Source organism: Leptodactylus fuscus, chromosome 10 (genome assembly GCF_031893055.1).
Source record: "Leptodactylus fuscus isolate aLepFus1 chromosome 10, aLepFus1.hap2, whole genome shotgun sequence".
Classification (NCBI taxonomy): Eukaryota; Metazoa; Chordata; class Amphibia; order Anura; family Leptodactylidae; genus Leptodactylus; species Leptodactylus fuscus.
This window is the reverse complement of record NC_134274.1, coordinates 80,637,212-80,706,160: the sequence shown is the minus strand read 5'-3', so window position 1 is coordinate 80,706,160 and position 68,949 is coordinate 80,637,212. Positions and strand designations below refer to the sequence as shown.

General features: G+C 48.1%; 1 protein-coding gene across 2 annotated transcripts; it reads right to left on the bottom strand.

Annotated features, from left to right (window-relative positions):
- Window positions 1-12,800: 12,800 nt before the first annotated feature.
- Window positions 12,801-51,225, bottom strand: LOC142183334 (uncharacterized). Of its 2 annotated transcripts, XM_075258389.1 has the most exons (3): window positions 50,927-51,225; window positions 46,304-46,399; window positions 12,801-14,847 (listed from the first exon to the last, which is right to left on the bottom strand). In XM_075258389.1, the coding sequence occupies exons 1-3, from the start codon at window positions 51,186-51,188 to the stop codon at window positions 13,331-13,333; spliced, it is 1,875 nt and encodes a 624-aa protein (XP_075114490.1). In that variant the 5' UTR covers window positions 51,189-51,225; the 3' UTR covers window positions 12,801-13,330. The 2 variants fall into 2 exon arrangements, with proteins under 2 accessions (XP_075114490.1, XP_075114491.1); XM_075258390.1 differs by lacking the exons at window positions 46,304-46,399; window positions 50,927-51,225 and adding an exon at window positions 28,288-28,586.
- Between the last annotated feature and the right edge of the window lie 17,724 nt (window positions 51,226-68,949).

Below are 68,949 nucleotides of genomic sequence, written 5' to 3'. Positions count from 1 at the left end.
AAGGTCACCATCTCTCGCTGGGTGAAGGAAGCAATCAAGTTGGCGTTTGTGAGTCAGAACTTACCTCCGCCGACCGCCCTAAGGGCCCATTCGACGCGGGCAGTATCGACCTCTTGGGCAGAGGTCAAGGCTCTCACCTTGGACCAGATTTGTGCAGCAGCATCCTGGTCTTCAGAATTGACCTTTGTGAAGCACTACCGACTTGATCGGTATGGCTCAGAAGCTACTGCCTTCGGGCGTACTGTATTACATTCTGCTTGTGTTTAATCTCCCACCCTTATGGGGATTACTTGCTATTTCCCCACATTGTGCCGCTGGTAGGGACGACAGGGAACAAAGGATTATGTAGATAATCTTGTTTCCCTTAGTCCTAACAGCGGCACAAGGATTCCCCCCCTATTGTTGTTTATTTTGGAATGTATGTATTATTACTTGTTATTTACGCACAGGGGGGAGGTATCTGTGCCCTCTTAAAGGGAACAAGCCATGTGAAATTAATACATGGCTAATTAAAATTCCGCCTGTCCTACCAGCACACAGGGGCACGAAATACCCCACATTGTGCCGCTGTTAGGACTAAGGGAAACAAGATTATCTACATAATCCTTTGTTGAGTGATATTGAGGAAAAATAAGTTCCCTGTCGTCCCTACCAGCGGCACAATGTGGGGTATTTCGTGCCCCTGTGTGCTGGTAGGACAGGCGGAATTTTAATTAGCCATGTATTAATTTCACATGGCTTGTTCCCTTTAAGAGGGCACAGATACCTCCCCCCTGTGCGTTTTTTTCTGTCCTGTGTAAAGGATCGGACAGGTGGGGAGGACTCTGTGTCCTCCTAAAGAGAAAGAGTAAGAAGAAGTTTCAGGTACTTACCTGCTCAGACCTGTTCAGGTGTCTTCAATCATGCACTCTGCCCCTTTGGACTTCTGTCGGTCCTGCAAAGAGAATAGGTAAGATTAAAGTTACCTATTTTGCCCACCTCCCTCACGCAATCCTACCTCCTGTTCCCCGGCATCCAGTCCTGCTGGGCTTCGGAGCCGCGCGCAGCCAGCCGGCGTGTTCGCGCGGCTCCATGAGGGGAACTTCCGGTTTTCGCGGAACCTTTCCTCTGCGTAGGAGGGTTCCGGCCGGTCGTTTAGAAGTGTAACACCGGCAACTTCCGGTTTTTCGGCATTCGCCGCTCCGGGACCACGCGAACAGCAGCGTTGGACACTGGAGGTCCTCAGGAGATTAAGGTACGTGCCAATGTAGTTGGCTCAAGGGGGGAGCGTGACTTGAAGGGCTAGGAGTGTTATGAAGGGCAAAGGAACGGAGCTTTTGACTAAGGCCACGCCCCTTCCGGATATGGGGCTGTAAAAAGGGGGCAGGTTGCATCCCTCATTGCCTGCTAGTCTAATCCCTAGCTGGTTTCTGCGCTGTGGCTTGTGGTTACCGCTTCAAACTGCATTTATTCTACTGCAAACTCTGCTGAAGGTTGGTAAGTGGTCTGCAGAAGCTGGGTGAGTCTCCTCATATGGTTCCTTGAATGTACTCCTCTGATGTTTCATATTCCATGCTTAGGTATCGCTGAAAGCTAGCTTCTATTTGTCATGTCTTCCTCTTCTACCCCTCCCGGGGATCAAGTAAGACGGAAGAAGTCTTCTAAAAGGAGACACCTGGCTTGCATTGATTGTGACGTTCCACTACCTGATGGTAGGTGCGTTTTTTTCGTCTGCTAATTCTCCCAATGGTGGGAGTATCCTGAATGTCATTGTTTTGCCTTTAGGCTATGACTGGTCACGCTGCCAGCAATGCAGGGGACCTCTGCGGGAGGAACCCGTTACCAGTGATATGGTAGCATGGGTCAAGGAGTACATGGTGAGTACGGTTGCCGCAAAGAGGGGAAGGGTCCCCTCCGGCTTCTAAGTATCCTTGTGTTTTTTGCAGGATGATTCTTTAAAGGATATCCGTACTTCACTGGCTCAGCTCACCAAGAAGCAGCGCGTGGAAAGGCGTTCTGCTTCACTGCCCTCCCTGGAGCGCCTCCAGGTGGAGGAGGTGTCCATATCATCGGACGATCAGTCCTCCTGTACCAGCAGACCAATTTTCCATCGGGAAAAGACTAATAAACTGCTGAAGGCCATCCGGTCGTGGGACCAGGTTGGCGAGGGGGAAGCCTCTGCGTCCACCTCTGGGAAGCGGAGGGTTTTCCAAGTGGACGCCTCCATGGCCAGCCTAATGGAACAAGAATGGAAGCAGCCGGAGAAGGCTTACGTCACCACCAGAGCTTTCAAAGCAGTGTATCCGATTGATCCCTCCCAGCTGGATCGCTGGGGTCCACCACCCAAGGTGGATTTAGCCATCTCTAAGCTTTCCCGTCGCACTGTCGTGCCCATCGATGACGGGTCAAATCTTCAGGATTTGCTTGATAGAAGAGTGGATTCAACGCTCAAGAAGGCGTATTCGTCTGCTTCAGCCCAGGTGACGGTGGGCATCGCCTCAACGGAAGTAGCTGATAAGCTTCAAGCCCGGCTGGACCGCCTGGAACGGGATATCGACTCCGGGGTTAACAGGGACGACATCCTGGCATCCATGGGGGAGATCCGTCTCGCTACGGATTTCCTGAGAGAATCGGCAAGACAGCAGGTGAAGCTGGCTTCCAAGGCCATGGCCCTCAATACCGCCGCCAGGAGGCCCTTGTGGCTCAAACCTTGGCGGGCTGATGTCGCCTCCAAGTTTTCTTTGTGTTCCCTCCCCTTTCAACCTGGGAAGGTTTTCGGCCAAGGGCTGGACGATCTGATGGAGGGATTGGCTGATGGTAGAGGGAGATCACTACCACAAGCAACCAGAGGAGGAAGGCCTCCCCCTTCTAGGGGTCGAGGCTCCACGTCTCAATACAGGCCTCAACAAGGAAGCCAGAGACGCCCCAGATACCGTCCGAAAGGGGCGGGTCGCGGGATCCCCAAGGAGGACCCTAAGAAGAAGGGGTTTTGAGGAGACGCCGCTCTCTGTGACCAGCTCTCCCGTAGGAGGGCGCCTTTCGAATTTCCTTGTGGCATGGCATCTTCGCATTCTGGACCCATGGGTCTTTCAAGTTGTTCAGCGAGGATACGCAATAGAGTTCTCCCATCCTCCGGTGGATCGTTTCATCACTACGCGGGTCTTACCAGCCCTACAACAAGACTGCCTGGAGGCTTCCGTCGCAGAATATCTCTTAAAGGGGGCCCTGGAAAGGGTCCCTCCTCCCGAAGTGGGTCAAGGAGTTTATTCACCCGTGTTCTTGGTTCCAAAGTCCACAGGAGGGTGGCGGATGATTATAGATCTTCGGTTCCTCAACCTCTTCATAAAGAAAAAACCTTTCAGGATGGAGTTCATAGACTCAGTAACCAGTTTCCTATTGCGCAACGAGGTCATGGTCACCCTGGACCTGAAGGATGCCTACTTACATATCCCCATCTTCCCGCCACACAGGAAATATCTACGTATAGCCGTTCTTATGGCTGGTCACAGAGAGCACCTACAGTTCACTGCTCTGCCATTCGGCATATCGTCAGCTCCGTATGTATTCACCAAGATGGTCGCACCAGTTGCCGCCGCTCTTAGACTTCAAGGCCTCTTCGTGGTTCCCTACCTCGACGACTGGCTTATAAAAGCTCAGTCTACTTCAATTCTCCATCACCACCTCCAGATAGCCATCGCCTTCCTCCAGGAGTTAGGTTGGCTGATCAATTGGGAGAAGTCAGAAATAGTGCCATCCACCCGGAAGGAATTCCTAGGGTTTGTTCTGGATTCCCAGAGCATGCAGATTTTCCTATCTCGTCCAAGGCGAGCAAAAATAGAAGCTTCGGTTCGGGGCCTCCTCAGGTCCCGATGGATCACCATTCGCACCGCCATGCGGGTCCTAGGCCTGATGTCTTCTTCAGCCAAGGCGGTCCCTTGGGCTTTATGGCACTTGCGTCCCCTTCAGATGGAAGTGTTGAGAGCCTGGAACGGATCTCCACGGGGACTGCACAGGAAGATCTGCCTTTCTCCCGGTACCCGTCTTTCCCTCAGATGGTGGAGACACCTGAAAGACGGAAGGTCCTCGGTTCAACCTCGTTGGACCCTGTTGACAACAGATGCGTCCCATTCGGGATGGGGAGCCCACCTGGACGGCAGGACTGTCCAGGGCCTGTCGAGGAATCCAGAGGTAGGAACCTCCAACCTGAAGGAGCTAAAAGCAGTGTATCTGGCGCTGAAGTACTCGCCCCCTTTCTCGAAGGGAAGGCAGTCAAGGTCCGGTCAGACAATATGACGACGGTAATATACTTGAACAAACAGGGCGGCACCAGGGTTCCAGCCCTACTGAGAGAGGCGAACTTGATCTTCACGTGGGCAGAGAAGAATCTGACCCACCTATCCGCTGTTCACATCAAGGGCTCCCTGAACATAGTAGCGGATCAGTTGAGTCGGGGTATCCCTGTATCAGGAGAATGGTCTCTCAATCAAGACATATTCCATCAGATTGTCCAAACATGGGGCCTTCCGGATGTCGACCTCATGGCAACCCGACTCAACGCCAAGGTGGAAACCTTCTGCTCTCTGTACCAGGAGGACAATGCCTTGGCAGTGGATGCCCTGTCCATCCCATGGAGGTTCAGGCTGATATACATTTTCCCTCCAGTTTCCATCATACCCAAGGTATTGATGAAAATCAGACAGGACCAAGTCTCGGGAATTGCCATAATCCCGTTCTGGCCGAAAAGGACTTGGTTTGCCCAGCTCATGTGGATGAGTCAAGGCAGGTATTGGAGGCTTCCCCCCCTCCCAGATCTGGTGACACAAGGAGAGCTGAGACACCACGATCTGAGGAGATTCAATCTGACAGCCTGGAGGTTGACCAGTCCCTATTAAGGAATAGAGGACTGTCTCAAGGCGTCCTAAGGACTTTAGCCAGCGCCAGAGCCACCTCGACCAATAAGAATTACCGTAGGATCGGTAATATTTTCCAGGCCTGGTGCACGGAACACGAAGTGGACTCCTCCGATCCCCCTGTGAGGGCGATCCTGGATTTCCTTCAGGACGGCCTAGACAGAGGGCTTGCAGCTTCTACCCTGAAGGTACATGTAGCCGCTTTGTCCGCCTATCTGGGGAGGCGGTTGTCTCAGGATCCTTTAGTGAGCACCTTTATCAAAGGGGCAACTAGGCTGAGACCAGCAGTTTCTGCTCCTGTCCACCAATGGGACCTCAGCAAGGTCCTAACGGCACTTTGTGTTGCTCCATTCGAACCTCTGGAGGAGGTGGATCTAAAGTGGCTGACCTATAAGGTATCTTTTCTCCTCGCTATCACCTCGGCAAAAAGAGTAGGGGAGCTTCAAGCACTCTCATCGGAAGCTCCTTACATTGCCTTCTTTGAAGACCGTGTTCAGTTGAGATTTCTGCCAGGATTCAGGCCGAAAGTTTCTTCTAGGGCGAATGTGAGTCAGCTCATTTGCTTGCCAACCTTTTTTCCCGTGCCCACTTCCCCTGAGGAGGAGAAGTGGCATACCCTAGATTTAGTCCGGAACCTGCAGATTTACCTTCAGCGCACACGCGCTTTCAGGAGATCTGAGAACTTGTTAATAAATTATGTAGGGGGCCATAAAGGCCGCAAGGCTTCTAAGACCACCATCTCTCGCTGGGTGAAGGAAGCAATCAAGTTGGCGTTTGTGAGTCAGAACTTACCTCCGCCGACCGTCCTAAGGGCCCATTCGACGCGGGCAGTATCGACCTCTTGGGCAGAGGTCAAGGCTCTCACCTTGGACCAGATTTGTGCAGCAGCATCCTGGTCTTCAGAATTGACCTTTGTGAAGCACTACCGACTTGATCGGTATGGCTCAGAAGCTACTGCCTTCGGGCGTACTGTATTACATTCTGCTTGTGTTTAATCTCCCACCCTTATGGGGATTACTTGCTATTTCCCCACATTGTGCCGCTGGTAGGGACGACAGGGAACAAGGGATTATGTAGATAATCTTGTTTCCCTTAGTCCTAACAGCGGCACAAGGATTCCCCCCCTATTGTTGTTTATTTTGGAATGTATGTATTATTACTTGTTATTTACGCACAGGGGGGAGGTATCTGTGCCCTCTTAAAGGGAACAAGCCATGTGAAATTAATACATGGCTAATTAAAATTCCGCCTGTCCTACCAGCACACAGGGGCACGAAATACCCCACATTGTGCCGCTGTTAGGACTAAGGGAAACAAGATTATCTACATAATCCCTTGTTGTGTCATCTGGTGGAGATAGATTTTAGATGTCCTCAGAATCTTGATCAACTAGAAAATTATACTGAGGCAGAGAAGTGCAGGATTGCAAGTTTTACTGTAAGTTGTTCTGAACGTTTAACCACAATGAAGGTTGTTTGTTGAGTATATTGCAATGATCATTTGATCAGTTGCTGTGGATTCTACATTTCCAGGTGTCCAGAATCTCGAAGTACGATTTCAGATCACACTTGTGGGTGAGAATTTGTCACAGGACGTTGCCCTCACCTCGTTGAGAATAGTTGCAGACTTAGAGGCTGCTACATTTTTTCCTCCTTGTGACATCCAACAGAACTTAGATGTACGGTAGCAAACTTTAGTTTGCTAGTACTGACCATAGCGGAATGAATCAGAGACAGGGGTCGCAACCCTCGACTGAATGCTATGGGAACTGTTCTCACTAAATCCGGAAGGGAAGCCAAATCAGAGAGGATTGGCCCCAAGATTACGATAAGGGATTTAGTCAGAGCAGAAAAAGGAAAGCTGCCATTAAGGATTCGGCAAGGATTCTTAAGAAGGCTGGTATGCCAGCCACAGGTTGCTCTGATGTCTGGAGGTGGAAAAAGTTTGAAGGTGATAGCATGGTGCAAATTTCTCCCTAGAACGGACGCTTGGATACTGAAAGATGAAGTTTCCTAGAGTACCTAGGAGAGGTATAGTACGAGTGTCTAGTACACCAGGTGAACATGAAGGAAGATGTGTACTCTGCATATAAGGGGACAAACCCTGCAGAATGAACAACTTGCAATGATTAGTCTACTAAGTGTATTTTCTCATACGGTTATATGAAAATCCATCAGGTTTCCAGAAAGTTTTGGGAAGGTTATAAGTGACGTTCCTTGATTTATCATTTTTGTGTACTGGGGAAGAAGTGCTTCATTTATGGGCAGAATTAAGAAAGTTCTAACTGATGTGACTACATGAATAGAACCAGTACTAGAATGGATGGAAAGGAAGGAATTGTTGTTTATGAGGTTATAGATAGTAAGTACAGAGTTTGAACAACCAGTTAGTGTTAATCACTGGGTTAACTGATGCTGTCCAAGGGATAGAGGACGCAGGGGATAAGTATTATGCTTGATTGTTCGATTAGTTAGCATATTTATTTGATATTACAGTCCTGGCATCCAAGACAGGAGGTTTAAGTATTTTGCCTAAGTTTAGAATGTCAAAAAGATAGAACTCAGAATGTTGAAACATAAAGTGATGTGATAATATGCACATAATAGGATTGTTCCCCATTGTAGGAAAACCGTTATTGAAACTTAGAAACTCAGTAAGGTGTCTGAATTTGGAAATGTGTGTGTGCATGTCGATAGGGGAAAAGAAAAACGTAGCACAGATTATTTTTGTAATGATGTTTTGGGTTTGTTAAAAGGAAAAAGAGAAGAAAATTATTTTGTTCTATACGAAGTGAATTAGAAGTCACTCCCATATCTGCTGTGTAATGTTCTGTGTGTATGATTTTGTTGTGTGATCCGGAGATTGATCCGATCCTTCAGTTGATGTTCCTGCTTACTTTGTTGATATATGTATACTGTGAATATTTGCCTAACTTTATTGTATTGATATTATGAGATTGTATGAATGTGTTCCTGTTTCTTTAAGAGAGATTGCTGAGGTCTGTAGTCCTACACAGGACACAGCTATGAGATACAGGGGGGAATACCCCGCCGCAGCTATGAGTGTGATAGGAAGCTATGTGAGCTGCAGCATGATAAGATCACAACTGGCTCTTCTTGTGATGTCTAGCTTTGACCTTGTAGAGAATCTATATGCCTCTCTCACAGAACATGAAGTGATTTAAGGAAAAAAAAAAAAAAAAAGATAGGAAATCACAAGAGTTATTGTTAATGAACATTGAAGTGTAATAAAGTTCATAACTGCATCTGGTTATCAACAGCTTCAAGGGGGGAGTGAGGAAGACTAAGACAACTTAAGAAAAATTTAATCTAAATGAATCTATTGAATCTATTGATAATTTTTTTTTATTGAGTTCTATTATAGATGGTCTTGGATTTGGGAAAGATGGTGGATCCTGTATCAGATATGCCACAGTCACCGAATATGAGGTAAACCAAGCGTAAGGAGACTGAAGACCTATTATGAGACTCCAAGGGTCTTAGCTGAACTTGAAGCCATCGCTTGAACATGGTACAATGTCTGAGGGTAGGTGTTTGATATAGTGGGACTATGGTCCGATCTGGAGAGCGAGAACTTTCAGTATGTTTAATGTTAAGCCTAAAAGGATTTCTAGGCTGATCAGGTAGTGATGGAGACTCTGCTGCTGCCCCCACACAGGTGGGTATAGTTGGAAGTCATGGCACACACCAAGGCTGATAGGAAAGAAAGTAGAGTAACATGTGGGCAGACATTGCCATTAGCCCAGTTGCACAAGCCTAGGGGACATGTTTTACTGATAAGGGGTTGCGATGCTAAGACCCAAACCTTTTAGCTCTCTTTTTAGGTTTTACGACACTGATGCACCGAGAACTGTCCAGGAGGAGAGGAGACTTGGAAAAAGGATGTACAAGTTCTGGTGTTCGGTGATAAGAGAGTATCTTTGCTGACAGCATCGTCCCCATTGATGGTATAAGCAGCTTCTTACTAAGTGTACTGTTTAGTAGTAGCCATGTGTGACCTGGTGAGCGGAGGATGGGCAGCTGCAGGATTTAGCATCACTATAGTCAGATATATATGTATACCGCATGGCATGTGTTAGGCCAAAGAGTCAGGCCTGAAGCCCTTGTACCTGTTACAGGGATTGCAGATTGAGTATATACGATTATTAAAGGTGAGACGGTATAAGTATGTGCTTGTGTGTAGTTGTTTCCCTTCAGGATGGCTTGGGGCATATCTGGTGAAGAAAACCACCACAAACGGGACTGATGTAGTGTGAGTAAGATCCCCGAGACCATCAAAGTGATAATGGAACTTACCATACGGGTAATAAAGAAAATGTATACCATGGGGATATAACAAGTGTTTCTTACCCCCCATGCTGTTCCCAGAGTATTGGAAAGTATTTAGTGGTTGTCACATGCATTTGTATTCTCTGCAGTGTATATTCCTGACAGGAGAAATTGGTCTTAGCCCTAGATTTGGATTGTATTGTTCATAATTGTCCCAGATGTCGTCTGATGTCCTGACTACGTGATGAATCATTAATAGCATGTGATTAATGTATATTTTTAGTTTCCCTTTTCCAGATTCTAAGTCAGTGGAAGGAACTTATAAACTAAAACCCAAAGATTGATTTTAATTTTCCACAAGAGCTTCAAATCAGACATTCTGACATGGCAGAATATGTAGGGATATGCATAAAAATCTCCCATAGATTCCTAACCATGGTCTCAGCTCTATTCAAGATCCTGACTCATTGGAGGAGACTCATTCTCTATAGCCTGGAGATTGGGTTACTGTGAGACGACACATCAGGAGATCCTTGGTGGATCCGCGGTTCGATGGTCCATTCCAGGTCCAGCTGACCATATCCACCTCAGTGAAACTGATGGAAAGCCGACTTGGATTCAAGCCTCACATTACAGCCGATTCCTCAATCATGAGTCTCAAAGATTATCTGATTTCTTATTCAATGTTATGTTTTTGTTTATGTTTTAAGTCAGAACATATGATGCTTATGATGGCAGACAGATAAAGTAAACTATTAATACTAGTATCTGGTATATAAAGCTGTTAGTTCTAGACACTAGTCAGCATGTTATGATATTAGATTACTTGACTACAGCTCAAGAAGACTTATGTCAGATTGTGGCCCAGCGTGTTGTCGTTACATTAATGCCCAAGGTATGCTTAGGGTTGCCCATAATTTACTAGAAGCAAGGAGGTTGAAGGAAGAGTTCAGAGACAGTCATTCAGAAAAAGATGCCCCTGGCCAGGACGGCTATTCTGGTTATATCCAGTTAATTGGTTCAGGGGACCAGGAGGATATTTATACTGTAGATTGTGCTTAGACTTGACTTGATGATTATTTAAAATAGAGCACTAAAGTCTAATTGTTTTTCAGATAAAGTTAAGATTGGACCAACTTTTGCACAAAGCTCCAATGTCCATTCCATGATGATATTGATGATCCGAAAATGTACATTTTCTGGGTGACCTGTCCAACTGCATATATTGTGGGACAAAGTTCGAAACAGCCACAGCCTGCTAAGAAGAAGCCTTTCTGCCATATTGATATATATGTTGTTCATCTTGTAGCATACTCATTATTACAGTTAGGGCAGAAGTAAAGGAGAATGCTCCCTCTAGTTTGTATCTTTTTGTCCTTTTCTTGCACAAGGTCCGGTGGATCAGATTTGATTCAAGTTAGAAGGATAGAGGTGGTGGGACCATCCGGATGGATGCTTGCATCCCTCAATCTGTGGAATTAGTATTCACCCACTTTGAGTATGTAGGGTGGTTCTATTTTGCTATCCATAAAAGGAAGAGGAAGGTAGTTAGGGAAATATTGGCCTTGTATGAAAATGATAAAAAGAGGGGAGTTGTTAGAGTAGTTCTTTACCCATGTACTCATGGTATATTACTTTGTGTCTGTAATGGTTAGATAGCCATATTGTCTTCTAGTATCCATGTCTAACCCGCACTCAACCTTTTGTACTGTTGAGATTGCCAGAAGTATGGAGGGACAACAAGTTAGTCATTCGTATGGCGGCCAACAAGATGTTCTGCTCTTCCCAGAAGTTTCCCAGAAGTGAGGGAGATAGCTGCCAGAGGTTATCATTTTCAGGCCAATTAGCAGACTATGATGGATGCCATATGGAGGGAAAAAGTCCCAACCATTTCTTTTTCACATGAGAAAAGAATGTATTTTTGGCCAGGTTATGCATGACGCCTGACCAGTCACATGTACTATGATTGGACAATTTAGGATTGTTGACAATAACTGGATTGGTGGAATTTCGATCTAATCTGATTGGTTAATTTCTAATATACTCTTTTATTGGTTAATTTTCAATGACAATTATTACTATAAAATAAACCAAATCTGGGTGGGTCTTTGCAGATCTGACCGGATACTTATGAACTCATTCCTCCGAAATTTTGGGGAAAAAAAGTGCGTCTTATAGTCCGAAAAATACGGTAGATATGGAAAGACACAAGGATACAACTATGATCTTTAAAAGGTAGAACAATTTTCTCGAAATTTATTACATCAAATAGAAAATTAAAAAACTTTAGGTACAAAGTAATTGGTACATCCCAGAAATCCTGACAGAATGATAGTTCATCTAAAACCGACTTCTTTGAAATGGCTGATTTGTCTTTACTTTACTCTTTGGACACATTTAGCCATGAAACTCAGTCCGTGTGTTGGTCGGATTTACCAGCCTGCACCAAGTGCCAGTAGAGGGACTCCTAGTGTAATAGTTATGTATGATGATAGCAGTCCCTTCCAGCGACATACTGTCCCACAATATACTCACTACAGAACAGTATGCTGCTTAGAGGCAGCTACTCCTCTTATCATACATATATAACTACTAGCCTCTCCCCGCGACTTCGTCTGTGTGTTGTTGGCACTGCTCTGGCGTTTCGACAGCTGTCAAGCTGGCCTGCCTCTGAACTCGTTCCTCGTACTGTGCCCGTGATTGTTCCGGCATCTGACTAGCTCTCTGGGAAGCCATATAATGAGTGTGTTGTTGGTGTGGATGATCTGCCTGCTCCGGCGTTTTGGCAGCTCTCAAGCTGGCCTGGCACTGAAGTTGTTCCTCGCACCGTGCCTGTGATTGTTCTGGCATCTCAGCAGCTCACTGGGACACCATATAATGAGCGTGTTGTTGGCATGGATGATCCCCCTCATCTACGCTTAAGGAGAACTCTGTTGACTTTTGGCTCCTTCATAGCTGTTGTTGTTTGGGATAAATCAGATTTTGTTTTTCCCGGCATGTTTAAAATTGGCAAACTGCCAATTTAGATTACAGGTGTTTTCCCATCCAGTGTGTCAGCACTGCCTGGAGCAGATCAGATAATATGCAAATGCATGTACACAATCCACTGAGGGTTAGCTGAGTGTTTACACAATGAGATAACAGCCCTGAAGCTGAGATAAGCTGCTGCAGGAGCAGTGTAATATACCGTATTTTTCGGACTATAAGACGGGAGGAAATATGAGAGGGAAATATGGGAAATATGGGAGGAAAGTGAGGGTGCGTCTTATAGTCCGAATGCAGCATCTGTGCATCTGTGTCCTGTCCCTGTCTTGTCTGTGCGAAGAAAGAGGAGGTACCGTAATAGCAGAGAAAGGCTACAGCTAGAGGGTACAGGTGGCGCAGGCAAGTTAGAAGAAAGCCTGCGGCGCCTGTTCTTGTATATCATGCCCCTACACTGAAGCTCCTTCCTGACATCTGCCGTTTCAATACGGTAGATGTCGGGTCTTAAAGATTGCGGCCGCTCCTGCTCTGCTGTACAGGAGACTCGATAGCTTTGGCAATCGCTCTGCAAGAGTGGCCACAAGTATTAAGAGCTAATGCCCACAATTAGGCATTATTACTACCGATGTTAAACCCTCCCCTTCCCCAAGAAAGTTAAGAAACCGCCCCTGGTACCTGTACAGTTGCAGGCCAGTTCCCGTAGGGCGAGATTGCAGGAGCCGAGCTGTTCCTGTGCTATGCGGGAGCCTCCCCTCGCTTGTCATAAGACAAAATAAATACCTGTTCAGTGGTTTTTGCGTGATTGAGGAACAAACATCCAAACACACAAACTTTCACATTTATAATATTAGTAGGATAGGATTCTGCTAGGAGTCCTGTCCCGGCAAGAGAAAGGCCAGTAAATCCGGCCAACACATGGATCGAGTTTCATGTCTGATACTTAGTCGTGTGAATGCGCCTCTAGAACAAGAAAATCTGACTTGAATCTTTAATTTTAAAATTCAAGCAAAGTCTGTGTTTGTTTCTTATATATGAGATATCTGCCTGACGATCCCGAGGAATTAGCTCTTGTTACTGTGAACTGTGACCTTTATACTCTATTCATTTACATTACACCTGAAAAGTAAGAAATTTATATTTAAAAAAGCATTTTTTTTATAATTTCTCAAATTAAAAATTCATTTTTTTAACTTTGTGTGAATTTTCATGTTTAACAAGATGTGGTTTGTGAGCAAAACACCTCCCACATTCTGAACATGAATATGGCTTCTCTCCTGTGTGAATTCTTTGATGTCTAACAAGATTTGATGTAGTAATAAAACATTTACCACATTCTGAGCATGAAAATGGTTTTTCCCCTGTGTGAATCCTCTTATGTATAACAAGATATGATTTGAGAGTAAAATATTTTCCACATTCTGAGCATAAAAATGTTTTTTCCCCTGTGTGCATTCTTTGATGTGTAACAAGTTGTGATTTCCGAGTATAACATCTCCCACATTCTGAACATGAATATGGCTTCTCTCCTGTGTGAATCCTCTTATGTTTATGAAGATGTGATGTATTTCTAAAACATCTCCCACATTCCGAACATGAGTATGGTTTCTCTCCGGTGTGTATTCGTTGATGTCTAGCAAGACTTGATGTATTAGTAAAACATTTGTCGCATTCTGAGCATGAAAATGGTTTTTCCTGTGTGTGAATTCTTTGATGCGTAAAAAGATCTGATTTCTGAGTAAAACATCTCCCACATTCCGAACATGAATATGGCTTCTCCCCTGTGTGAAATCTTTGATGTCTAGCAAGCTTTGATGTATTAATAAAACATTTGCCACATTCTGAGCATGAAAATGGTTTTTCCCCTGTGTGCATTCTTTGATGTGTAACAAGTTGTGATTTCCGAGTAAAACATCTCTCACATGCCGAACATGAATATGGCTTCTCCCCTGTGTGTATCCTTTGATGTACAAGAAGTTGTGATTTCCGAGTATAACATCTCCCACATTCTGAACATATATATGGCTTCTCCCCTGTGTGAATTCTTTGATGTGTAACAAGTTGTGATTTCCGAGTAAAACATCTCCCACATTCTGAACATGAATATGCTTTCTCCCCTGTGTGAATTCTCTCATGTTTAAGAAGATTTGATGTATTAACAAAACATCTCCCACATTCCGAACATGAATATGGCTTCTCCCCTGTGTGAATTTTTTGATGTACAACGAGATTTGATTTATTGATAAAACATTTGCCACATTCTGAGCATGAATATGGCTTCTCCCCTGTATGAATCCTTTGATGTACAACAAGTTGTGATTTCCGAGTATAACATCTCCCACATTCCATACATGAATATGGCTTCTCCCCTGTGTGAATCCTCTCATGATTAACAAGACCTGATTTCTGAGTAAAACATTTCCCACATTCAGAACATGAATAAGGCTTCTCCCTTTTGTGAGTTCTCTGATATTCGGTTCCTCCTCTGTGACTGTTATTCTGATTAACAGTCTGTGATGAATCAGAAGATCTCACATATCCAGTAGGATCAGATGATAGATCTTTGCTGTGAAGAGCTGAGATATGTTGGATACTGGTATTCTCCTCGTATGTGTCTTGTGTGATGTCACAATCCTCTGCTTTAATACTTGAAGATATCAGATGTCTCTCTGAGCTCCAGGTGCTGTCATCTGCCAAGAATAAAAAACAGATTTCATTAGAATTATATACAGTACAGACCAAAAGTTTGGACACACCTCATTGAAAGAGTTTTCTGTATTTTGAAAATTGTAGATTCACACTGAAGGCATCAAAACTATGAATTAACACATGTGGAATTATATACTTAACATAAAAGTGTGACACAACTGAAAATCTGTCTTATATTCTAGGATCTTCAAAGTAGCCACCTTAAGAAATAGGAAGCGGCCTTCAGCGTCTGAGTGTTGCTGTTGGCATTCGAATGGAGTAGAAAGTCTAATTGCAATTGCAACTCCCTTGCTGACCGAGGTTGTGTGGGAACAGGGGTGAACCGACCTTTTCTGCCGCCCGAGGCGGACGACAGAAAGCTGCCCCCCCCCCTGGGAGGAGGGTGCGGAGCGGAGGGGGCTGGGTGGAGCGAAGGGGGCGGGGTGGAGTGAAGGGGGTGTGGCGGAGCGGCATTAGCAGGCACAGAGAGGACCTGCTCTCTGCCTCAGCGTGAGGGGAGGCCGCTGGAGCAGCGCTGCTCCAGCAGCCTCCCCAATCCACGGCTCGGTGACGGTGACGCTAAGCCAGTCCAGGTCAGCTTGTCCTGGACTGGCTTAGGTAAGCAAAAATGCCGCCCTCCCCGGGGCCCTGGCATAGCGCCACCTGAAGCGGTCGCTTCAGGTTGCCTCATGGGAGGTGCGGCGCTGTGTGGGAACTAAAGAACCATTGATTGAATGGGCGCTTGGGAAAGGAAGGGATCTTGCCGGCTTTCAGGTGTGTCTCTTGTAGGAAGAGAATGTCCGATTTCAACGTATCCATTATACGTATCAACCCATGTCGCTTGTGGGGGGAATTGAGGCCATTTATGTTGAGGGAAGCAAAAGTCACATTAGTCCTTTTGGTTTTGAGCAAGAGGTATCCGGACGTCGAGGTAAATGTAGGTTTGCGTTCAGATTGAGGCCCTCCCTGGTGTCTCAGGAGGATGAGAAGACGGGGAGAGAAGGAACAGTGTATGTAAAGAAGAACAAGAACACGAAAAAGAAAATTACGAAAGGGAGAGGAAGATATCAGAAAAAAAGATGCGGGGGGAGGGTAGGAGGGGAGGTTGTAGATGGGGGGGTGAGATTACTAATAAGTGGTAATCAGGAGATTCTGTTTGATGAGACTAAAAAGAGTGGGAGCTACAGGGGGGGGGCACACTTGTGTTATGTCTTTATCATTGTAATGAGTATAGAAGTTGGAGTGAGAAAATAGTGGAGCCTGATCTCGCTCACTGCATTAAATACTGTAGATGGTGCAATAATGGCGGGGGTTATCATTGTAGTGAGAGTAGGAGAAGAGGGGACTCATGTGAGAGGGCAGAAAAAGGGAGAGTAGGGGAAAGGGTAGGAACACAGTATTAATGATACCTCAAAGTAACAATATACACTCACCGGCCACTTTATTAGGTACACCTGTCCAACTACTCGTTAACACTTAATTTCTAATCAGCCAATCACATGGCGGCAACTCAGTGCATTTAGGCATGTAGACATGGTCAAGACAATCTCCTGCAGTTCAAACCGAGCATCAGTATGGGGAAGAAAGGTGATTTGAGTGCCTTTGAACGTGGCATGGTTGTTGGTGCCAGAAGGGCTGGTCTGAGTATTTCAGAAACTGCTGATCTACTGGGATTTTCACGCACAACCATCTCTAGGGTTTACAGAGAATGGTCCGAAAAAGAAAAAACATCCAGTGAGCGGCAGTTCTGTGGGCGGAAATGCGTTGTTGATGCCAGAGGTCAGAGGAGAATGGCCAGACTAGTTCGAGCTGATAGAAAGGCAACAGTGACTCAAATAGTCACCCGTTACAACCAAGGTAGCCAGAAGAGCATCTCTGAACGCCGCACAGTACATCGAACTTTGAGGCAGATGGGCTACAGCAGCAGAAGACCACACCGGGTGCCACTCCTTTCAGCTAAGAACAGGAAACTGAGGCTACAATTTGCACAAGCTCATCGAAATTGGACAATTGAAGATTGGAAAAATGTTGCCTGGTCTGATGAGTCTCGATTTCTGCTGCGACATTCGGATGGTAGGGTCAGAATTTGGCGTCAACAACATGAAAGCATGGATCCATCCTGCCTTGTATCGGTAACGGTTCAGGCTGGTGGTGGTGGTGTCATGGTGTGGGGAATATTTTCTTGGCACTCTTTGGGCCCCTTGGTACCAATTGAGCATCGTTGCAACGCCAAAGCCTACCTGAGTATTGTTGCTGACCATGTCCATCCCTTTATGACCACAATGTACCCAACATCTGATGGCTACTTTCAGCAGGATAATGCAATGCCATGTCATAAAGCTGGAATCATCTCAGACTGGTTTCTTGAACATGACAATGAGTTCACTGTACTCCAATGGCCTCCACAGTCACCAGATCTCAATCCAATAGAGGAGCATCTTTGGGATGTGGTGGAACGGGAGATTCGCATCATGGATGTGCAGCCGACAAATCTGCGACTGCAACTGTGTGATGCCATCATGTCAATATGGACCAAAATCTCTGAGGAATGCTTCCAGCACCTTGTTGTATCTATGCCACGAAGAATTGAGGCAGTTCTGAAGGCAAAAGTGGGTCCAACCCGTTACTAGCATGGTGTACCTAATAAATTGGCTGGTGAGTGTAGGTAAATCTGCTATGAAAAATTCCCATTTGAGCAGGCAGTCGACTATAGATTTCAGGAATCAAAACAAAGCAACCATGCATTTAAGACAGCAGGATGGAGATGCAGGCCCAGGATCCGCAGTGGCTAATCGTTTAAAAAAATAACAGCCCAAGGATCTCAGGAGTGCTGCACCACATGTCAGATACAAAATACAAAAATACAAAAGTCACGAGTTAGCGGTAGCAGAGATGTGCATTAAACTGTGAGCTAAAACCGTAAGGGCGTTGCCACATATATAACCCTGATAGAGGCTACTTTAGGTGCAATAAACTAAATTAAACATGTTGGCCCACAAGGGTAAGACCACACTGACGGTTACTCGTGACCCGTGTAAGGTGCTTGTGAGGAGATCATGGAGGTCTCATTTTGGATGAGAATTTCTTGATCCTCAGAGATTTATGTCGTGAAGCTTGCATCCAGGTCTCTGTGTCAGGCAATTCAGGGAGTTCCGGCAAAGGAGGCATCGGGAGCCAAGATGGAATGTCCAGCAGGGGAACATCCAGAAGCGACCATAAAGGTGGTAGGTCAGCCGGGGTATGTACCGGGATCCTTTTGCCCTTGTATGATAACGCCAAACCGAATGGGTACAACCAAGTGTATTTAATGTCCTTCTGCCGGAGGAGTTTGAGCAGGGGGCGCAGGGTGCGTCTTTTCGCCAATATAGAAGGGGCGGTGTCATCCTCCCCCACTAGAATCTTGGATTTACCTCTAGCCGCTGATAAAATAGCTGCAGTTTCCTTGTAGGAAAGTCCGCCAATGATGTCTCTAGGTGGCTCACCCGACTGAGGCTTCGGCCTAACTGCTCTGTGTAGGCGCTCTACTATGATAGAGGCCACGTGGTCAGGGCCAAGGAGGTCTGCAAACAAGAGCGCCGCCATTTTGTGGAGGTCTTCTTCAGAAATCGACTCTGATAAGCTCTTTATTCTGATGATTTTTCTTCTATTTCTGTTCTCCTGGTCCTCAATCAGTATGAGAGACCTGTCAATGTATTCTTTATGAAAATTTGATGCTGCCGCCACTGATGTGGAGTGGTTCTTTAATAGCAATGACACCGGACTCTAAGGGCTCGTTCACACGGGCAAAGGATTATGGCGCAGAATCCACGTCAAAATCCACCCCCTCACAATCACTGTTCCCAATAGCGTGCGCGTGTGGGCGGCCGCTCACCTATTGCAGCCACCCTGCTCAGCCAGAATTAATACCCGCGCACTCAACTCAGACGCGACTAAAGCAAGGAGCTGTCACAGCTCAGCTCCTTGCTTTGCCGCTGCATTCCGGCTAGTCGCTGTGTAGACGAGATGTGATGACGTCACATCGCGCCTACAACTGTTTGCGCGAGAGAGAGGCGCGGAGAGAGCGGCGGGGGAGCGAGGAGAAGGTAAGTTTAATGTGTACACTGAGGTGGAACGTGAAACTAGGGGCAGATGAAGGAGGGGACGGCATGAATCTGGGGGCAGAGATGGAGGGGGGACATGAATCTGGGGGCAGAGATGGAGGGAGGACATGAATCTGGGGGCAGAGATGGAGAGGGGACATGAATTTGGGGGCAGAGATGGAGGGGGGACATGAATCTGAGGGCAGAGATGGAGGGGGACATGAATCTGGGGGCAGAGATGGAGGGGGGACATGAATCTGGGGGCAGAGATGGAGAGGGGACATGAATCTGGGGGCAGAGATGGAGGGGGGACATGAATCTGGGGGCAGAGATGGAGAGGGGACATGAATCTGGGGGCAGAGATGGAGGGGGGACATGAATCTGGGGGCAGAGATGGAGGGGACATGAAACTGGGGGCAGAGATGGAGGGGGGACATGAATCTGGGGGCAGAGATGGAGGGAGGACATGAATCTGGGGGCAGAGATGGAGAGGGGACATGAATCTGGGGGCAGAGATGGAGGGGGGACATGAATCTGGAGGCAGAGATGGAGGGGGACATGAATCTGGGGGCAGAGATAGAGGGGGACATGAATCTGGGGGCAGAGATGGAGGGGGAACATGAATCTGGGGCAGGGATGGAAGGGACATGAATCTGGGGGCAGAGATGGGGGGACATGAATCTGGGGGCAGGGATGGAAGGGACATGAATCTGGGGGCAGAGATGGGGGGACATGAATCTGGGGGCAGAAATGGGGGGACATGAATCTGGGGGCAGAGATGGGGGGACATGAATCTGGGGGCAGAGATGGAGGGGACATGAATCTGGAGGCAGAGATGGGGGGACATGAATCTAGGGGAAGAGATGGGGGACATGAATCTGTGGCAGAGATGGAGGGGGACATGAAACTGGGGGCAGATGAAGGGTGTATATGAAACTGGGGTAGAGATAGAGGGGGGACATATAATTTACGGGTGACTGTAGGAGGATTATACTGTGTGGGAGCACATTTTGTCCCTCTTTGGACTTTTCAAAAGTTGGGAGGTATGCACTCAGGAGGACAGGCAGCAACCAACGGTTGTTTAATATAGCACCCGCCATATTGCTGTCTGTCCTCCTGAGCCCTGAGTGCCGGGTCGGCCCGTCACTTTCCTCAGCACCAATCTGTGTGTGGGGGAGGGGGTGACTAAGGAAGGATCATTATACTATCTATACACTAGATTAGCGTTTTCTTGTTTACTACAAGGTACTGTTTGGCCATCAGATCGCCCATCATTAACGGAGCCTTGCCCAGCTCACTAGCTGTTCCGCTCAGCAGCTTCCAGGGCTTAGAGGGAACATTGCTCACAATGGTGGTCTATGGAGACCGCTAGCGATCTTTTTTCCGTGAGTAGCAATTGTGTTTTTTCCCCAAATTCCACCCCATTCTTATAATGTTCCGGCTTCCCAGCAGATTGCACAGAATAATAAATGGTGTCATCATGAAGTACAACTTGTCCTGCAGAAAATAAGCCCTTATACAGCTCTGTGAATGGAAAGTGTAAAGTTAAGGGTTTTTGGAAGGTGGGGAATAAACCATGAAAGATTAAAATAGCTGTGGTGAGAAGGGTTAAAGGGATACTAAACCCTCATTGACTGTTATGGAAACCAGCTAGAAAGGAGGATCGCATGGTTATGAGCTAGCCATTGTAGAATTTGGAGAGAAGGAGATGCAGCGGTGTGTCACGGAGCAAAGGTATACGTCTTCCTCCGGATGGTCTTTTGAATCAACACGGACGCAAGAGGTCGGGAGACAACAGCAATTTATTGTAATCCACAAAGTTAGTAGCCGGCGGCGGTCACATCAACCGTAATAACAATAAGTCCACAGAAGTCACAATCCAATGATAACTTTGGTTCCTTGGTCCTGTAACTATATCCTGGCTCTCTGCAGAGCTGTGCACAGGCCGGCTAACACCTACTAACTGCAAGCTACAACTATATACTAAAACTGTTACACCTATATCTGTGGGTGGGAAGGGCTGAGTCACAGATCCTTCCCCCCTCACCTATACCAAGGAGAGCAGACTCCCTGTCTACTATGGACAATGCACCGTCCAACATTTTCTTGGAGACACTGATCAGATTATCTCCACCCATTGTCCTCACTGGTCCTCACTAGTTAGAGGTATTTGCATACAATGTGCTAACACACTAGACCCGAATCAGCCAACTACACACTGATGTATATAACAGGTTAGAGAATACATTCCACATGAAATATATATTACACATTGCCTATTGCCGGACTCTAACCATCCCGTGACAACCCCTCCCCCTCTCAAAACATGTGCATGACACAATTGGCCTACACAGGTAAATTGGGGAATGCACATCAGTCTCTATAGCTCATATGTCCTCCTGCCGGGATAACCCATCCGCGTTCTGGTGTTGGCTCCCTCGGCGGTACTGAATGGTAAAGTTGTAGAGTTGAAGGGCTGGCATTTGGCAAAAAATCCGGTCGATCCATGTTGGCGTCTCTCTGAGCTTGGCTTCGGGTCACTGCTCCCACAAAGTGGCACTGTAGATTTCCAACATCGTTGCCTAACAGAACATCGGCCGGCAGCCCGCTCATCACACCAATTGTGCATCGTTTTGGTCCATAACCATAGTCGAGTTCCACGGTAGCTTTAGGAATACGTTTCCGAGTACCTCCTGCCAACTCGATAGAAAGGCCAGGGCCCTCCTCTAGGGCCTCGGGTCGAACCACTCGGGGGTCCGCTACCGTTAGGAAAGCTCCCGAGTCCCGGAATCCAACAACTGTTCGGCCATCCAGTAGGACCTCCTGCAAGTGCTTCCGCTGAAGGTTTGCGGGATGTGTGGCGGAAGGCTGAATCCCATAGACCCCTGGAGGTGGAACAGATGGGTCATTCATGGAGTCATCTGGAAATGGGGCCAAACTTTCAGTCCTAGGGGTGGTTCCCAGGTAGTGAATAGGCCGGGATGCCACGGTGGCCCGTGCCCCCATGTTAACAGGGCAACTAGCTTGCAAATGTCCAGGCCGCCCGCACCCAAAACATCTGCGCTCTAGCATTCTTCCAGTGGGTCGTTGTCTAGGGACAGGGTTGTTCATAGCTGGAGGCCGATGGGCTGGGGCAGGGGTAGAGGGGGAATTGTAATCCTGAGGCCGGGCACGAAAGGTGGGTGGCTGGATGAAGGGTGTCTGGCGGACTGTGGTAGTTTTCCGCTCCTCTGCAAACAACCTCTTCCACTGCGGCTTGATGGTCAGGCCCTCATCTGCAAGAGAAGCAGCTTGCTCAACTGTGGCTGGGTTCCGTTCCAGCACCCACTCACGGATCTCAGCGGGGCACTGGGAAAAGAACTGTTCCTTAAGTATGACTTGGAGGATCTTATCGACTGTGACAGCCTCCTCTCCTTCTAGCCAGCGCTTGCATGCTTGCTTCAACTTGTGGGCGAACATGTGGAAGGAGCTTCCCCCATTGTAAGACAAAGAGCGGAATTGAACTCGGTAGGTCTCTGGAGTGACTGCATAATACTTCTGCACCGCTCTTTTAATGGCCTCATAGTCCCGCTGATCACTAGGGTCCATGGCTCTGAGAGCTTCCGCAGCCCCATCTCGTAGGTGCCCCACCAGATACCGGACCCAATCCTTCTCTGGGACTTCCATCAGGTGGCACTGGTGTTCGAAGTCCTGAAAATATCCATCAACATCCCCAGCCGCTTCATCAAAGGTCTTGAAGTGTTTATGGGAGACATATGGTGGTTCTCTCACTGTTGGGCTGGGGGCCGACGTTTGATTATAATTCCGCGTAGTTATCTCAGCCATTCGCATTTCATGCGCCATTCTTTCCTTTTCATGCGCCATTCTCTGTTCCTCCTTCTCCGTTTCCTGAGCCCTCTGTAATGCTCTACTCCTTTGCTCTGCAGTTGCTCCTAGCCCCAGCACTGCCAACTCCTCCTCATACAAAACAACCCATCTGCTCTTTTGGGTCTGTACCTGCCACTCCCGTATCTCTACTGTCTCCTGGGGGCAGCCCTCCTCATGGTCGCTTTGCAGGGTCATCTCCTCCAGTGCCTCGATCAGTTGATCTTTCGTTCTTCCCTGGTAACTCAGGTTTAGTTCCCGGGCCCTTACTTGTAGACTTGCCATAGTCCAGTTCCTGTATTCTGAGGTTGTGGCTCCATTAATTGCTGGGCTGCTGTAGTCCATCTCGCTGTCCGCTGTTGATCCCACCGCTGCCAACCAGTTGTCACGGAGCAAAGGTATACGTCTTCCTCCGGATGGTCTTTTGAATCAACACGGATGCAAGAGGTCGGGAGACAACAGCAATTTATTGTAATCCACAAAGTTAGTAGCCGGCGGCGGTCACATCAACCGTAATAACAATAAGTCCACAGAAGTCACAATCCAATGATAACTTTGGTTCCTTGGTCCTGTAACTATATCCTGGCTCTCTGCAGAGCTGTGCACAGGCCGGCTAACACCTACTAACTGCAAGCTACAACTATATACTAAAACTGTTACACCTATATCTGTGGGTGGGAAGGGCTGAGTCACAGATCCTTCCCCCCTCACCTATACCAAGGAGAGCAGACTCCCTGTCTACTATGGACAATGCACCATCCAACATTTTCTTGGAGACACTGATCAGATTATCTCCACCCATTGTCCTCACTGGTCCTCACTAGTTAGAGGTATTTGCATACAATGTGCTAACACACTAGACCCGAATCAGCCAACTACACACTGATGTATATAACAGGTTAGAGAATACATTCCACATGAAATATATATTACACATTGTCTATTGCCGGACTCTAACCATCCCGTGACACGGTGTAACTAGCAAAGACTGCAAACTTTTGACTTGGGGGGCACTACTATGGCATAGCGCCCCTTTTTCTGGCCCCAACACAGTATACCACCCAATTTACACACACTATAATATCCCAAAGTGGCCTCTAGACAGTATAATGTCCCATAGTGGTCCCTTCACATGGTCAAATGACCCACTATGGCCCCTGCACACAGTATTATGACCCATCGTGGACCCTGCAAACAGACACGAATATGCCCCATAGTGGCCCCTGCACTCACAATATTATGCTCCATTGTGGTCCCTGCACATGCTATTATGCTACCGCTGATATTCCAGTATTTACACCTCTGACCACACCTCTGACATATGTGTGGTCCAGTGTGGGTCTTGAATTGGCCTCTTACCCCGATCTGAGATGCATGAACTAGTGTATTTGGTGAGGAAGTGGCTTAAGCCTGAGGAGGCCACACCGGCACAGATGGTGGAGAGAGTGGTACTAGAAAAGTACACCAGATCACTTCTCCTATAGCGCTGGGTTAGACAAGCAGGATCTACAACAGCTGACTGGTGTGTTTGGTGGAATGGTACCAAGCCACCGAGGAGCTACTGCAGACATCTCCCAGACCTGTTACCCCCAAGATGGGTAAGACTGTACCAACTACTATGGGGGGTGAGGAAGGCAGTGAGGGAGAATGCTCAGAGGGGGAACAGGCAGTGGGGACTGTGAAATGTAAACCCAGGTCTCAGAATGGAGGCTCATACCATCTCAGGTGTTGGCGGTGCTATGAACTGGGTCACGTAGCTGCATACTATCCCCTGATGACTGAGCCCATAGACTGCAGCAGGTCTAGGCGGGTGTCCCTGTTTGCTTAATCCACTTGTTTTGCAGAAACTGCGACTGAACTACAAGTGAGTACTGTGCCTATAGCAGAGTGTGCTGTACTGGCTCTCCTGGACTATAGGAGCCTGATAACCCTGGTGCACCATGATCTAGTCGACCCTGCACTGTACAGTGGACAAACTATAGGGGTCTTGTGTATGCATGGTGAAACTAGGGGGTATCCTATTGCAGAAGTCTCCGTAACAACTATCTCTAGCACTGCCTCTCACAAAGTGGGTGTGGTTAAGCATATCTCCCAACTTTTGAAGAACCGAAAGAGGGACAAAATGTGTGGCGCGCATTTAGCCCCACCCACTTTTGTGCTGACTCCGCCCATTCTCATTAATTTTTCATGTGCCCGCACACAGTATAATCCTCCTACAGTCACCCATAAATTATATGTCCCCCCCACTATCTCTCCCCCAGTTTCATATACACCCTTCACCTGCCCGCAGTTTCATGTCCCCCCTCCATCTCTGCCCCCAGTTTCATGTCCCCCCTCCATCTCTGCCCCCAGTTTCATGTCCCCCCTCCATCTCTGCCCCCAGATTCATGTCCCTCCATCTCTGCCCCCAGATTCATGTCCCCTCCATCTCTGCCCCCAGTTTCATGTCCCCCCTCCATCTCTGCCCCCAGATTCATGTCCCCCCATCTCTGCCCCCAGATTCATGTCCCCCCATCTCTGCCCCCAGATTCATGTCCCCCCATCTCTGCCCCCAGATTCATGTCCCCCCCATCTCTGCCCCCAGATTCATGTCCCCCCCATCTCTGCCCCCAGATTCATGTCCCCCCATCTCTGCCCCCAGATTCAAGTCCTCTCCATCTCTGCCCCCACATTCATGTCCCCCCATCTCTGCCCCCAGATTCATGTCCCCCCCATCTCTGCCCCCAGATTCATGTCCCCCCCATCTCTGCCCCCAGATTCATGTCCCCTCCATCTCTGCCCCCAGATTCATGGCCCCTCCATCTCTGCCCCCAGATTCATGTCCCCACATCTCTGCCCCCAGATTCATGTCCCCTCCATCTCTGCCCCCAGTGTCATGCCATCCTCTCCTTCATCTGCCCCCAGTTTCACGTTCCACCTCAGTGTACACATTACACTTACCTTCTCCTCGTTCCCCCGCCGCTCTCTCTGCACCTCTCACTGGCGCACAGTTGTAGATGCGATGTGACGTCATCACATCGCGTCTAGAAGCCAGTAGGCGGCATTCAGCGGCGAAGCAAGGAGCTGACCTGTGTCAGCTCCTTGCTTCAGCCGCGTATGTGTTCAACTCAGATCTGTGTCCTCTGGATGCTAGATCTGAGTTGAAATCGGGACATACCTCCCACCAACCGGGACCGTGGGACGTGTCACTGAAATCGTGAATGTCCCGCGGAAATCGGGACGGTTGGGAGGTATGGGTTAAGTCCCTGTTCTGTAGTGTAATCATAGGGAGGGATTTTCTTCTGTTTTGGGATATGTGGAAAAAGAAGAGACTTCCATGTCCTAAAATTACAAATGCTGGTGATGTCTTGCCTAAAGTTAACTCTGAACCCTTTGACCCAGATAGGGAAACACCAGCTGTAGGGGGGACCCAAGAGGGTAAAAATTTCCCCCTGTCTAAGTTAGCTGGTGAAGCTGAAGGTCAGGAGGGTTTTCCTGAGATGTCAGAGCTTGGGATGTCCCGTGACAAATTTGGGACTGCTCAAATCAGAGATCCTCATCTGGCTTATGCCAGAGAAAATGTAAAGGTGGTAAATGGTGAACCCCAGTATCCAGGGGCTGATAAGGAGTTCCCCTATATGTCCATGAACCAGGACCTACTATATAGGGTGAACCAAATATGGGGAAAATTGTTGAACAATTGAGGATGCTCCGGCCCTATCAAAGAGTAGTTTCAGATTTGGCACTTAAGCATGCGTTACGAGGACACCTGGGGTGCGAAAAGACCAAATAGCGCATTCTACACTGTTTCTATTGGCCAGGAATTGCTAAGCATATCCAAGAGTATCGTAACTCCTGCCCAGTGTGTCAGCTAACCGCTCCTGTGTAACACTTCAGGAGTCCTTTGGTACCCGTGCCCATTATAGAGGTACTATTTGAAAGAGTGGCCATGGACTTGGTAGGTCCTCTTGTGAAGCCTGCTAGGGGTCATCAGTATATACTAGTGGTGTTAGACGATGCTACATGATATCCTGAGGCCATACCCTTGAGACATACCGCAAGGAAGCTAATTGCCAAGGAGCTCTTGTATGTGTTCTCTCGGTCAGTCAGGATCGCCTTGGGTATACCTGTCCAAGGGACTCCTTTTATGTCCAAGGTAGTGAAAGAAATGTGTAATCTTATGCAAATTAAAACGCCTGTGAATCTCTGTATCACCCCCAAACAGATGGCCCCTACACTGTATATCACCCCCTGACCAGTGACCTAGTGGAGAGGTTCCATAAGACCCTTAAGGGCATGTTAAAGAGGGGGGTTAGCAAGGACGGCAAAGATTGGGATTGCCTACTGCCCTATGTAATCTTTGTCTTCCACAGGTTTTTCCCCATTTGAGTTGGTGTATGGTAGACACCCACGTGGTCTCCTAGACATAGCCAAGGAAACCTGGGAACAAGAGCAAACTCCTTACCGTGGTGTAATTGAACATATTACCCTGATGCAGGACAGAATCGCAGCAGTAATGCCCAATGTTAGGGAACAAATAGCCCAGAGCCGTGTCTATAAAAGAACATCTAAGCTAAGGAACCTTTAATCCAGGTGATCGGGCGTTGGTGTTGGTTCATACAGTAGAAACTAAATTTTCGTCCAAATGGCAAGGGTCATATAAAATTGTTGAAAGACTGGTAGAAGTGAACTATAAGGCACCAGCCGGGCAAGAGAAAGCCCGAACAAATATACCTTATAAATTTACTAAAACCCTGGAAGAATTACAGCCGTACTAAATCCCCTCCGGGCAGCCAGTTTAAGATCCAACCCAAAGTTGTGCGCTTTGGTCTTGAGGAGACCCCATACTTGGGGTGTATAACAGGAAAAGGGGTGATCACAGAATCAGGCAAGTTATCTTACAGAATGAGAGCTGGGGATTCATGGCCGTATATGAGGCAGATCTGTAGTCTGGGAAAGCTGGATAGTAACTTTGACGGGGATGTGGACACATTGCAGCTGCTCAGTCTTGTGATCCAGCTTTCCCAGGATACAGACAAGCAGTCGGTCCTTATGGAGATTTATTAGTACATGTTTAGGCAAATCTGGAAATCAACAGTCTGGAGAAGCTGGGTAAGAAGCCCTGCAGAGAAGTAATGGAGGTCACCCCCAGTCACCTCTCCTCCTAAACTTTCTGGTATTGGGGGTGGGGGACATGGCTGTTGTCCTAGAGAAGAATACACCCATCTTCTCATTTATTTGTCATGCTTTGTAAGGCTCTGTTCACACATGGAATCCATTCATCTGGTCCATTTTAAGACCAGATCCTTTCTACGACAGACAACAACAGATCCCAGAGCACCCCATTAACTATTACGGGATCCGCTGGGGATCCATTGTTTTCTCCCTGACATTGACGGACAAAAAAACTTGGACTTACAGGACTTTTTTCTCTACAATCTCAGCCGGACTCTGACACAGATGTGAATGTAGCCGAATTGTGATATAGGACTGAAGAGCAAGAAAACTGCGAGGACTCACCGTTCTTGAGGTCACCGGTGCTCACGGGGTAAATGTCTTGTCCTTCTTCTTCCACCTTAGGGCTGACTCTTTCCTCCGTCTTATTTACCTCCATGTAAGAAGACTGAGCTCCTGGAGACTGAATACCGGCCTCAGCATCGCCATCATACGCACATGGTTGGACGTACCAGACATACGGTCGCTCAGCCTGTGTCTGGACATGGTCCTTGTTCTCTTCCTCCACTTTCACCACTAATCCAAGACAATCCCTGGTCTCCTCCATGTGTAAGAACAATATCCGGGTAGACTTCTCTGCACAACTTCCTTTCAGCAGCAGCTCCTGGCTCAGAACAAGGCAGAAGAACATCCCTCTGACTGATCAGCCTATGGGCAGGTAGGGGGGTGTAGAATTCACCGCCTGGACCACCCCCGAGACAAAGCAAAGGGTTAAGTTCTGCCCCTCCTCCGGCACAGGTCACATGATGAGACAGTCACATAGACTCCAGTACAGAGAGGGGAACAGTCACTAAATATAACGCCTAGAAATAAAATTTTTAAAAATACATAAATATAGAATTTCACATAACGCCCCTTTCCCTATATGACATAAAAATAACCAGAAACACATTAGACATCCGCAAAGCCACAACTATAAGAGGATACAAATATTTAGCCCATACGGTGAACCCCAAAGCACGAAAACTACACAGGGAACCCTGGAGGAAGAAAAGTCCGAACAAAATGCTACAAATGTACTTTCTTGTCTAATTCTTCCTTATTCCGGATCTTCCAGCAGCTTCTCAGGACGTCATGCAGAATATTACATGGGGACGTCACCAAGTACAATCTGTGCCCCAAACAATAATCCCCCATAAGGCTCTGTGAATGGGGGAATCAAAAGTTATTATAAAACGAAAATGAAAAAACAGAAACTATCTGTGGCAGGAAGGGGTTAATGGTGAGCCTGGGATCCAGGGCTTCAGATATGGAGAAGATCAGAGAAAGGTTCCCCATCTGCAGATTTAGGGCAGACTCTAGGTGGGGCAGACTGGGGGATGGAGGTGAGTGTCAGTGCATCTTTATAACCCTGACTGGCTGCATTAATATTTCTGGTCCTGAACAATCCCACAGGAGGTATTAAATAAGGGGCACAAAGGGGCCTTGTTAATTTAAGATACAATTGGGGGCATCATTCATTGTTAGGGCATTTTCATATAATGGTTGGTTATGTATGATAACCCGTTTCCCTTAGTCCAAACAGCAGCACAACAGATGGGGTGTTCCTGCCCCTGTGTGCGGTTTAGGACAGGTGGAATTTTAATTAAATTAATAAAGCAATTAAACTCCCCTTATAAGAAGGTAAGAGGAACCACCTCCTCTTGTGTTAGTTACAGTGGCGTAACTAGGAATAGTGGGGCCCCATGGCGAACATTTGACATGGTGCCCCCGCTCCCCGACACCGACGACCCCTCCTCCACATTCCTGCGCGCTCTAGTATGTCCCATAGTGGCCCCTGCACACAGTATTATGTCCCTTAGTGGCCCCTGCACACAGTATTATCCCCCATAGTGTCCCCCGCACACAGTATTATGTCCCATAGCGGCCCCTGCACACAGTATTATCCCCCATAGTGGACCCTGCACACAGTATTATCCCCCATAGTGGCCCCTGCACACAGTATTATGTCCCTTAGTGGCCCCTGCACACAGTATTATCCCCCATAGTGTCCCCCGCACACAGTATTATGTCCCATAGTGGCCCCTGCACACACTATTATCCCCCATAGTGGCCCCTGCACACAGTATTATCCCCTATAGTGCTCCCTGCACACAGTATTATCCCCCATAGTGGCCCCTGCACACAGTATTATGCTTCATAGTGGCCCCTGCACACAGTATTATCCCCCATAGTGGCCCCTGCACACAGTATTATCCCCCATAGTGACCCCTGCACACAGTATTATCCCCCATAGTGGCCCCTGCACACAGTATTATCCCCCATAGTGGCCCCTGCACACAGTATTATCCCCCATAGTGGCCCCTGCACACAGTATTATGCCCCATAGTGCTCCCTGCACACAGTATTATCCCCCATAGTGGCCCCTGCACACAGTATTATGCCCCATAGTGCTCCCTGCACACAGTATTATCCCCCATAGTGGCCCCTGCACACACTATTATGCCCCATAGTCGCCCCTGCACACAGTATTATGTCCCATAGTGGCCCCTGCACACAGTATTATGTCCCTTAGTGGCCCCTTCACACAATATTATCCCCCATAGTGGCCCCTGCACACAGTATTATGCCTCATAGTGGCCCCTGCACACAGTATTATGTCCCTTAGTGGCCCCTTCACACAATATTATCCCCCATAGTGGCCCCTGCACACAGTATTATGTCCCTTAGTGGCCTCTGCACACAGTATTATACCCCATAGTGGCCCCTGCACACACTATTATGTCGCTTAGTGGCCTCTGCACACAGTATTATGTCCCATAGTGGCCCCTGCACACAGTATTATATCCCATAGTGGCCCCTGCACACACTATTATGTCCCACTGTGGACACCCATAAACAATTATTATACTCTGAGGTCTTTTCAGACCCCAGAGTATAATAATCGGAGACCCGGGGGAATAAACACATAAAAAAACTACTGTTTCTTACCTGTTGGATGTCACATGACCTGGGATGCAGGCCGGGTTCATGTGACGTCAGAGATGTCAGGCAACTAGGAAGGAGGCCTGGCAGGATCATAGAGAGGTAAGTAACAGTGTTTTTTATGTCTCTTACCTCTCCCGGACCTCCAATCATTATACTTTGGGGTGTCACTTACCGATCCTGGCCCAGGTAGTGTCCGCTCCTAGTGTCCGCTCAAAATCTGTCACGGCCATTAGGAGTGGACACTAGCTGTGTCCGTGACACCTGTCATTCATTTCAATGGGCATCGGGTGCGTTCTTTTGCACTCCATGCCCGTCCTTCCCTGTCCGCAAGTGAAGATGTCCGACTTCTCAAGCGGACAGAAGAACCCTGCAGCTAGTGTCCGCTCCTAATGTCCGTGACGGATTTTGAGCGGACACTAGGAGTGGACACTACCTGTCGGACACCGACGGTAGTGTGAACGCCCCCTAATGCATATTGCGCATTTTCTGTTAGTACAATAAACCTCATTTCAATCCTGAAATATTACTGTGTCCATCAGTTATTAGATATATCAAACTGAAATGGCTGCTGCAAACACCAAAATATTTAGAACTAAAAATGATTAAGATTAATAGGGGTGCCCAAACTTTTTCATAGGACTGTACCTTCACTGCCTTGCCCCGAAGTAAGGGGGCAAAATGTAGAAGCGCCAGGTAGATGGCTCTGATCTCGTGTCAATTGGATGACTTGGCCTTCTCCAGCCAATTCCATGTCCCTCTCGCATGCATCTCGTCTAGATGGGCTCCCCAATCGATAAGAGATGTATTCGTAGTCAACAGGGTCCAGACTGGCTGGACCATGGACCTCCCATCTTTTAGATTCCTTGTGGAGGGTACAACGTCTGACTTGTCTCAGTTGATTATCCACCTAGGGCTCTGGAGGAAGGAGGTGGTCACTTGTATTTGGTTTCTTAGTAGCTCCTCTGAGCGAGCTTTCAATAGCCAATCGTCCAGTTATGGGACTATGAATAACCCTTGAAGCCTGAGGTAAGCAGCAATGGGTGCTATGACGTTCGTGAAGACTTTAGGAGCTAAGGTGATGCCGAATGGCAGAGCCACAAACTGAAGATGACATAATTGGCCGTCTAATAGCACGGCTATTCTCGGATATTTTCTGTGGGGAGGAAAAATCGGGATGTGGAGATAGGCATCTTTGAGATCCAAGGTGGCAAGAACGTCACCAGGCTGCAGAAAAGCGACTAATGATTTTATAGTTTCCATGTGGAAATGTAGCTTGCGGATGAAACGGTTCAGGTACCTGAGGTCGATTATCATCCTCCAGCCTCCTGATGCTTTTGGTACCAGGAAGACTGGAGAATACCCACCTGCGCCTCTCTCGCCTCGACGCACTGGTTCCAGAGCCACCTTTTCTTGGATCATGCCTTCCAGGCACACTTGTTTTTGACTGGAGAAAGAAAGGGTTGTGATATATCTGGCGTGAGGAGGAGACACGAAATCTATGCGGTATCCATGTTGAATTAGTTGGAGGACCCAAGGGTCCTGGATGTTTTGGTGCCAGGCTGGAAGAAAGCTTTTTAGGCGACCTCTGACTGGTTGAGAGCTCTCCACAGGAGGGGTAAAGTGATTGTTAAAAAGACGACTTCTTTGGTTCCTCCTTGGAGAAACGGCGGCCAGATCCCCTGGACTGGAACTCAGATTTTCTGGCATACTGCGGCCTGGAAGAAGACTGGCGCTGGGAACCTCTACCACGAGATGATGTACCAGGCCTACCTCTGTAGGACTGAGGAAGGGACTTTCCCTTGCTATCTGCCAGCCCCTCCATGATCTCATCCAACTGTCTGCCAAACAGTCTGCCGGGTTCGAATGGAAGACCACAGATGTTATACTTAGAGGCATTGTCTACCTTCCACGGCTTGAGCCAGAGAGGCCTTCTGGTGGCTGCTTTCACTTGGTAAGTGGAAGTTTCGGACAGAAAATCGGTAGCCAAAAATAGGGATGAGAAGGATGCCATCAGATCGTTGCGAGGGACTCCATCATCAATATCCCGCTATCTTCGGCGTCGGTCGGGGGGGGGGCCATGTCAAAAGTTCGCCACGGGGCCCCGCCATTCCTAGTTACGCCTCTGGCCCAGGTACTTGGCTTCCTCAAGCCCTAAAGCACGTGAGGCGTCCTCACTTATGGAGTCCAGTACTGCCTGCACCTTACAGAGATGACTTCCCCAGTCTGGGCTATGAATGACCACATCATCCAGATAAGCTGCTGCGTAGTCACGATGTGGCCGCAAGATCTGGTACATCAACCTCTGAAAAGTAGCAGGAGCTCCATGCAAACCAAATGGCATAACCCTGTACTGGAACAGCCCTTCTGGAACAACAAAGGCAGGAAAGGTCGGACTGTTCCTGCTGCACTGAACCAGCCGTATCCAGCAACCAGTGGCGTGACTACCGCCATAGCAGCAGAGGCAGCTGCCACAGGGCCCGGGACATTAGGGGCCCGGTGACAGCCGCTGCTATCATTATACTCGGGGGGCTTTCCGGACCCCCTATGGCCACTATGGGGGATAATACTGTGTGAAGGGGCCACTATGGGGGATAATACTGTGTGAAGGGGCCACTATGGGGGATAATACTGTGTGAAGGGGCCACTATGGGGGATAATACTGTGTGCAGGGGCCACTATGGGGGATAATACTGTGTACAGGGGCCACTATGGGACATAATACTGTGTGCAGGGGCCACTAAGGGACATAGTACTGTGTGCAGGGGCCACTGTGGGGAATAATACTGTGTTAAGGGGCCACTATGGGGTATAATACTGTGTTAAGGGGCCACTATGTGGCATAATAGAACGTGCAGGAATGCGTAGGAGGGGGTCAGTCGAGGTCTTCGGTGTCGGTTTGGGGGAGGGGGGGCCATGTCAATAGTTCGCCACGGGCCATTCTTAGTTATGCCACTGCCACCAGCTACTGTTATACGCCAGGGGCCACTAGCCATACCACATAGGCTCTGGTCGTGCAACCTCTACAGAGAATATTTTTCCACCCCCCAGGGCTCCAGGACAGCGTTAGACCCGACCTATTCTGTGCGAGCAAGGAGGTTTGGGACTGCTATAATATACTCACCCTATATTTGTTGCTCAAGTCAGCGCAGCCTAAAACCCCACTTCACCTCCCCCCATAGTCCATAGACTATATCTTTTTATTTTCCTACGGTCCCTTCTATTGTTGAGTGAGTACTTTATCTAACATGCTTTGCTGAATACTCCAATGTCTACAAGTACTTCTGACTAGAGATGAGCAAACACTGTTCGGATCAGCCGATCCGAACAGCACGCTCCCATAGAAATGAATGGAAGCGGGGGGCGGAGCTTGACCGCCGAGCGCAGTGGTAGCATGTGCCTGTAGCTCCGCTGCATATTAAGCACATAGAGCGTCTCGTAGCTTCATTCCTGGGGAGAAAATGGGCAAAGCTGGCAGAGACAAGGGGGGTGACTTACCTGGCACGCCGAAGATAGCGAAGCAGCAGTCCGACTTGCAGAAATTCCTCCGTAAGAAGAGCCCGCATGCTCGCAGCCGTTCTCCCAAGATGGCGCCGGCGGGCGCGCCTGCTGTGGCGCCCGTGTTCGGCTCCGATGTGGACAGTGGAGGAGAAGGAGATAGCGATGAGGGAGCGGCGCCGATGATTTCCAAAGCCTTCCTGAGGAAAGAATTTCACCGAGCTCTACAACAGGCTCTCCAGCCGGTAAGGATGGACTTGGCGGACATTAAATCTGATTTGGCCTCACTAGGCCGCAGAGTGGAGGTGACGGAGGAAGGCTGCTCGAGTCTCACAGCGCATGCGAGGGCGTTGGAGATGGTGGTCGCCTCGCAGAAAGATCAAATAGACCGGGCTCTCACCCTCCTGGAAGACCAGGAGAATAGAAGTAGGAGGCGAAACGTGCGGATAAAAGGTATCGCGGAGGAGTGTGCTCAGGAGGACTTAAGGGACAGAGCTATGGCCATCTTTACTGCTCTTTTGGGCCCAGATCGTGCTTCCTCTGTAGTAATAGAAAGAGTGCACAGGGCTCTACGCCCCAAACCAAAATCTGGAGATCCCCCCAGGGATGTATTGTGTGGACTCTTATCCTATGTGGATACTCAGGATATATTGTCAGCTGCGCGGGCTAAGCCCGATTTTGTTTTTGAATCTGATAAACTGTCCCTTTATCAAGATCTTGCGCCCTCTACTCTGGCGAAGCGTCGACAACTCAGGCCTCTCTTAGAGGTATTGCGCAAGATGAATATTGCATATTCCTGGCTATACCCCTTCGGACTGTCTATCCAGTTTAAGGGACGTCGCTTGATTGTACAATCTCCTGCTGATCTCACAGTAGTCTGGGAATGTCTAAATATAACTCCGTTAGATATACCATCCTGGTTACCTACGCCTGATTTATCAAAGCTTCCGGAGCTGCCCCCTCCCGATACATGGCCGCCTGCTTCTCGACTTAAGTCACCGAAATCTAGAAGGGCGCTGCACAAGTCCTTATCCTCGGTGTGAGCGAATTGTCTAGGCAGATATGTTGGACTGGCTGTAGTCTAGAGACTTACATCTATCCTTATCCTGCTTACAATGCCTGTGCACTGTTTAGAGGGATTCGTCATTGGGACCCGATTTTTGTATTGCGATACAACCTTGTTTAAGACATGAATAACCTCATTTACGTCTGTAATCCGGTGAAGAGATCGCTGTTTTTGTTGTTTTCATGTCCTATACTGATATTAATGTCTGTTATTATTACATGTTATCACACGTTGGCCTAGACTCTTGCCCAGCTTACTTTTTCTCCCGAGTTCAGGGAGCTTAGTTATAATACAGGTGGTGGCTATCCATTTGACACTGGTAGGCTATCGGATACTTCGGTTCCGGGTTTGAGTTGAGATTGAGTTGAGATTGTTATCTGTTACATTAGCTATTTAACTATTCTATTGTGTCCTTGTATCCTGCAGGTTTGATTATTAATCTCTTTTTTATGGCTTTCACTGAGACGTTGTGTGTGCTTGCCGCACCAAGTTCTTTTTCCCCATAGTCACTCGTCTCTGGGTAGTTTGCGTCCAGAGATCTAGTTGGCTATACTTCCTTTAGGTAGGGAGTGTTTGTTCATTAGCAGCGCCCGTACAGGCCGGGGCGCTTCTTTGAAGACCAGCTGGTCATCTTTATTAATAGCTTGTTTTATTTGATTGTTCTGTGTCCTACCCCATTGTGATACCCCTTTGTCTTTGTGTGTTTGTTTTTGCCCCTTTGATCCTTTGTCCTCTGTTGTACTTCTATTGTTCCCCCTTGTTCATTCTCCTACTTCTTATATCTCTCTTCTAGACTACTTCCCCTACTTCTACTTCTACTTCTACTTCTTCTTCTTCTTCTTTTACTTCTCCTCCCTCTTTTTCCTCTTTCTCCTCTCTTCCCTTTGCAGAGTTTTTGGACAGGCCCTCCACCCACGAGTTCCGCTCCGATGGCGGGGACGACGGTGACCTCCTATAATGTCCATGGCTGGAACGCTCCTGAGAAGAGACACAGTGTTCTTCTCCTGCTACAAAAGTTGAATACGAAGGTAGTGTTTTTGCAGGAGACACATTTTAAAACTGGTAGAATTCCCAAGTTGCCTACAAATTATTTTTCTAAATGGTACCATAACCCGAGTAGTTCTGGAGCTTCTAGGGGGGTGACTGTCGCTTTTCATCATTCCATTCCCTTTGCATGCGAACAAGTTTATTCAGATCTCAATGGGAGAGCGCTATTTGTAAAGGGGAAAATTGCCATGGATGCGTACACGTTTGTAAACATGTATGTTCCGACCTCAGGTCAGATATCTTGGCTAGTGGAGACTTTTGAAAGATTACGATTGTTTGCGGAAGGAACCATTGTTTTTGGTACTGATTTAAATATAGCTTTGAATCCACTGTTAGACTCTTCCAGTGGAAAATCACAATTGTCGCAAAGAGCCCTTAGGAAACTGCACCTACTTCTCCAAGAACTAGACTTAGTTGACATATGGAGACTTTTACATCCATTAGTCAAGGATTATTCCTTTTATTCGAATCCCAGGTCCTCCTACCAGAGGCTTGATTATGTATTTGTTTCTAAGAAGCTAGTCCCTTACTGTAAGAAGGCACAGATTGGCCCGATTTCCCTATCAGACCATGCTCCAGTGTCTTGTGCCATACGATTTCTTCCCCTTCCTCGTGCAGACTTCTCTTGGAAGTTAAATGAGAGACTTCTTGATTCAGCTGAAGTGCGTGACCTGATATCCAAGCACCTGTCGGAATTTTTTAATATAAACCTCACTGGAGATGTCAGTCCCACGGTAGTGTGGGAAACCCACAAACACTATATAAGAGGTATCCTGATCGCACAGGGAGCAAAACAGAAAAAGCTGCAGCAGCAGAAGATTGATTCCCTGCTCCGTCAGATTTCTGAGTTAGAGAAATTACACAAGCGCACCCAAACTCTGTTACAACTTCAGAAGTTGACAGATCTTAGGACGGAGTTAAAAGATATTTTGGCAGCAAAGGCAGCTAAGCATTTTTTGAACTACAAACAGAAATTGTACTCACATGGTAATAAGGGGGGCCGTATGATGACCTCCCTGATTAAAAAGGCTCAGGCAAGGACGTACATACCCTCCATTCGTACTTCTGCTGGTTTAGTTCTGTCTAACACCTCCTCTATAGCTGAGACGTTTAGAGAATTTTATACATCCTTGTATAATCTAAATCCTACTGATACAGTTGAGGCTGCGGAGTTGAGGAAGGTGGCTATCACTAAGTTTCTATCTTCCCTGTCTTTACCCACTATAACCAAAGATCAGGCTGAGCAGCTGCTGGATCCGATTTCGGAGGCAGAACTTAGGTCTATTATCTCCTCCTTCCCTGCCCATAAGAGCCCGGGCCCTGATGGGTACTCTTTGATATATTACAAAACTTTTCAGGATATTCTGGTGTCGCCTCTGACTAAGTCGCTTAATTCAGCCCTTTCAGGAGCTTCGCTCCCTAAACAGGCCTTGGAGGCACATGTCACGCTGATTGCTAAGGAGGGGAGGGACCCCCAGTTATGTGGGAATTATCGTCCAATTTCCTTATTGAACTTGGATTTGAAGATTTGGGCCAAGTTGTTGGCCTCTCGCCTCAAACCCTTGCTACCTGAACTGATTAACGAAGAGCAGGTAGGATTTGTTAAATCCAGAGAGGGCAGGCAGAATTCGATCCGTCTCTTGCATATTACTCGCTTATCTCAGACGTTATCTACCCCCATAGTCCTTCTTGGTTTAGACGCCGAGAAGGCATTTGATCGTGTTAGTTGGGAATTCCTAATGGCCACACTCGAGAGATTTGGGATACCCAAGCCATTTATTTCTGCTATTATGACCCTGTACTCTTCTCCCTATGCTCGGCTTAAGGTAAATGGTACCCTTTCTGCCTCTTTTGACATCGCTAATGGCACGAGACAGGGCTGCCCTCTTTCACCGTCCCTCTTTATCTTAACGTTAGAACCCTTCTTGCAAAAGGTTAGAGAACATCCGGGGATCTTGGGGGTCCCTCTTCCTGGTGGGTCCCTCCACTCCTTGGCTTTCGCGGACGATGTCTTGTTTGTACTTTCGGACCCTTCGACGAGCTTACCACATGTAATAGAGGTGATTGAAGAGTATAGCTTTCTGTCTAATTACAAAATTAACCCGGATAAATGTGAACTACTTAACCTCTCCCTACCCCCAGCCGAGAGGAAGACTCTAGCAGAACGATTCCCATTCAAATGGTCAGACTCCTATCTTAAGTATTTAGGAGTTAAGATAACTCGATATCTTAAAGACCTTTATGATCATAATTATGTCCCTATGCTGAAGGAGGTAGATAAGCTTTTAGCGAAATATGATATACCCTGTATCTCCTGGTTTGGTAGGAGAAGTTTGTTGAAGACGTATATAGCTCCTAAGATTTCCTACCTGCTCAGAATGCTGCCGATAAAGCTGCCGCTCTCTTTCTTCAAACATCTGAGGTCCTCTTTCTCTCGCTTTCTATGGAGGGGTAGGAGGCCTCGATTGGCATATACCGCTCTCAGCAGAAGGAGATTGGAGGGTGGGATTGACGCTCCAGACCTGTTATATACGTATGAGGCAATCCAATTACAGTTTTGGACAGAGACGGCGACTGCGTCGCCCTCTTCTCCGGTGGGAAGATTGCTTAGGAAGGTCTACGGTGACTACTTTCTTGCCGACTTATGGCTCTCGCCAAGCCCGGTGTCGGTAGGGAGGACAATTTCTAAATCTGATATTATTTTTGGCGGGGCACTCACGGTTTGGGAAAAATACCAACCATTGATCGCTCCAACCCCATCTTTATGTTTACCAGCTGCCTTGGTCCCAGATATCCTCCCGAATAAGCCTCGAAAAATTGAAGACTTTTGGAATGCGCTCTTGTATACTCCTTTGATCTCCCTGTGTGATAGTGGTGACTTCCCAGAGCCAGATGAACTACGTTCCCTGGATGCTTTTGGCAAAATTGCCAATAAACTGTCCTTTTTACATTTAAGTCATTATGACAACTGCAGAAAGGCCTTCGAGGCCTCTTTTGACTGGAAGAGGGGATCTACATATTTTGAACAGATTTACCTCCTGGCCAATCCGAAAAAGTACAAGTCTTCTTCCCTGTTGTACAAAGTGATCAGACCGCCTAGGATCATTAAACCCTTCTACCTATCTAGTTGGGAATCTGAACTACAGGTCACACTTGACCCTTCAGAGGTTGCAGTGATTCTCTCTAGGTCCTATGGTATGTCGACATGTGTGCGGATTCAGGAAACACACTTCAAGCTGCTTTCGAGATGGTACTGTTCCCCTGACTGGCTGGCGACGCATGGTCTGATAGATTCTGGAACCTGTTGGCGATGTGGCTTGGAAAGAGGCACATTGCTGCACCTATGGTGGTCATGCACGAAGCTGAGAGATTTTTGGTCTGGGGTGGAAACTAAATTGAACGAGCTTTGCCCAAACTTACCTGATCTTACGCCATCATTACTGATTTTCTTCCTTCCACTACCGAATATCCCCAAGCACACTCAGAGATTAATTTATCATCTCCTCTCTGCAGCTAAAGCCCTGATACCGTTGTATTGGAAGCAAACCTCAGCCCCTTCCTTATCGGAGTGGGTGGCCAAAACAAATCAGATTGCTCGTTTTGAGGAGATGTTGAGTTGGAACAGGAGGAATAGAAGTTCATATCTCAAGGTCTGGCAACCCTGGCTTGAGATTAGATAGGTTCGCTCACTGTGTTGATTTGCTATCTTCTTTGGAGACAAATCCCATGGGGATGTGCTACCCTTCACTCCTGTGTGTTTGGAGGGGACCCTGTGTCGAGAACTCTGCTACGCTTATGTCTTTATTTCTCTTCTTATATCTGTTCTTACTCTCCCCCCCCCCCCTCTTCTGCTTCTTCTTTATTTTTCCTTTCCTCTTTCTCCTTTTCTCCCCCCCCCCCCCATTTTTGTGAAAATGAAAAAAAAAAAAAGGAGTTTATTGACTTTATTATACCATTATCTGTGTTGTGCTTTGCTATTTACACTCTCATGTCAATTTTCAAGCGCTGCCGGGCTGTGCCCTGTCTGTTTTTGATTTGTCATTTGATATGGTTTTTGTATACTTTTATGTCAATAAACCTGAATTAAATAGAAATGAATGGAAGCACCTGGCACGTATACTTTGCCGGCGGCTGGCCGGCGTCACAGGTGTTTCCATTCATTTCTATGGGTGCGTGCTGTTCAGATCGGCTGATCCGAACAGTGTTCGCTCATCTCTACTTCTGACCTCTCTTTCACAAGTTCACATTTAAGATGGTAAAAATTGGTAAAGACATGCTGTGAAGTGAATAGGATCGTTTTTAAAATCCAATCTCCGAATGATCGGAAATCGGATTTTAAAAACGATCCTGAAATTTCAAGATCGGCTCAACCCTAAGTGCTGGCCGAAGTAGCAATCTCTGATGTAGCATTCCGATGCAGCACACTCAGCTCTGCTGCATCGGACACTGCTACATCGGCCAGCACTGCTACATCAGAGATGAAGCAGAGTTGGCCGTTCGCTGTGCTCGTCTACTCCGGAGTAGTCGAGCTGAGCGCATAACCCGATGTTACAGTGCTGGCCGATGTAGCAGTCTCATGCGGCAGAACTGAGTGTGTAGCAGGTTCAGCTGAACCTGCTGCACACTCAGCTCTGCTACATCGGCCAGCACTGCTACATCGGGTTGTGCGCTCAGCTCGACTACTCCAGAGATGCAGCCAATCAGAGCGCACGCCCAGCACTACTATATCGGAGATGAAGCAGAGCTGGCTGTTCACTGAGTAAGGTTGAGTAAGGATATCTGACAAGGAACGTCACCTGGAAAATCATAGGATTCTTTTACATTATCTCGTTGTTATTGGGTAAAAAAACTTAAAGAGGTTAATTTTACTAATACCTCTAAACAGATCAATTTCAAATTCTGTCATCAAATGGTTCTGTAAGACTATAATTTAACCCTTTTGCAAGAACAGATAAACAGGCATCATCTAAATATGTATCAGTCAGGTTAATAACCATATTTTTATTCTCCATGATACTTGTTTGCGCTTCGTTCCTATGCACAACTCTTCGTCCTCTCCAAGTGGTCGTCGTCCTAAAGGGGGCGCTGTTCCAATGATTGATGATCTTGACTTTTTTCTTCTTTGTTAGGTAAAGAATGAGCCTTATTATTATGAGACTGATCGTCCAATGCACTGGAATTGGTGTCTGTGGTCCACGAGTCTTTTCTACGTATTTTCTTATTTTCTGAGTTATACATTTGCTTGTTATTATTTTTTCTAATAACAATTATTTTATAATATTGGGTTTTTTGGTTGGTTTTGTTCTGTTGTTTCTTCTCTTTTTTCCCACTTTTGGATTAATATAATATATATTTCTATATATTTTTTCATTATTGTTCATGAGTGTGTTTAGTTTCTTTATATGCTGTATCTTTTCGTAACTTTTGTGTCATTCTGTTCTTCTGGTTATCGTCGCTCTTCCTATTGGCCAGACCTTTGACTATGCGGTTTTCACTTAGGTCTGCTCTGTTTTGCTTTTTTTCATTGTGAACATCAGCCGTATCAGGATTGGCTCTTTTAGACCACGTGATATGATCTATTTCCATCTGCCTCGCGTTTTCCCTTTTTCGCTATCCTTTTCATAGCCGTCGTAGGCAAGGATCTGATTGGCTGCTTCTTCTGTAATAGTTTTCCTTCAGGTCCGCTCTTGTAGACGCATGCGCTACTAGGCGGTGTCATCTTCTGTCTGACGCTCTGCCGGCCGGCAGCCATATTTCCAAGGATAAAATTGCACGCATGCGCAGTATGCTCCTCACATCTTCGCCGAACAGAGTGTACTGCGCATGGTCAGTAAGGTCCGTACAGCCCTGCGACGCGCGAGTGAACTCATCCAGGCGTACGGACCTTACTGAGCATGCACAGTACTCTCTGTTCGGTGAAGATGTGAGGAGCATACTGCGCATGCGCGCAATTGCAGCCTTGGAAATATGGCTGCCGGCCGGCATGCGCAGTCAGCTCTAACAGGGTCTCGCTGTCAGAGCCGACTGCGTAGGTGTCAGACATGACGAAGAAAGAAGACAATGGACAAGGGGAGGAGGCAGATGAAGAAGAAGGACGCCCCCATTGCTGCCGAGACCTCATCAGCATACCGGTAAGTACCAGTATCTCTAAGGAACGGCGCGACGGAGACCACATCTAAAGGTAGGAGACGAATAGCCTTTCTTACGGCTATTCCGTGTGGTAATTAGAAAAAAAGTTGCTTTAATGGTAGAATCCCTTTAAGGTAAAATCCGTAATGAGATGCTTGCCGTTGTTATTGATGTTTGTTATTTCGAGACTTTATATACCTGTGTGAACTTGCTTATCCTTTGACACATACTAGGCTTGAGAAAGCGCCTGTGCTGGCGCCAAACGGCTGTTGCCCACGCCATTGTGTGTCATTTCTTCCTCCCAGTTTGTTTTAACCACAATGTTCTAATAAAGGAAAGTTTCTTCCGTAAATGTGACTATTGTCCTAGCTGTTGCTCTTCTCACAAGGATTGCACCAGACAACCCCGGACATGTCAGCTATCATTACTGGATGAGATTATTCTTAGGGGCTTCGATATGGAAAGACACAAGGATACATCTATGATCTTTAAAAGGTAGAACAATTCTCTTTGAAATTTATTACATCAAACAGAAAATTAAACAACTGAACAATCCATTTCGATACAAAGTAACGGAACGATACTTCATCTGTAGCCGACTTCTAAGAAATGACGGATTTATCTTTACTCTTAGGACACATTTAGCCATGAAACTTGGTCTGTGGGTGTGTTGGATTTACCGGTCTGAACATCATGGAGAGGGACTCCTAGGGATAAGGCCAAAGTCGTGTTTTCTCCCCGCCCTGTACCCGCCCACACTCTAAGCCACAAGCCCCGCCTACTCCCAGCATCTCTAACACTAGCCTAGGAGGTGGTGGTGCGCATGGCGCTCTGAAGGCATGTGAATGAGAGAGAAGAGGAATGAGAAGAACGGGCAGTGGATCTGTGCAGGTAAGCGGACACCAGGGGGGACTAAGTAGCCGGCGGATTTTTTTTTTAAGTCCAAAAATTAAAGCATTCTATTGTTGGACTTCATGCTGTGTAGTGAATAGGATCATTTTTAAAATCCGCTTTTTGATCATTAAAAAAAAAAAATCCCATTGACTTGCATTAGGATCGGAATTGGGTTCGAAAGGAAAATGATCGGAAATCAGATTTTAAAAACGATCCTGAAATCTCAAGATTGGCTCAACCCCACTTCACACTAGTATAATAGTTATGTATGATGATAGTGTTCGGAGTAGGGCAGGAGCCTCCACAACGCTGTGTGGAGGTTGTCAGCCTTCCTCTCTCTGCACTCCCGGACCGGAGCCTATTTAAAGATGGGCTCTAGCTCTAGACTGCCCCTGGCTATTCAGTGTTTCTCCACAGTATCCGATAGTAAGCGTCTCTCTCCTGTATGTTTGCCTCATTACTGACCCCTTGCCTTGACCTCTGACTCCTGATTGTGTACTGTGCCTGCTCCTGTTTATGACCCCGGCTTGCCTTTAGACCTCTTGTCCCTGAACCCGATTTTGTGCTGCTCTACCGCTCCTGTTACTGACTTGCCCTGCCTCACCTTCCCTTTGGATAACCCTCTGTACTGCGCAGCCCTCATGTTGATGACTTGGATTGGTTGACTACCCTTTGGCTCTCTGCTGCCACCTGCTGACTACCGCCCACTGCTCCCTTCTCATTTTTTGGACCTGCACTGCTACTCTGAAGATCTGCTGGTAAGAGTACCCAGTTTCTGGTACTGCTGTGATTTGTGTCTGGTGTTTCCCGATCCGTACCGCTCTGCCTGGCAGTGCTGTCAGGTTCGTCTCTACCATATGGGGCTCTGGTGAACACAACTGTGGAGTTGGAGTTGCTGCGGCCCAGAAGTTGCTGGACGCTCCACGCCATATTTAATATTTCGATCAGTGTATCTAGTACTGGTTCACATTATTGGTTTAGAACTGAACCTACTACCTTAACAGATAGGAGTCCCTCCCAGCAACATACTGTCCCATATTAAGTTATAATCACTACAGAACAGTATGTCGCTAGGATGCAGAAGCTCCTATTATCCTACATAACTATTCCACTAGGAGTTACCGTTGGTTCACATCTGCTTTTGAATTCCGTCCAGGGAGAGTCTGCATGGAGACCCCCCCCCCCGAACAGAATACAAATGCATTACAAGCGCTGTGCTGTAAAAGCACACGGACCACACAGACTATAAAGGGGTCCGTGTGCTTGCCACGTGCTGCCCTCACTAATTAGGCGGACAGGAAATTAGATGGTGAACTACTTTCCTGTCCGCACGATCCCTGCGGAGATCTGGCAGTAAGCACACCGGCGTCTGAGTGCTTGCAGCGCTTGCACTTGCGTTTGGTGTTCTGTTTGGAGGGGATGCCCGTGCGGACTCCCCCGGACGGAGTGATGTGAACGAGGCTTTACTCTCCTGGCATAACGTGAAGGCCAGTAAATCCGGCTAACACATGGTTTGAGTTTCATGTATTACACCTCATGTGAATGCGCCCATAGAACAATAAAATCTGTAAAACTCAAGCAAAGTCCATATGTTTGTTACATGTACAGGAGATATCTGCCCGAGGAATTAGCCCTTGTTACTGTGAATTCTGACATTTATACTCTACTCATTTACACTATACCTGAAAAGTAAGCATATATTCCAAAAAAAAGCATTTTTTTTTTTTAGAATTTCTCAAATTACAAATTAATTTCTTTCAACTTTGTGTGAATATTCATGTTTAACAAGATGTGGTTTCTGAGCAAAACACCTTCCACATTCTGAACATGGGTATGGCTTCTCTCCTGTGTGGATTCTTTGATGTCTAACAAGATTTGATGTAGTAATAAAACCTTTGCCACATTCTGAGCATGAAAATGGTTTTTCCCCTGTGTGACTCCTCCCATGTATAACCAGATCTGATTTGTGATTAAAATATTTTCCACATTCTGAGCATGAAAATGGTTTTTCCCCCGTGTGAGTTCTTTGATGTGTAACAAGTTGCGATTTCCGAGTAAAACTTCTCCCACATTCCGAACATGAATATGGCTTCTCTCCTGTGTGAATTCTCTCATGTTTAATAAGATTTGACGTATTAACAAAACATCTCCCACATTCCGTACATGAATATGGCTTCTCTCCTGTGTGAACTCTTTGATGCTTAATAAGATTTGATGTATTAATAAAACTTTTGCCACATTCTGAGCATGAAAATGGTTTTTCCTTTGTGTGAATTCTTTGATGTGTAAGAAGTTGTGATCTCCTCGTATAACATCTCCCACATTCCGAACATGAGTATGGCTTCTCTCCTGTGTGAACTCTCTCATGTAGAATAAGATTTGATGTATTAATAAAACATTTCCCACATTCCGAACATGAATATGGCTTCTCTCCTGTGTGAGTCCTCTCATGTATAACAAGATATGATTTCCGAATAAAACATTTGCCACATTCTGAGCATGAAAATGATTTTTCCCCTGTGTGAATCTTTTCATGTATAATAAGATTTGATGTACTAGTAAAACATTTCCCACATTCTGAACATGAATATCGCTTCTCCCTTGTGTGAGTTCTCTGATGTTCGGCTCCTCTTCTATGACTGTTATTCTGATTAACAGTCTGTGATGAATCAGAAGGTCTCACATATCCAATAGGATCAGATGATAGATCTTTGCTGTGTAGAGCTGAGATATGTTCACTACTGGTATTCTCCTCGTATGTGTCTTGTGTAATACCACAATCCTCTGCTTTAATACTTGAAGATATCAGATGTCTCTCTGAGCTCCAGGTGCTGTCATCTGCCAAGAATAAAAATAGATTTCATTAGAATTAAATAGAAGGATTGAACTGAGATAGATATTTTATAACATAAGTTGTATATACAGTCAGGATCGGGAGCAGCGCAGCTATATATACTGTAAATATACCACTCAACAGTGGGATTTCAACTGGAAATTTTTCTAGAACTTTTGGATCTAGATCTTCAATCTTGGCAGGGCCAGTTTAAGATGAAATGTGCCTCTAGGAAAAATTAAAAGCGGGGCCCCAAATCCTGATATACCAAGAACACCGTCATGTTTAGTCATTTCAGAAGTCAGGGCTACACTTTCAGTGGCATTAATATAGTTAATTATTAGGAAAAAAAAAAGAAAATCTGTAAACTTATATACAGTTGTGACTGCTGTTGTTTACTGCTATACTGGGGAGAATTATTACCACTATACAGACAATTACCAGAGAAAACACATCATTTAAAGACCTCGAATACCTGTATACTAGGCCACTACCTGGACATGGTGACTACCTTCATGAGGTAGTGGTGCACTGCACAGACTTCTATCCTAACAAGTATCAGATCAAATAAAGGTTTTTTTCTGCTTGATTTTTTATACTGATAACCTCTCCATAGGACAGCTCATCAGTATGTCATCTATCATGGTTCGATAACCGAACCCCACACAGATCAGCTGTACTAGAAGCTTCTGGGAGCCAGACGCTGCTTGTGGACAGGATGTTGCACCACTCCTATTCACGCAATAATAGTGGCACTGCAATTACCCAGAACCACCACTATACAGAGGATGGCACTGCTGTGCTCCTCCCATTGCTTGAATAGTAGCAGCGCTGCATCCTGTCCACTACCAGTTATCAGCACATGGAGGCTGCCTAGAACAGTCGGCCCAGACAGATCACAGACTGGTGTCCTATCCTGTGGACAGGTCATCAGTATCAAAAATCAGTTTGTGGCTGGAAAACTCCTTTAGGCCCCGTTCACACGGGGCAACAGGGGGTGGATTTTGGCGCGGAATCCACATCATAATCCGCCCCCTCACAATGGTGGTCTATGTAGACCGCTAGCGTTCTTTTTTCTGCTAACGTCATGTTGCCGCTAGCGGAAAAAAGAAGCGATCTGCCCTTTCTTCAGGCGAAGTCTGCGGCTGATTCAGCCTCGCCGTCCGCTTGCGGCAGCACGCTCCAGACTGGGCCCATTCATTGGAGCGGAAAGCCGCGACGGAATATGCACACACGGATTTGCATGTGAACTAAGCCTTAAAATAGTGATTTAATAATACCCTTTTCTGTCCCCAATAATAACAACCCCCTTCTTGCCTATACGTAAAAATGACCACCTTTGTATCACCTCATGAGCTATTATATCACCCCCTTATAAATCAATCCCCCTTATTAATAATAGTTCCTTCTTATAAATAATACCCCCCCCCATCAGTAATAGTTTCCCTTTATAAGTAATACAGGGGCGGCCAAAAAAAACGTACCACCAGTGGATTTTGTCAAATGTATGTGATGCGATGAGAAGAGGATGGAAGTGGAAAAAGACCAGAAATCATTTTCACTACAATCATTACATTTTGTAAATGGTGCGATTTTTTTGGCCGCCACTGTATTGTAGCCCCACTGACAGACCTGACCAAGGGGAATAGTTGCAATCCAGGACCAATTGTATGATGGCCAAAAGTGTCCGCCCCTACAGGTCCGAACAAAAAGGGGGAAAAAGAATCCGTGAGAGGGTGGCAGGCAGAGTGCTGGCGTCCTGGTATATCTCCACCACCTTTCTTACATATGTGTCCAGTGCGGGTCTTGAATAGGCCTCAGCGCCAGGCGTAGATCCTGGGCTCAGTACTGGGCTGCAGAGCCTGGACTTCAGGGAAGATCCTGGGACCGAGGGGAAGTGCCTGGGTCTGTCCTGACACCGAGTCTGGTAAGACTGTGCTGCGATTTTTTTTTTTTTGCTGATTCGTGTGGCTGCTAATAAGTATAGTTAGTAGAGATGAGCGAATAGTATTCAAAACTATAGTCTTGAATACCTCGCTCCATAGGAATGAATAGAGCGGCCGAACAGCAAGCGGTTAAGCGCCGACAGCGCGCCGGCCGCTTCCATTCATTCCTATGGAGCGAGGTATTCAAGACTATAGTGTCGAATACTATTCACTCATCTCTAATAGTTAGTACTTATTGTCTAGTGAGTGCTCAGACGAGCAGGGTTTTGTTAAGGCTGGATTTTATTTTGCTCTTTTTGTGCCTGAAGTGAAGGTATATTTAATTAGCTTTTTTTTTTTCTTTTTAAAATAAACCTATTTGCTGCAGTTTTTGTGTCCATGTCTCCGACTGGCAGAACTGCTGCCACCGAGCTACTTTCCCCGCAGTAGGTAAAAGTAGTAGTACAACCTTGAACATCTGGTCAATGTATTGTGTCCGTTGTGTTGTGTTAGGGTTACCTTCACATGGCGTAGTGCGCCGCTCCTTTACACACGTATACACATGTCTGAGCACGGTGCTTCAAAACAGAGCCCATTGATTTCAATGGGAGCCGATATACGCGCGCTACCCATTGAAATCAATCGGAGGCTTTTTTATCTATTGATTTCAATGGGTAGTGCGCGTATATCGGCACCCATTGAAATCAATGGGCTCTGTTTTGAAGCGCCGCGCTCGGACACGTGTATAATGGAGCGGCGCGCTATGCCGTGTGAAGGCACCCTTAGGCTTGTACTACGCTCAGGGATTCCGTTCCCCTCTCTGCATTTTGGGTGGAAACCACATGGACCCCATTACATTCTATGGGGTGCATAGGTTTCAGAGTTTTTTTTAAGCGGATTAGGGTTCTGTTTGGGGGGGTCCCCAGGCAGACCCTCCGAGCAGAAACCCAAACGCAATTGAGAACCTAGCTCTGTACAATGGTCTGGAAGGTGAACTACAATACAATGGGACACTACACCATTAGGCTGTATGACTGCCCCCCGGGACCCCTGATCTAGGATTGTTTTATTCAGTAGGTTTTCATGGAAGGTTTTCAGCAGAATTTGGTCTGCACAACAGAACAATTACAAGTCGGGGGATAGATTTAGTATTCAGGTTAGTTACATATACTATTTTCTATTTTACCCAGCTTAACCGGAACCCTGAAAGAAAACGATAACAGAAAACGATTATAGATCAAGGGGGATTTATTTATGTAGATTTAGTATTCACAGTCCCAGTTACCCAGCTTTCTCATGACTCTGATGATAAATCTCCCTAATATTACTATGTACAATATTGCAGCCTCCTAGGGATTCACACCTAGCTTTTCCAGGCTCCTGGACAGCAAATCAGGCGAGTTATCTTACAATATGAGAGTTGGGGATTCATGACTGCATATTAGGCAGATCTGTAGTCTGGGAAAGCTGGGTAACAACTTTGACAGGGCTGTGATCACATTGCAGCTGCTCAGTCTTGTCACCCAGCTTTCCCAGAATACAGACAAGCAGTTGGTCCTTATGCAGATTTATTAGTACATGTTTAGGCAAATTTGAAAATCAACAGTCTGGAAAAGCTGGGTTAGGGTACGGCGTACGGGATGATATGCAGCGCTAAAGAGCTGTGGGAAAAACCGCAGCGGGAACACATCGTGGTTCTTCCTGCAGCGCTTTGAACAGAAAGTTCACAGAGTTTTCCTCTGCTGACTTTCTGTTACTATTATATCTACAGGGAAGCCGCTGTCATTTCCATAGATATAATTGACATGCTGCGATTTCCAAAACCCCGATTTTGGAAATTGCAGCTGCAGTTTTCACTGCAAAGTGGGCACGGGACTCGCATGAACCCCATCCACTTTGCAATTACTGTAAAACGCTGCAATTTTTCGCACGGCGTTTCCGCTGCCGGCAAATCGTGGCGTTTCCAACCTGTGGGGCCCCGGCCTAAGAAGCCCTGATATATACAGTACATAATACTCCCCATACAGTATCAGGACAATAGTGAGCAGAATACATACCAGGTCCTAAATGGTCACACACACTGTATAGACAAGAAGTTTGCAGCCTAACCCCCTCCCCCCTACTTCCTCCCCTCCTAAACTTTCTGGTATTGGGGGTGGGGGACATGGCTGTTGTCCTAGAGAAGAATACACCGATCTTCTCATTTATTTGTCATGCTTTGTAAGGCTCTGTTCACACATGTAATCCATTCATCTGGTCCATTGTAAGACAGACAACAGATCCCAGATCACCCCATTAACTATTATGGGATCCGCTGGGGATCTATTGTTTTCTCCCTGACATTGCTGGACAAAAAACTTACAGGACTTTTTTCTCTACAATTTCAGGGAGCCGTCACACGGAGTAAACGCGCTTGTATTTTTGCAAAATGCACCTGTAAAAATAAGACTCCCATTGACTTCAATGATATTTTTTACATGTGTATTTTGCAAAAATACACGCGTGTTTACTCCGTGTGACGGCTCCCTCAGCCGGACTCTGACACAGATGTGAATGTAGCCGAATTGTGATATAGGACAGAAGAGCAAGAAAACTGCGAGGACTCACCGTTCTTGAGGTCACCGGTGCTCACGGGGTAAATGTCTTGTCCTTCTTCTTCCACCTTAGGGCTGACTCTTTCCTCCGTCTTATTTACCTCCATGTAAGAAGACTGAGCTCCTGGAGACTGAATACCGGCCTCAGCATCGCCATCATACGCACATGGTTGGACGTACCAGACATACGGTCGCTCAGCCTGTGTCTGGACATGGTCCTTGTTCTCTTCCTCCACTTTCACCACTAATCCAAGACAATCCCTGGTCTCCTCCATGTGTAAGAACAATATCCGGGTAGACTTCTCTGCACAACTTCCTTTCAGCAGCAGCTCCTGGCTCAGAACAAGGCAGAAGAACATCCCTCTGACTGATCAGCCTATGGGCAGGTAGGGGGGTGTAGAATTCACCGCCTGGACCACCCCCGAGACAAAGCAAAGGGTTAAGTTCTGCCCCTCCTCCGGCACAGGTCACATGATGAGCCACCACATGGCTATACAATCCCATTGTACCAAATCTCAGCAGCGCTCACCTCACCCTGGGCCATGCAGCTTCTGTATATCCTTCCCCACAGAGCCCGGCTCATCCAGCGGGGAGGGGGAACTGTGAGGGAAGAAAGGAGTGCGAGAAAGGAAAGCATTTTGCAGCCGCAAAATAACGTGGCGTATACACTCGTAACTCCCATTGAAATCAATGGTATCTTTTTGAGCGTGCAAAATGCTGACACGCGTATATGTGCCAGCTTGTGCTCCATTTTACATTGTCTGAACGCACCCTTAGGGTAAGTTCACACGGAAGAAAGTGGAGCGCAATCTGGCACGTATACACGTGCCGGCAGATGACGCGCTCAAAATGCTCCCATTGATTTCAATGGGAGTTAGGAGCGTATGCGCCGCGTTATTTTACAGGGGCACTGAACCCTGAAAACCAAGGATAGGAACAAATACTTACTTGATATAGGGTCAGGGGATAATCATACACATAAGGGAGAGTGTCTGCACACAGTATTATCCCCCATAGTGGCCCCTGCACACAGTATTATCCCCCATAGTGGCCCCTGCACACAGTATTATCCCCCATAGTGGCCCCTGCACACAGTATTATCCCCCATAGTGGCCCCTGCACACAGTATTATGTCCCATAGTGACCCCTGCACACAGTATTATCCCTCATAGTGGCCCCTGCACACAGTATTATCCCCCCATAGTGGCCCCTGCACACAGTATTATCCCCCATAGTGGCCCCTGTACACAGTATTATCCCCCATAGTGGCCCCTGTACACAGTATTATCCCCCATAGTGGCCCCTGTACACAGTATTATCCCAATAGTGGCCCCTGCACACAGTATTATGTCCCATAGTGGCCCCTGCACACAGTATTATCCCCCATAGTGGCCCCTGCACACAGTATTATCCCCCATAGTGGCCCCTGTACACAGTATTATCCCCCATAGTGGCCCCTGTACACAGTATTATCCCAATAGTGGCCCCTGCACACAGTATTATCCCCCATAGTGGCCCCTGCACACAATATTATACCGCATAGTGGCCCCTGCACACAGTATTATCCCCCATAGTAGTCCCTGCACACAATATTATACCGCATAGTGGCCCCTGCACACAGTATTATCCCCCATAGTGGCCCCTGCACACAGTATTATCCCCCATAGTGGCCCCTGCACACAGTATTATGTCCCGTAGTGGCCCCTGCACACAGTATTAACCCCCATAGTGGCCCCTGCACACAGTATTATCCCCCATAGTGGCCCCTGCACACAGTATTATACCCCATACTGGCCCCTGCACACAGTATTATCCCCCATAGTGGCCCCTGTACACAGTATTATCCCCCATAGTGGCCCCTGTACACAGTATTATCCCAATAGTGGCCCCTGCACACAGTATTATCCCCCATAGTGGCCCCTGCACACAATATTATACCGCATAGTGGCCCCTGCACACAGTATTATCCCCCATAGTGGCCCCTGCACACAGTATTATCCCCCATAGTGGTCCCTGCACACAGTATTATCCCCCATAGTGGCCCCTGCACACAGTATTATCCCCCATAGTGGCCCCTGCACACAGTATTATCCCCCATAGTGGCCCCTGCACACAGTATTATGTCCCATAGTGGCCCCTGCACACAGTATTATCCCCCATAGTGGCCCCTGTACACAGTATTATCCCCCATAGTGGCCCCTGTACACAGTATTATCCCAATAGTGGCCCCTGCACACAGTATTATCCCCCATAGTGGCCCCTGCACACAATATTATACCCCATAGTGGCCCCTGCACACAGTATTATCCCCCATAGTGGCCCCTGCACACAGTATTATCCCCCATAGTGGTCCCTACACACAGTATTATCCCCCATAGTGGTCCCTGCACACAGTATTATCCCCCATAGTGGCCCCTGCACACAGTATTATCCCCCATAGTGGCCCCTGCACACAGTATTATCCCCCATAGTGGTCCCTGCACACAGTATTATCCCCCATAGTGGCCCCTGCACACAATATTATACCGCATAGTGGCCCCTGCACACAGTATTATCCCCCATAGTGGCCCCTGCACACAGTATTATCCCCCATAGTGGTCCCTGCACACAGTATTATCCCCCATAGTGGTCCCTGCACACAGTATTATCCCCCATAGTGGCCCCTGCACACAGTATTATCCCCCATAGTGGCCCCTGTACACAGTATTATCCCAATAGTGGCCCCTGCACACAGTATTATCCCCCATAGTGGCCCCTGCACACAATATTATACCCCATAGTGGCCCCTGCACACAGTATTATCCCCCATAGTGGCCCCTGTACACAGTATTATCCCCCATAGTGGTCCCTGCACACAGTATTATCCCCCATAGTGGTCCCTGCACACAGTATTATCCCCCATAGTGGCCCCTGCACACAGTATTATCCCCCATAGTGGCCCCTGCACACAGTATTATCCCCCATAGTGGTCCCTGCACACAGTATTATCCCCCATAGTGGCCCCTGCACACAATATTATACCGCATAGTGGCCCCTGCACACAGTATTATCCCCCATAGTGACCCCTGCACACAGTATTATCCCCCATAGTGGCCACTGCACACAGTATTATGTCCCATAGTGGCCCCTGCACACAGTATTATCCCCCATAGTGGCCCCTGCACACAGTATTATCACCCATAGTGGCCCCTGCACACAGTATTATACCCCATACTGGCCCCTGCACACAGTATTATCCCCCATAGTGGCCCCTGTACACAGTATTATCCCCCATAGTGGCCCCTGTACACAGTATTATCCCAATAGTGGTCCCTGCACACAGTATTATCCCCCATAGTGGCCCCTGCACACAATATTATACCGCATAGTGGCCCCTGCACACAGTATTATCCCCCATAGTGGCCCCTGCACACAGTATTATCCCCCATAGTGGACCCTGCACACAGTATTATGTCCCATAGTGGCCCCTGCACACAGTATTATCCCCCATAGTGGCCCCTGCACACAGTATTATCCCCCATAGTGGCCCCTTCAAACAGTATTATCCCCCAAAGTGGCCCATGCACACAGTATTATAACCCATAGTGGCCCCTGCACACACAGTATTATCCCCCATAGTGGCCCCTGCACACAGTATTATCCCCCATAGTGGCCCCTGCACACAATATTATACCGCATAGTGGCCCCTGCACACAGTATTATCCCCCATAGTGGCCCCTGCACACAGTATTATGTCCCATAGTGGCCCCTGCACACAGTATTATCCCCCATAGTGGCCCCTGCACACAGTATTATCCCCCATAGTGGCCCCTGCACACAGTATTATACCCCATACTGGCCCCTGCACACAGTATTATCCCCCATAGTGGCCCCTGTACACAGTATTATCCCCCATAGTGGCCCCTGTACACAGTATTATCCCCATAGTGGCCCCTGCACACAGTATTATGTCCCATAGTGGCCCCTGCACACAGTATTATCCCCCATAGTGGCCCCTGCACACAGTATTATCCCCCATAGTGGCCCCTGCACACAGTATTATACCCCATAGTGGTCCCTGCACACAGTATTATCCCCCATAGTGGCCCCTGTACACAGTATTATCCCCCATAGTGGCCCCTGCACACAGTATTATCCCCCATAGTGGCCCCTGCACACAGTATTATCCCCCATAGTGGCTCCTACACACAGTATTATGCACCATAGTGGCCCCTGCACACAGTATTATCCCCCATAGTGGTCCCTGCACACAGTATTATGTCCCATAGTGGCCCCTGCTACAGTATTATCCCCCATAGTGGCCCCTGCACACAGTATTATGTCCCATAGTGGCCCCTGCACACAGTATTATCCCCCATAGTGGCCCCTGCACACAGTATTATCCCCCATAGTGGCCCCTGCACACAGTATTATCCCCCATAGTGGCCCCTACACACAGTATTATGCACCATAGTGGCCCCTGCACACAGTATTATCCCCCATAGTGGCCCCTGCACACAGTATTATGTCCCATAGTGGCCCCTGCACACAGTATTATCCCCCATAGTGGCCCCTGCACACAGTATTATCCCCCATAGTGGCCCTTGCACACAGTATTATCTCCCATGGTGGCTCCTGCACACAGTATTATCCCCCATAGTGGCCCCTGCACACAGTATTATCCCCCATAGTGGCCCCTGCACACAGTATTATCCCCCATAGTGGCCCCTGCACACAATATTATACCGCATAGTGGCCTCTGCACACAGTATTATCCCCCATAGTGGCCCCTGCACACAGTATTATCCCCCATAGTGGCCCCTGCACACAGTATTATGTCCCATAGTGGCCCCTGCACACAGTATTATGTCCCATAGTGGCCCCTGCAAACAGTATTATCCCCCATAGTGGCCCCTGCAAACAGTATTATCCCGCATAGTGACCCCTGCAAACAGTATTATGTCCCATAGTGGCCCCTGCACACAGTATTATGTCCCATAGTGGCTCCTGCACACAGTATTATGTCCCATAGTGGCCCCTGCACACAGTATTATGTCCCATAGTGACCCCTGCACACAGTATTATGTCCCATAGTGGTCCCTGCACACAGTATTATGCCCCATAGTGGCCCCTGCACACAGTATTATGCCCCATAGTGGCCCCTGCACACAGTATTATACCCTATAGTGGCCCCTGTACACAGTATTATCCCCCATAGTGGCCCCTGCACACAGTATTATCCCCCATAGTGGCCCCTGCACACAGTATTATCCCCCATAGTGGCCCCTGCACACAGTATTATGCACCATAGTGGCCCCTGCACACAGTATTATCCCCCATAGTGGTCCCTGCACACAGTATTATATCCCATAGTGGCCCCTGCTACAGTATTATCCCCCATAGTGGCCCCTGCACACAGTATTATGTCCCATAGTGGCCTCTTCACACAGTATTATGCCCCATATTGACCCCTGCACACAGTATTATCCCCCATAATGGCCCCTGCACACAGTATTATCCCCCATAGTGGTCCCTGCACACAGTATTATGCACCATAGTGGCCCCTGCACACAGTATTATGTCCCATAGTGGCCCCTGCACACAGTATTATCCCCCATAGTGGCCCCTGCACACAGTATTATGTCCCATAGTGGCCTCTTCACACAGTATTATCCCCCATAGTGGCCCCTGCACACAGTATTATCCCCATAGTGGCCCCTACACACAGTATTATGCTCCATAGTGGCCCCTGCAAACAGTATTATCCCCCATAGTGGCCCCTGCAAACAGTATTATCCCGCATAGTGACCCCTGCAAACAGTATTATGTCCCATAGTGGCCCCTGCACACAGTATTATGTCCCATAGTGGCTCCTGCACACAGTATTATGTCCCATAGTGGCCCCTGCACACAGTATTATGTCCCGTAGTGGCCCCTGCACACAGTATTATGCCCCATAGTGGCCCCTGCACACAGTATTATGTCCCATAGTGGCCCCTACACACAGTATTATGTCCCATAGTGACCCCTGCACAGAGTATTATGTCCCATAGTGGCCCCTGCACACAGTATTATGCCCCATAGTGGCCCCTGCACACAGTATTATGCCCCATAGTGGCCCCTGCACACAGTATTATACCCCATAGTGGCCCCTGCACACAGTATTATACCCCATAGTGGCTCCTGCACACAGTATTGTGCCCCATAGTGGCTCCGGCACACAGTATTATCTCTCATGGTGGCCCCTGCACACAGTATTATGCCCCATAGTGGCCCCTGCACACAGAATTATCTCCCATGGTGGCTCCTGCACACAGTATTATCCCCCATAGTGGCCCCTTCACACAGTATTATCCCCCATAGTGGCCCATGCACACAGTATTATAACCCATAGTGGCCCCTGCACACACAGTATTATGCGCCATAGTGGCCCCTGCACACAGTATTATGTCCCATAGTGGCCCCTGCACACAGTATTATGTCCCATAGTGGCTCCTGCACACAGTATTATGTCCCATAGTGGCCCCTGCACACAGTATTATGCCCCATAGTGGCCCCTGCACACAGTATTATGCCCCATAGTGGCCCCTGCACACAGTATTATACCCCATAGTGGCCCCTGCACACAGTATTATACCCCATAGTGGCTCCTGCACACAGTATTGTGCCCCATAGTGGCTCCGGCACACAGTATTATCTCTCATGGTGGCCCCTGCACACAGTATTATGCCCCATAGTGGCCCCTGCACACAGAATTATCTCCCATGGTGGCTCCTGCACACAGTATTATCCCCCATAGTGGCCCCTTCACACAGTATTATCCCCCATAGTGGCCCATGCACACAGTATTATAACCCATAGTGGCCCCTGCACACACAGTATTATGCGCCATAGTGGCCCCTGCACACAGTATTATGTCCCATAGTGGCCCCTGCACACAGTATTATGTCCCATAGTGGCTCCTGCACACAGTATTATCCCCCATAGTGGCCCCTGCACACAGTATTATACCCCATACTGGCCCCTGCACACAGTATTATCCCCCATAGTGGCCCCTGTACACAGTATTATCCCCCATAGTGGCCCCTGTACACAGTATTATCCCCCATAGTGGCCCCTGCACACAGTATTATACCCCATAGTGGTCCCTGCACACAGTATTATCCCCCATAGTGGCCCCTGTACACAGTATTATCCCCCATAGTGGCCCCTGCACACAGTATTATCCCCCATAGTGGCCCCTGCACACAGTACTATCCCCCATAGTGGCCTCTGCACACAGTATTATTGCCCCATAGTGGCCCCTGCAAACAGTGTTATCTCTCATGGTGGCCCCTGCACACAGTTTTATACTCCATAGTGGCCCCTGCTACAGTATTATCCCCCATAGTGGCCCCTGCACACAGTATTATGTCCCATAGTGGCCCCTGCACATAGTATTATCCCCCATAGTGGCCCCTGCACACAGTATTATCCCACATAGTGGCCCCTGCACACAGTATTATCCCCCATAGTGGCCCCTGCACACAGTATTATCCCCAATAGTGGCCCCTGCACACAGTATTATGTCCCATAGTGGCCTCTTCACACAGTATTATCCCCCATAGTGGCCCCTGCACACAGTATTATCCCCCATAGTGGCCCCTGCACACAGTATTATCCCCCATAGTGGCCCCTGCAAACAGTATTATCCCCCATAGTGGCCCCTGCAAACAGTATTATCCCGCATAGTGACCCCTGCAAACAGTATTATGTCCCATAGTGGCCCCTGCACACAGTATTATGTCCCATAGTGGCTCCTGCACACAGTATTATGTCCCATAGTGGCCCCTGCACACAGTATTATGTCCCATAGTGACCCCTGCACACAGTATTATGTCCCATAGTGGCCCCTGCACACAGTATTATGCCCCATAGTGGCCCCTGCACACAGTATTATGCCCCATAGTGGCCCCTGCACACAGTATTATACCCCATAGTGGCCCCTGTACACAGTATTATCCCCCATAGTGGCCCCTGCACACAGTATTATCCCCCATAGTGGCCCCTGCACACAGTATTATCCCCCATAGTGGCCCTGCACACAGTATTATGCACCATAGTGGCCCCTGGACACAGTATTATCCCCCATAGTGGTCCCTGCACACAGTATTATGTCCCATAGTGGCCCCTGCTACAGTATTATCCCCCATAGTGGCCCCTGCACACAGTATTATGTCCCATAGTGGCCTCTTCACACAGTATTATGCCCCATATTGACCCCTGCACACAGTATTATCCCCCATAGTGGCCCCTGCACACAGTATTATCCCCCATAGTGGTCCCTGCACACAGTATTATGCACCATAGTGGCCCCTGCACACAGTATTATGTCCCATAGTGGCCCCTGCACACAGTATTATCCCCCATAGTGGCCCCTGCACACAGTATTATGCCCCATAGTGGCCCCTGTACACAGTATTATCCCCTATAGTGGCCCCTGCACACAGTATTACACCCCATCGTGGTCCCTGCACACAGTATTATCCCCCATAGTGGCCCCTGTACACAGTATTATCCCCCATAGTGGCCCCTGCACACAGTATTATCCCCCATAGTGGCCCCTGCACACAGTATTATGTCCCATAGTGGCCTCTTCACACAATATTATACCGCATAGTGGCCCCTGCACACAGTATTATACCCCATAGTGGCCCCTGTACACAGTATTATCCCCCATAGTGGCCCCTGCACACAGTATTATCCCCCATAGTGGCCCCTGCACACAGTGTTATCCCCCATAGTGGCCCTGCACACAGTATTATGCACCATAGTGGCCCCTGCACACAGTATTATCCCCCATAGTGGTCCCTGCACACAGTATTATGTCCCATAGTGGCCCCTGCTACAGTATTTTCCCCCATAGTGGCCCCTGCACACAGTATTATGTCCCATAGTGGCCTCTTCACACAGTATTATGCCCCATATTGACCCCTGCACACAGTATTATCCCCCATAGTGGCCCCTGCACACAGTATTATCCCCCATAGTGGTCTCTGCACACAGTATTATGCACCATAGTGGCCCCTGCACACAGTATTATGTCCCATAGTGGCCCCTGCACACAGTATTATCACCCATAGTGGCCCCTGCACACAGTATTATGTCCCATAGTGGCCTCTTCACACAGTATTATCCCCCATCGTGGCCCCTGCACACAGTATTATCCCCCATAGTGGCCCCTGCACACAGTATTATCCCCATAGTGGCCCCTACACACAGTATTATGCTCCATAGTGGCCCCTGCAAACAGTATTATCCCCCATAGTGGCCCCTGCAAACAGTATTATCCTGCATAGTGACCCCTGCAAACAGTATTATCCCCCATAGTGGCCCCTGCACACAGTATTATGTCCCATAGTGGCTCCTGCACACAGTATTATGTCCCATAGTGGCCCCTGCACACAGTACTATGTCCCATAGTGACCCCTGCACACAGTATTATGTCCCATAGTGGCCCCTGCACACAGTATTATGCCCCATAGTGGCCCCTGCACACAGTATTATGCCCCATAGTGGCCCCTGCACACAGTATTATACCCCATAGTGTCCCCTGCACACAGTATTATACCCCATAGTGGCTCCTGCACACAGTATTATGCCCCATAGTGGCTCCGGCACACAGTATTATCTCTCATGGTGGCCCCTGCACACAGTATTATGCCCCATAGTGGCCCCTGCACACAGTATTATCTCCCATGGTGGCTCCTGCACACAGCATTATCCCCCATAGTGGCCCCTTCACACAGTATTATCCCCCATAGTGGCCCATGCACACAGTATTATAACCCATAGTGGCCCCTGCACACACAGTATTATGCCCCATAGTGGCCCCTGCACACAGTATTATGTCCCATAGTGGCCCCTGCACACAGTATTATGTCCCATAGTGGCTCCAGCACACAGTATTATGTCCCATAGTGGCCCCTGCACACAGTATTATGTCCCATAGCGACCCCTGCACACAGTATTATACCCCATGGTGGCCCCTGCATACAGTATTATGTCCCATAGTGACCCCTGCACACAGTATTATGTCCCATAGTGACCCCTGCACACAGTATTATCTCCCATGGTGGCTCCTGCACACAGTATTATCCCCCATAGTGGCCCATGCACACAGTATTATACCCCATAGTGGCCCCTGCACACACAGTATTATGCCCCATAGTGGCCCCTGCACACAGTATTATGTCCCATAGTGGCCCCTGCACACAGTATTATGTCCCATAGTGGCCCCTGCACACAGTATTATACCCCATAGTGGCCCCTGCACACAGTATTATGTCCCATAATGGCCCCTGCACACAGTATTTTACCCCATAGTGGCCCCTGCACACAGTATTATGTCCCATAGTGGCCCCTGCACACAGTATTATACCCCATAGTGGCCCCTGCACACAGTATTATACCCCATAGTGGCCCCTGCACACAGTATTATGTCCCATGGTGGCCCCTGCACACAGTATTATCTCCCTTAGTGACCCCTGCACACAGTATTATGTCCCATAGTGGCCCTTGCACACAGTATTATGTCCCATAGTGGCCCCTGCACACAGTATTATGCCTCATAGTGGCCCCTGCACACATTATTATACCCCATAGTGGCCCCTGCACACAGTATTATGTCCCTTAGTGGCCCCTTCACACAGTATTATGCCCCATAGTGGCCCCTGCACACAGTATTATCCCCCATAGTGGCCCCTGCACACAGTATTATACCCCATAGTGGCCCCTGCACACAGTATTATGTCCCTTAGTGGTCCCTGCACACAGTATTATTCCCCATAGTGGCCTCTGCACACAGTATTATGCCCCATAGTGGCCCCTGCACACAGTATTATCCCCAATAGTGGCCCCTGCACACAGTATTATGCCCCATAGTGGCCCCTGCACACAGTATTATGCCCCATAGTGGCCCCTGCACACAGTATTATGTCCCGTAGTGTCCCCTGCACACAGTATTATCACCCATAGTGGCCCCTGCGCACAGTATTATCCCCCATAGTGGCCCCTGCACACAGTATTATTGCCCCATAGTGGCCCCTGCAAACAGTATTATCTCTCATGGTGGCCCCTGCACACAGTATTATACCCCATAGTGGCCCCTGCACACAGTATTATGCCCCAATAGTGGCCCCTGCAAACAGTATTATCTCTCATGGTGGCCCCTGCACACAGTATTATACCTCATAGTGGCCCCTGCACACAGTATTATGCCCCATAGTGGCCCCTGCACACAGCATTATACCCCATAGTGGCCCCTGCACACAGTATTATGTCCCATAGTGGCCCCTGCACACAGTATTATACCCCATAGTGGCCCCTGCACACAGTATTATCCCCCATAGTGGCCCCTGTACACAGTATTATCCCCCATAGTGGCCCCTGCACACAGTATTATGCACCATAGTGGCCCCTGCACACAGTATTATGTCCCATAGTGGCCCTTGCACACAGTATTATGTCCCATAGTGGCCCTTGCACACAGTATTATGTCCCATAGTGGCCCCTGCACACAGTATTATGCCCCATAGTGGCCCCTGCACACAGTATTATACCCCATAGTGGCCCCTGCACACAGTATTATGTCCCTTAGTGGCCCCTGCACACAGTATTATGCCCCATAGTGGCCCCTGCACACAGTATTATACCCCATAGTGGTGCCTGCACACAGTATTATGTCTCTTAGTGGCCCCTGCACACAGTATTATGTCCCATAGTGGCCCCTGCACACAGTATTATGCCCCATAGTGGCCCCTGCACACAGTATTATGCCCCATAGTGGCCCCTGCAAACAGTGTTATACCCCATAGTGGCCCCTGCACACAGTATTATGTCCCTTAGTGGCCCCTGCACACAGTAATATGTCCCATAGTGGCCCCTGCACACAGTATTATGTCCCTTAGTGGCCCCTGCACACAGTATTATGTCCCATAGTGGCCCCTGCACGAAGTATGATGTCCCATAGTGGCCCCTGCACACAGTATTATGCCCCATAGTGGCCCCTGCACACAGTATTATGCCCCATAGTGGGCCCTGCACACAGTATTATGTTCCTTATTGGCCCCTGCAAACAGTATTATCCCCCATAGTGGCCCCTGCACACAGTATTATCCCCAATAGTGGCCCCTGCACACAGTATTATGCCCCATAGTGGCCCCTGCACACAGTATTATGCCCCATAGTGGCCCCTGCACACAGTATTATGTCCCGTAGTGGCCCCTGCACACAGTATTATCACCCATAGTGGCACCTGCACACAGTATTATCCCCCATAGTGGTCTCTGCACACAGTATTATTGCCCCATAGTGGCCCCTGCAAACAGTATTATCTCTCATGGTGGCCCCTGCACACAGTATTATACCCCATAGTGGCCCCTGCACACAGTATTATGCCCCAATAGTGGCCCCTGCAAACAGTATTATCTCTATTGGTGGCCCCTGCATACAGTATTATACCCCATAGTGGCCCCTGCACACAGTATTATGCCCATAGTGTCCCCTGCACACAGTATTATGCCCCATAGTGGCCCCTGCACACAGTATTATGTCCCTTAGTGGCCCCTGCACACAGTATTATGTCCCATAGTGGCCCCTGCACACAGTATGATGTCCCATAGTGGCCCCTGCACACAGTATTATCCCCCATAGTGGCCCCTGCACACAGTATTATACCCCATAGTGGCCCTCACACAGTATTATGTCCCATAGTGGCCCCTGCACACAGTATTATCCCCCATAGTGGCCCCTGCACACAGTATTATCCCCCATAGTGACCCCTGCACACAGTATTATCCCCCATAGTGGCCCCTGCACACAGTATTATCCCCCATAGTGGCCCCTGTACACAGTATTATCCCCCATAGTGGGCCCTGCACACCTTATTATGCCCCATAGTGGCCCCTGCACACAGTATTATCCCCCATAGTGGCCCCTGCACACAGTATTATCCTCCATAGTGGCCCCTGCACACAGTATTATGTCCCTTAGTGGCCCCTACACACAGTATTATCCCCCATAGTGGCCCCTGCACACAGTATTATCCCCCATAGTGGCCCCTGCACACAGTATTATACCCCATACTGGCCCCTGCACACAGTATTATCCCCCATAGTGGCCCCTGTACACAGTATTATCCCCCATAGTGGCCCCTGTACACAGTATTATCCCCCATAGTGGCCCCTGCACACAGTATTATACCCCATAGTGGTCCCTGCACACAGTATTATCCCCCATAGTGGCCCCTGTACACAGTATTATTCCCCATAGTGGTCCCTGCACACAGTATTATCCCCCATAGTGGCCCCTGTACACAGTATTATCCCCCATAGTGGCCCCTGCACACAGTATTATGCACCATAGTGGCCCCTGCACACATTATTATGCCCCATAGTGGGCCCTGCACACAGTATTATGTCCCTTAGTGGTCCCTGCACACAGTATTATGCCCCATAGTGGCCCCTGCACACAGTATTATCCCCAATAGTGGCCCCTGCACACAGTATTATGCCCCATAGTGGCCCCTGCACACAGTATTATGCCCCATAGTGGCCCCTGCACACAGTATTATGTCCCGTAGTGGCCCCTGCACACAGTATTATCACCCATAGTGGCCCCTGCACACAGTATTATCCCCCATAGTGGCCTCTGCACACAGTATTATTGCCCCATAGTGGCCCCTGCAAACAGTATTTTCTCTCATGGTGGCCCCTGCACACAGTATTATACCCCATAGTGGCCCCTGCACACAGTATTATGCCCCAATAGTGGCCCCTGCAAACAGTATTATCTCTCATGGTGGCCCCTGCACACAGTATTATACCCCATAGTGGCCCCTGCACACAGTATTATGTCCCATAGTGGCCCCTGCACACAGTATTATGTCCCATAGTGGCTCCTGCACACAGTATTATGTCCCATAGTGGCCCCTGCACACAGTACTATGTCCCATAGTGACCCCTGCACACAGTATTATGTCCCATAGTGGCCCCTGCACACAGTATTATGCCCCATAGTGGCCCCTGCACACAGTATTATGCCCCATAGTGGCCCCTGCACACAGTATTATACCCCATAGTGGCCCCTGCACACAGTATTATACCCCATAGTGGCTCCTGCACACAGTATTATGCCCCATAGTGGCTCCGGCACACAGTATTATCTCTCATGGTGGCCCCTGCACACAGTATTATGCCCCATAGTGGCCCCTGCACACAGTATTATCTCCCATGGTGGCTCCTGCACACAGTATTATCCCCCATAGTGGCCCCTTCACACAGTATTATCCCCCATAGTGGCCCATGAAAACAGTATTATAACCCATAGTGGCCCCTGCACACACAGTATTATGCCCCATAGTGGCCCCTGCACACAGTATTATGTCCCATAGTGGCCCCTGCACACAGTATTATGTCCCATAGTGGCTCCAGCACACAGTATTATGTCCCATAGTGGCCCCTGCACACAGTATTATGTCCCATAGTGGCCCCTGCACACAGTATTATGTCCCATAGTGACCCCTGCACACAGTATTATACCCCATAGTGGCCCCTGCACACAGTATTATGTCCCATAGTGGCCCCTGCATACAGTATTATGTCCCATAGTGACCCCTGCACACAGTATTATGTCCCATAGTGGCCCCTGCACACAGTATTATGCCCCATAGTGGCCCCTGCACACAGTATTATCTCCCATGGTGGCTCCTGCACACAGTATTATCCCCCATAGTGGCCCGTGCACACAGTATTATACCCCATAGTGGCCCCTGCACACACAGTATTATGCCCCATAGTGGCCCCTGCACACAGTATTATGTCCCATAGTGGCCCCTGCACACAGTATTATGTCCCAGAGTGGCCCCTGCACACAGTATTATACCCCATAGTGGCCCCTGCACACAGTATTATGTCCCATAATGGCCCCTGCACACAGTATTTTACCCCATAGTGGCCCCTGCACACAGTATTATGTCCCATAGTGGCCCCTGCACACAGTATTATACCCCATAGTGGCCCCTGCACACAGTATTATACCCCATAGTGGCCCCTGCACACAGTATTATGTCCCATGGTGGCCCCTGCATACAGTATTATGTCCCATAGTGGCTCCTGCACACAGTATTATCCCCCATAGTGGCCCATGCACACAGTATTATACCCCATAGTGGCCCCTGCACACACAGTATTATGCCCCATAGTGGCCCCTGCACACAGTATTATGTCCCATAGTGGCCCTTGCACACAGTATTATGTCCCAGAGTGGCCCCTGCACACAGTATTATACCCCATAGTGGCCCCTGCACACAGTATTATGTCCCATAATGGCCCCTGCACACAGTATTTTACCCCATAGTGGCCCCTGCACACAGTATTATGTCCCATAGTGGCCCCTGCACACAGTATTATACCCCATAGTGGCCCCTGCACACAGTATTATACCCCATAGTGGCCCCTGCACACAGTATTATGTCCCATAGTGACCCCTGCACACAGTATTATACCCCATAGTGGCCCCTGCACACAGTATTATGTCCCATAGTGGCCCCTGCACACAGTATTATGTCCCATAGTGGCCCCTGCATACAGTATTATGTCCCATAGTGACCCCTGCACACAGTATTATGTCCCATAGTGGCCCCTGCACACAGTATTATGCCCCATAGTGGCCCCTGCACACAGTATTATCTCCCATGGTGGCTCCTGCACACAGTATTATCCCCCATAGTGGCCCATGCACACAGTATTATACCCCATAGTGGCCCCTGCACACACAGTATTATGCCCCATAGTGGCCCCTGCACACAGTATTATGTCCCATAGTGGCCCCTGCACACAGTATTATGTCCCATAATGGCCCCTGCACACAGTATTTTACCCCATAGTGGCCCCTGCACACAGTATTATGTCCCATAGTGGCCCCTGCACACAGTATTATACCCCATAGTGGCCCCTGCACACAGTATTATACCCCATAGTGGCCCCTGCACACAGTATTATGTCCCATGGTGGCCCCTGCACACAGTATTATCTCCCTTAGTGACCCCTGCACACAGTATTATGTCCCATAGTGGCCCTTGCACACAGAATTATGTCCCATAGTGGCCCCTGCACACAGTATTATGCCTCATAGTGGCCCTTGCACACAGAATTATGTCCCATAGTGGCCCCTGCACACAGTATTATGCCTCATAGTGGCCCCTGCACACATTATTATACCCCATAGTGGCCCCTGCACACAGTATTATGTCCCTTAGTGGCCCCTTCACACAGTATTATGCCCCATAGTGGCCCCTGCACACAGTATTATCCCCCATAGTGACCCCTGCACACAGTATTATCCCCCATAGTGGCTCCTGCACACAGTATTATGTCCCATAGTGGCCCCTGCACACAGTATTATGTCCCATAGTGGCCCCTGCACACAGTATTATGTCCCATAGTGGCTCCTGCACACAGTATTATGTCCCATAGTGGCCCCTGCACACAGTATTATGTCCCATAGTGGCCCCTGCACACAGTATTATGTCCCATAGTGGCCCCTGCACACAGTATTATGCCCCATAGTGGCCCCTGCACACAGTATTATGCCCCATAGTGGCCCCTGCACACAGTATTATACCCCATAGTGGCCCCTGCACACAGTATTATACCCCATAGTGGCCCCTGCACACAGTATTATGTCCCATAGTGGCCCCTGCACACAGTATTATGTCCCTTAGTTGCCCCTGCACACAGTATTATCCCCCATAGTGGCCCCTGCACACAGTATTATGTCCCATAGTGGCCCCTGCACGAAGTATGATGTCCCATAGTGGCCCCTGCACACAGTATTATGCCCCATAGTGGCCCCTGCACACAGTATTATGCCCCATAGCGGGCCCTGCACACAGTATTATGTCCCTTAGTGGTCCCTGCACACAGTATTATTCCCCATAGTGGCCTCTGCACACAGTATTATGCCCCATAGTGGCCCCTGCACACAGTATTATCCCCAATAGTGGCCCCTGCACACAGTATTATGCCCCATAGTGGCCCCTGCACACAGTATTATGCCCCATAGTGGCCCCTGCACACAGTATTATGTCCCGTAGTGTCCCCTGCACACAGTATTATCACCCATAGTGGCCCCTGCGCACAGTATTATCCCCCATAGTGGCCCCTGCACACAGTATTATTGCCCCATAGTGGCCCCTGCAAACAGTATTATCTCTCATGGTGGCCCCTGCACACAGTATTATACCCCATAGTGGCCCCTGCACACAGTATTATGCCCCAATAGTGGCCCCTGCAAACAGTATTATCTCTCATGGTGGCCCCTGCACACAGTATTATACCTCATAGTGGCCCCTGCACACAGTATTATGCCCCATAGTGGCCCCTGCACACAGTATTATACCCCATAGTGGCCCCTGCACACAGTATTATGTCCCATAGTGGCCCCTGCACACAGTATTATACCCCATAGTGGCCCCTGCACACAGTATTATCCCCCATAGTGGCCCCTGTACACAGTATTATCCCCCATAGTGGCCCCTGCACACAGTATTATGCACCATAGTGGCCCCTGCACACAGTATTATGTCCCATAGTGGCCCTTGCACACAGTATTATGTCCCATAGTGGCCCCTGCACACAGTATTATGCCCCATAGTGGCCCCTGCACACAGTATTATACCCCATAGTGGCCCCTGCACACAGTATTATGTCCCTTAGTGGCCCCTGCACACAGTATTATGCCCCATAGTGGCCCCTGCACACAGTATTATACCCCATAGTGGTGCCTGCACACAGTATTATGTCTCTTAGTGGCCCCTGCACACAGTATTATGTCCCATAGTGGCCCCTGCACACAGTATTATGCCCCATAGTGGCCCCTGCACACAGTATTATGCCCCATAGTGGCCCCTGCAAACAGTGTTATACCCCATAGTGGCCCCTGCACACAGTATTATGTCCCTTAGTGGCCCCTGCACACAGTAATATGTCCCATAGTGGCCCCTGCACACAGTATTAT

Bases quoted from the DNA above. Each gene is read 5' to 3' on its own strand.
- LOC142183334 (XM_075258389.1), bottom strand. From the start codon at position 51,188: ATGGAGGAGACCAGGGATTGTCTTGGATTAGTGGTGAAAGTGGAGGAA. The intron at 46,400-50,926 runs GTGAGTCCTCGC...TATTCTTGGCAG, and splicing joins CACCGGTGACCTCAAGAACG to ATGACAGCACCTGGAGCTCA. The intron at 14,848-46,303 runs GTAGTGAACATA...TATTCTTGGCAG, and splicing joins CACATACGAGGAGAATACCA to ATGACAGCACCTGGAGCTCA.